Source organism: Citrus sinensis, chromosome 3, assembly GCF_022201045.2.
Source record: "Citrus sinensis cultivar Valencia sweet orange chromosome 3, DVS_A1.0, whole genome shotgun sequence".
Lineage (NCBI taxonomy): Eukaryota > Viridiplantae > Streptophyta > Magnoliopsida > Sapindales > Rutaceae > Citrus > Citrus sinensis.
In genome coordinates, this window is record NC_068558.1 from 8,973,662 (window position 1) to 9,037,414 (window position 63,753).

At 32.7% G+C, this 63,753-nt stretch overlaps 6 protein-coding genes across 10 annotated transcripts in view; 3 read left to right on the forward strand and 3 right to left on the reverse strand.

Moving 5' to 3' along the window:
* Positions 1–23,682: 23,682 nt before the first annotated feature.
* On the forward strand, positions 23,683–24,498 carry LOC102624861 (probable calcium-binding protein CML15). The gene has a single exon (XM_006494206.3). The coding sequence runs from the start codon at positions 23,876–23,878 to the stop codon at positions 24,356–24,358; it is 483 nt and encodes a 160-aa protein (XP_006494269.1). The 5' UTR covers positions 23,683–23,875; the 3' UTR covers positions 24,359–24,498.
* Positions 24,499–27,489: 2,991 nt separating this feature from the next.
* LOC102622947 (putative phospholipid-transporting ATPase 9) lies at positions 27,490–34,237 on the reverse strand. Its single transcript, XM_006494201.4, has 11 exons — positions 33,037–34,237; positions 31,251–32,581; positions 30,974–31,084; positions 30,553–30,829; positions 30,123–30,211; positions 29,929–30,037; positions 29,435–29,644; positions 29,119–29,244; positions 28,899–28,997; positions 28,617–28,808; positions 27,490–28,468 (listed from the first exon to the last, which is right to left on the reverse strand). Exons 1-11 carry the CDS (start codon positions 33,427–33,429, stop codon positions 27,836–27,838), a joined length of 3,570 nt encoding a protein of 1,189 aa, XP_006494264.2. The 5' UTR covers positions 33,430–34,237; the 3' UTR covers positions 27,490–27,835.
* A 3,511-nt stretch (positions 34,238–37,748) lies between these two features.
* Positions 37,749–48,081, reverse strand: LOC102624586 (G patch domain-containing protein TGH). The gene is made up of 16 exons (XM_025093909.2): positions 47,801–48,081; positions 47,283–47,373; positions 47,055–47,149; positions 46,386–46,489; positions 45,272–45,333; positions 45,106–45,180; positions 44,285–44,418; positions 43,205–43,280; positions 43,034–43,120; positions 42,801–42,878; positions 41,976–42,123; positions 41,263–41,752; positions 40,536–40,820; positions 40,332–40,460; positions 39,926–40,141; positions 37,749–39,033 (listed from the first exon to the last, which is right to left on the reverse strand). The coding sequence occupies exons 1-16, from the start codon at positions 47,933–47,935 to the stop codon at positions 38,260–38,262; spliced, it is 2,979 nt and encodes a 992-aa protein (XP_024949677.2). The 5' UTR covers positions 47,936–48,081; the 3' UTR covers positions 37,749–38,259.
* A 3,874-nt stretch (positions 48,082–51,955) lies between these two features.
* LOC102621947 (protein Dr1 homolog) lies at positions 51,956–57,211 on the forward strand. 2 transcript variants are annotated; one of them, XM_006494198.4, is made up of 6 exons: positions 51,956–52,332; positions 52,468–52,529; positions 53,592–53,681; positions 55,403–55,497; positions 56,484–56,552; positions 56,813–57,211. In XM_006494198.4, exons 2-6 carry the CDS (start codon positions 52,475–52,477, stop codon positions 56,972–56,974), a joined length of 471 nt encoding a protein of 156 aa, XP_006494261.1. In that variant the 5' UTR covers positions 51,956–52,332; positions 52,468–52,474; the 3' UTR covers positions 56,975–57,211. The 2 variants fall into 2 exon arrangements, with proteins under 2 accessions (XP_006494261.1, XP_006494260.1); XM_006494197.4 differs by having other exon boundaries at positions 51,968–52,332; positions 56,810–57,211.
* Positions 57,212–57,272: 61 nt separating this feature from the next.
* LOC102622448 (protein MIZU-KUSSEI 1) lies at positions 57,273–59,431 on the forward strand. 3 transcript variants are annotated; one of them, XM_025093908.2, is made up of 3 exons: positions 57,273–57,358; positions 57,472–57,550; positions 57,615–59,431. In XM_025093908.2, exon 3 carries the CDS (start codon positions 58,314–58,316, stop codon positions 59,115–59,117), a length of 804 nt encoding a protein of 267 aa, XP_024949676.2. In that variant the 5' UTR covers positions 57,273–57,358; positions 57,472–57,550; positions 57,615–58,313; the 3' UTR covers positions 59,118–59,431. The 3 variants fall into 3 exon arrangements, with proteins under 3 accessions (XP_024949676.2, XP_052293498.1, XP_006494263.2); XM_052437538.1 differs by having other exon boundaries at positions 57,349–57,550; positions 57,631–59,431; XM_006494200.4 differs by having other exon boundaries at positions 57,349–57,550; positions 57,638–59,431.
* A 3,544-nt stretch (positions 59,432–62,975) lies between these two features.
* The window catches only part of LOC102621652 (kinesin-like protein KIN-8A), a 5,205-nt gene continuing 4,427 nt past the window's right edge, over positions 62,976–63,753 (reverse strand). Inside the window, exon 7 of one of the 2 annotated variants that reach the window (XM_025093902.2) lies at positions 62,976–63,569. In XM_025093902.2, coding sequence (XP_024949670.2) covers positions 63,540–63,569 — 30 coding nt within the window. In that variant the 3' untranslated portion in view covers positions 62,976–63,539. Of the gene's footprint in view, positions 63,574–63,753 lie in introns of both variants that reach the window. The other variant, XM_006494196.4, reaches the window with a different exon arrangement.

The window sequence follows — 63,753 nt, forward strand, 5'->3', positions numbered from 1 at the left end:
AAAATTGTGGATCGGATATGGATTGATATCCAATCCGTAAAATCCTATCCGCGAACACCCCTAATAATTATGTTATTATTTTTATCACTTTTAGTAATTAAGAGTAGCTTACATCATGCTATAAACGTTCGTTTTCTATCATTCGATAAAACCCTTTTGTTTTTGTTTTTTTTTTTTTTTTTTGGGTTTCAGAAAAATTGAATCACCATTAAGAGCTTCATTTTTCTAATTTTGAAGGCTATTAGGAAAGGAATAGGATCGTTTTTTTTTTATATCTTTTCTGTCCTAACCTCTTCCTTGTTTTATAATTTAATGACGTGTGTATACAGAAGCTTAGACTTCAGGGAAAATGATTTCATAGTATATAAATACACAAATTAATGGATTGTAAAGTTTTTACCTTCAGGTAATCATAAATCACAAGAGAGATCAAGCTATCTCACCGGCTTCTAGTAATCATTTTTATTTTATTTCTTATTTCGTCCTTAATGAAACTACTAAAAAGAATAATCAGGTTTTAGAATTATAATTGATTTTTTTTAATTAATCTGCAATACTTGTAAACATTTGAATTCATGTTGAAATTGTTGGGAAGAAGATTGGGAGGTCAGGAAGCTCTCAGTTCATATAGAAGGACACACTAATCATTCCACAAGCCTTGGGTACATTCAACATATAGAGTATATCTAAGTCAAAGCTGGGTAGATGAGAAATGAGAATAAGGACCACATGGCCGACCCAGGACATACTGGCTAGCTTTCAAAGTCTGGCTTTCTCTCTCTAAACCCAGCCAAGTTGTCTTCTAGCCTTGATGTAACAGGCCTCCATCATATTTTTGCCAACTTATCTTACAAGTTAATGGGTATTCTCCAATTAAGCAATCTCTTCTTCAGGCAAACTCAAACGATTACCTAATGGTAAAAAAGACAATAGCTTGGCTAGTGATCCAAAAAGATCATTGGGCATGAACAGCCCACAAGGTTAAGGATAGCGATGAAAAAAATCCATACGGGTAAGGGGCCTACGGTGGGCCGTTATGATAAGTATGGGTATCAAGTCTAATTTTAGCTTTATTTGTAAAAAGAATTGTACTATTAGCACCCTCCAAAATTATTTTGAAACCCCTTTTTCAATTAGATTCCATTTAATATCAAAAGTACCATTTTTCTAAATAAACACTATTATCATTTATAAATCTTGCAATTTCTAATAACTTTCTCACTCTTTTAGTCTTAATAATTATATTCCTCTCTTCAAACTTTCTTTATTATTTAATTTCTACGAAAAATCTAAAAAAAAGTAAGAAAAACCTTATAAAATATTAAATATTTTATGGGTCCAATATAATTTTGTCGTACATATAAACTTTCGGTGCAGCAATTACTTTGAAAATTCTTAAAAAATTATTTATAATGAGATAAAATTTTATTTAATTTATTTTCTCACAATGTTGTATCCTAATTTTGTTGCTACATATATTACAATAATATTATTTTGGCTTAAAAATTTGCTTCTTAAATTTAAATTAATTTAATGATTAAAAACATTTTATAGATTGCTTCTTAAATTTAGATTATTCTAATGATTAAAAAAATTTATATTGTGCAAGCAAAATGAAATTGAAGAGAGAAAAAAATATATAAATGAGATTAATTCTATTTATATTTGTTCTTAAATGTAATTATAATATCACAGGGGTTTTATAAGATCAATGAAGGGGTGTCAATAGTCCAACTCTTATAAAAAAAAAAGATTAGGTAAACGTATAACTTTTTATATTCATTGATTGGGCGGGGGTATAGGTATAAAAAACTATTACAATACGCGCTCAATCATAAACCGTAAATATTAGCACTTAACAGCTTATTAACATAAACGACCAACAAATATGATATTGTCTTAAATATTTACTAAGAGATTTTAGTCATTTAGTGGACTAAACATTTACTTAACCATCTAAAACTTGTCCTCATTGGAAACAAATGATAATAGAAAAATGTTTAAATTAAGGTCAGTTAAAAAAGAGTAAAAGATGAATAAGAAAATATTAAAGTGGAGACTTTTGCTTTCAATCCAAATATTTAGCAATACATTGGTTAAAATTGAACTTGACAATCATCAAATTATAATTAATATTGGTTAAAATTGAACTTGACAATCATCAAATTATAATTAATATTAGTTAAAATTGAACTTAACAATTATCAAATTATAATTAATATTTACCTAAACTTGAAAATGATTTTCTAAAAATATTTTAAAACAAAGTACAAGGGATAGGAGAAGGGGATGAGTATCACAAATTTTTGTTAAGGAAACTCCAACTCGTCCCCATTTAAGCCTCCAACTAGTAAAGATTGTTGATGCGTAGGGCTGGGCAAAATCATATTCGGGTCGGATTCGAATCAACCCGATCAGATTTCGAGTTGATCGGGTTGGATAAAAGTTCATCCGAATTCAACCCGAATATATAAACCCATCCGAATATAATTTGGATCGGATTGGATCGGGTTAAAAATTTGGATTGAGTTCGGATCGGGTAGGGTTCTAATTAGATATAATATATAATGAAAATATGCCAACTACCAAGTATCAACGCCAAACTCAAGCTTGTAAAACTCAAATGTCAGCAGCTAAAATTCGGGCTACAGCTTGCAAGTTCGAACCGAATCGGGTAATGGTGGAGGATTCGAGGCATGGAGGTCAGCAGATCTAGTACCTAGTAGCAATGAATTGATAGATCGGGTCACGATCCTCGCGGAGCAGCTTCGATTGGAGTCAGTTTTAGTGGTTGTTGTGTTTGATGGTCGTGTGGCTGTCATTTGTTTGAGAGAGGCGCTGTGTGTGGGCTGTCAGTAATGGGTTATGAGCGAGGCTGCTTGTGCCTTGTGTTGTGTGCTGTCGTTTAAGGGGAGGCTGTTTGATGGAGGCTGTCGTTTATTTGAGGGATGTTGTTTGTGCCTTGTGCAGTCACTGCCGTGTGCTATTTTCTAGTGTTGTTAATGGTTTAATGCGTTGATTTGTGTTTGTTTATAACGCTTTGTGTGTTTAGATTGAGTGGTGTGCGTTGAGTGTTTAAGATTTCTGGGTTAGGATTTAGGAGCTTTACTGCAGTTTAGGTTTCGATTTTCCTTTTTTATGTTCTTGTTTCTGATTTTTTTTTTGTCAACCCGATCGAGTTCTCAAATCAGATCGGTCGGATCGACTTTCACAAATTCATCCGATCAGATTTGATTAATAACCCGATCCGATCCGAACCCGATAATTTTCGGATCAGATATTTTGCCCACCCTTACTGATGGTTATTTCCTCTATCAAATGGGCATGAGTATGAGCTTTGACGTCCCTGTATAATACCTGGCTCATTGCTATCTCTAGTCAAGGCGAGCGCATGACATTTATGAAGTCTATGAGCACCTACTGAGGAAGTGTCACGTGTAAAGTGATCCTAAGGCCCACTTGGCCAAAAGAAGCCACCAACTAAGGAGCCATACATGGCCAATTGTAAAAAATATCTTAATGCCTTCAAAATTTGAATGCCAGGTACGAATACCATTATGCCCTTACTTGATGAGGGGCTAAGCTGTAAGTAGCTTGTACGTGTCCACTTGGACCGTAAGGGCAATCTAAATAAAAGGTCAAGTTCAAGAGTATGGAAGATGGCTTTGTCTTCATCTTCTCCACTCTTGCTCTTCTCAACTAAATAACTCTTTCGTGGAGTTCATCGTGTCTCATCCATAGGCCTAACTTGACTGTTGAAGTGTTATTTGTCACCTTCTAATGGCCTTTTCTTTCTTTCTTTCTTTTTTTAAGACGTGTATGTTCTTATTCTCAAAACCTCCAAAACTCCTCCTCACCTTACAAAAGTTTTGAAAGGAAACTTTCCAATCGTTCTCTTATCTTCTTAAACATAATCCTTTTAATGTTTTAACCTATCAAAAAATGGACTAAAATGTTAGGGTTCTAGTTTGATTAGAGAATTCAAGATAGAAGAGATGAAGAATATAAGAATTCAAAGGGAAGAGAGAAAAATTAACAGGGGTTAGAGTTAATTTTATTATTGCTTGCTAAAAAAAATCATGAGAATAATTTATTTATAGTAGTTCAAAACTATTCTAATTCTAATTTAATTAGAACCCTAAATCATAATTGTAATAAAAAAACCTAATCCTAATAGAAAAAAATTAAAATAAATTATTACAGATGGTTCAAACATTCCCTACCCCTTAAAATAGGCTTGGTAGCAAGCTTTTTACCTAGTTTTGAATAATCGATATCTTCCAATCTAAATGTTTGTTAGGTGGCTTTGAGGGTATGTCAGTATCTAAAAGTAATAGTTGAGGGTGTTTCCAGTGATGTCCTAGCTAGAATTACTCGGCACAATTGAAACAAAACCTCTTAGAACACTTTCTGCCTGCTCAGCGAAGGATAAACATTTGACATTATAAAATAAGAAAGAGGGAATTGGTCCTAAAAAAGAAGGTACTGGTACAGTGGGAGTCAACTATAGTTGTGCGAACTGGCAAGAGTTTGTCTTACATAGTTATTGCCTTTTCCTAAAATCTAGCAAGTTCAAAAGTTTATAGAGAGACTTGTTAGTGGTTGAGTTTGTGGGGAATAGCAAATGTAGAGAAATACAACAATAATGGTGGAACTTTATTATGTAAAGTAATGTGTTTACAACTAACTCTGTATGTAGAAAGAAAAATAATAGTAATAAGTAAACTACAGAAAATTTGTGTGCTTCAAGGCACGTTACAAATGTTGCTTTCCTTAAGACGTTAGTTGCCGCCACCAATTGAGTGATGCACATGGGTTAAGCAAATACGCCTCCATGATACAATGAAGCAATTGTTTGTTTGCTTGCGTTGTGCATCGACGAAAGCAAACCAGAATACTCTTGAATGTTGCAAGCTTGCCAAGAAACAATATATTGTTCCTGTAGAAAACAATATATTGGATTTTTAATGCACAAAAGAAATTGGTGTTTTGTGTTGAAATTTGTACTAGAAAGAAATGCTAAGAAAATAGTGGTGTAAGATCATTAATTCCATGTCTAAATGGCTTAAACATGGCCCCTATTTATAAATATACTTGTGCCCCCTTATTTGGGTTGTTATCTTTTATGATACCCCTTCATTCATGGCCATTGGATCTATATTTAATTTTAATCAATGGTCTAAATTGAACCATCACCATTTCAAATGAAATGTCACAATGAAATGATACATCTCTAAGTGAAATGTTACCATGAAAAGTTATGTCATTTAGTGAAAAGATACATTTTCTATAAGACACAATTAAATGGACATGTCTTTACAACAAGACATCATTCAATTAGACATGTCTTTAGTGAAATGTATCTTTTCTATAAGGCACAAATAATTAGACATGTCTTTACCATAAGACACTATTTATTTTGAAAATTTTCTAACAAGACTAATAGGTTTAAGCAATTTTACACCAATCCTAATATTGTCACATAACCCGAAGAGGAAACAACTAATGAAGAAAGACTTAGTCAAAATGCTAGTTCAATCAGTCAATTTTTCAAATTATCATTGATAGTCAAGAATAGTCTACATTTGACGTAGTTTAGTAAGACTACCAACTGCATCATTCTCTTCTAATGTCGCTAATTGAGTATTTAGAGCCCGTTTAAATTGCACTCACCTATAGTCTGCTCTAGCCAATGGAACTAAAGTACCGCATCACCATCAAGATGGCTAATAGCTAGAGATAATAAGTCAGCATCTGCTAATCCAGTAAGATAATGATATTGCTCACATAAAAAAAAATCCATCATGTTGGATTTTCACCTTGAAAAATAGAAAATTTAAGTCGTATGTTATAAGCCTGCACGAGAGTACCTCCCAATGCATTTGGCAGGTTTAAGAGGTGGTTGGTTAGTGATTATTGTTCGAGTAGAGGTCCCTCCAGTAAACATATCAACTTGACATTGATTAGTAGATAGTCAATCACTATAGGATGCCGTGCGTGAGTTCCTAGAGATCATTGTTAATTTGTTATGCTTGGCTAAAGCTATAACCTTTTCATCGATGGTTGAAAACTTGTCATTAAACTGGTAAGACAACTCCTCAACTTTATCTTGAAGCTCTTTAACAATCATGATGCCAAAAGTTTAGATGCTGGAAAAAGTTTGGATGGTGGGTTCAGTTCAAGTCTCAAGTCAAAAAGTCAAGGGATATTAGCAAAAGTTCGAACGGAAAAAGAAAAATTGGTGGCAGTTTAGGGCTCTAGAGTTTTTATTAGAGAATTCAAGAGAGCAGAGATGAAGAATTTAAGAATTCAGAAGAAGAGAGAAGAATTATCAGGGTTTAGAATTGATTTGATTATTGCTTGCTCAAAAACATAATGAGAATTACTAATTTATATTAGCTAAACACAATCCTAATTCATAATTGTAATAAGAAAACCTAATACTAATAGAAAAGAAATTAAAATAAACTACTACGGATGGTTCTAATATAAAACATTTCCAATTCTAGATGGCTGTAGAAATTTTGGGTAATTGCAAAGTCATATCCCTAACTTTTCAATGAAATCCTACCAAGAATTGTAAGTTCATAGTCATAGCGTATATAGGATTTGGAAACCTATCAAAATCTTGTTAACTTAGATGGCTAAATAGGTTTGATTGGTACTTTGCAGACAAATACTAGGGCAAAGACTGTTTTTAGGGGGAAAAATATATAAGAGTTAGTTTTATCAAATATGAATGTTCTTCTAGATAATCTATGGGCAAAACCGTGAAAATATTGTAGGGGGTAAAAGCCCGTTTAGTCCCTATATTTTGAAGTTAGTGTCCGTTTAGTCCTTATATTTTTAAAAATACCTCAAATCATCCCTACCATTAAATTATTGACACTTTCGCCATTATCTTTTGTTCCTTTTAACTTATTTTTATAATATTGCCCTATTATAATAATTTTTTAGACATTATTAAAAAGAAAAAAATAACCCTATTATAATAATTTTTTTAGACATTATTAAAAAGAAAAAAATAAATTACCAGTTTAACACCAAAAAATAAAATAAAATAAAATATATATTAATTTTTGTGGAACACACTCTTGAGTTAAAATATTAATTTTTCTAAAAAAATTGATAAATGTAATTTTTTACGATATTAATTTTTTAGACATACGTGAGCTTCTACAAAAATTAATATATATCTTTTTTGTTTTTATTTTATTTTTGAGTTTAATTTGATAATTTAATTTTTTTATTAATATCCAAAAAAGAAATATTATTGTAAAAATGTAATATTGTAAAAATAAGTTAAAAATAATAAAAAATAATGGCATAAGTGTCAATATTTAGTAGCAGGGACGTTTTGAGGTGTTTTTAAAAATACAGGGACTAAATAGACACTAACCTCATAATATAGGGACTAAACAAGCTTTTACCCTATTGTAGGTGTTGTGATAAGTAACTTTAGGGATGCTAAGTGCTAACAATAGGTCAACTCTTCATTAAAACATGTGCCTAATTTGCATCTACTAAAGCCCTAATCGGACCTTGTTTCAGCCCTAAAACATCAAAATAAACTAAAATAATTAATATCATTTTCATCAAATAAATTCAATGTCATTAAAATTACTAGATAATCTATGAAATTAGGTAAATGTAGAACTTCAAAGCTAAACACATCCATAAAAGTCATATGTTATAAGTAATCAACAAAATTACCTTTGTTCATAGTCAGGTGTTTACATTAGTTGTCATTTGTATTATTTTTATGAATATTAAGATATTCTTTTATTTGCTTCTATGCCGTTACAATTTAGATTTTAAATATGTTTACTAAATATCCTAGTAGAAATAAATTTAAGAAAAGGAAAAAATAGAAACGGGGATACGGGAAGGGGTGGCGATTTCATCAAATTCTAGTTCCCTCCCCAAATAAGAGATTAAATATCAAACCGTCTTCGTCTCTTCTCCATATAAGAGATTAAATTATCATCGTCTCTTCACAATATAAGAGATTAGATTGTCAAATAAGAGATTAAACTGGCATTGTCTCTTCTCCCTATAAGCAATTAGTATAAAATTATTCTCGTACCCTCTTTGAACGGAGAAAAATTCCTCAGGACCCAACCTTCCCTACTGCCACTGAATCTTAAAAAGTAAGGTTAAACTATAATAAAGAGATGATCATGGTGGCCAATTGCCCAAATTATTTAAGATGGAAAATAATGGTCAGCTTTAGTTAGAGAATTTAAAATAAGTTTCCTTTTTGTGTTTGAATTATCCATTGAAAATCCTTTCTGTTATTCCATGATGTATTACAATGGTCAGTTTTAGTTGGAGATTTTACGAACTTTCCTTTTTGTGTTTTAATTCTCCATCGAAAATTCTTGCTGTTATTCCATTTTATGTTGTAATTAACAACTGTAGCTGGATTGGCAGATATTACAATTACTGCCTTTCCATGTGCGCTCTGATCAGTTACATGTAACATATTTTACGGTCCTTAGATTATTGCGGTTTGGCTTCCACCCACAATAAAAATTTATACCGTAAATATCTTTAATAATTCTACTTACTACAGTAACATTTTGGTACTTTCTTTAAATGATTCTACTTCGTTTCGAAATGTAAAGGGAAAAAGCAAAATTAAGAACCAATTTATCTTCCCTGCATTGAGAGAACCAGAGCTCGTTCTTTGTTCATTCATGGAAAACAAGAAAATTCAAAGCGGTGAAGGTATGTTTGATCACCCTTTTAAATGGTTTAGATGGTAATGAGAAATCTCTCCCACTTAAAAAAATAATTTTAATTTTTTGTTATTACTCGAACTTAGATGACTACAAGTATAAACTGCATTCATTGTCGGTCAAGCTGTGCTCTAAGGAAAAGATATATTCTATCGTAATAACAACTATCTTGGCCTCTATATATTATTACATAAACTCAAGTTATCACTAGTGCAAAATGCGTTTACGGCCACTCCGGCTTCATCTATCATCATGTCACTATAAATTTTCAAGAACAAATTCTGATGTGTTGTTATTGATGTTCTTGACAGAGGACGAGATCAATGACTCTCCAATAGAGCAAGTGAGGCTTACAATTCCAATTACAGATGACCCAACATTACCCACCTTCACATTTCGAACATGGGTTTTAGGACCTATTACATGTGGGGCTCTAGCTTTTGTGCAACAATTCTTTGATTATCGTCAAAACCCAATTGCTGTCTCGTCTAGTTGTTTCAAAATGCTACTATTTGTTCTCGGAAAATTCATGGCGGCAACACTTCCGTCCAAACCTGTGAAAGTTCCAGGGACAAAATGGACCTTCTCGATGAACCCAGGGCCATTTAACATTAAAGAACATGTGGTGGTTAGTATTTTGGCTACAACGGGGTTAGAAGTACCTTTCGGTACTACAGTTATGGGAATCAGGAGGATCTTCTACCATAAGTATTTGAATTTTTGGATTGGATTATTGATGATTATGACAAGCCAGGTAATTAATGAATTTGCACGCCTAATTTCTTTCTTTGTTTTTTTCTTTTTTGATGGATAATTCCTCACCTCTTTGATGCGTTGATAATATCTACAGATACTTGGTTATGGGTTTGCTGGAATTTTTATGAAGTTTTTGGTATACAATCCTTACATGTGGTATCCTTTCACTTTATTTGACATTTCATTTTTCAGGTTTTTCCTGTCTCTTTCTCTTTCTTTGAGTAAATATAACAAAAAAGAATAATGATAGACATTCCAAATTTTTTATCTCAAATTTCGTCTGAAATGATGCATCATTCATTAAGTGATAAATAATTTTTTACAAACTGCAAGTGAATTAATTGGATTATCTTATCAACTGATTAATGAATATTATATCATTTGCAATAATTTTTTGGAATAAAAATTTTGAGATCTGTAACACTACTCAACAAAAAAAAAGTTCATTAAACATCTTTTATTATTATTAAAAATTTGGATGGGAATTAGAAAACTCACCCAATATTTAAATACCACAATTTGAATTTAGTATGAAACTTTGTTTTAATTTTAATGATTAATATTGTGATTAATAGTTATTGGGTACGAAATATCATGTAATTAAATCTTAAATATACGTAATCAACACAGTTCAACTTAGCATTAATTGGATCAACTCTTACTCCTATTATAACTCAACTTGAGTAATAGTGGAGTGAAAAGCACATTTACGGCCAGCCAAAATGTTTCTATGATAGTAATAATTTTGTTTGAATGTCAGGTCATTGCACGAAGTTGAAGAGAGGCCTAAACGAGGGATAACAAAACTTCAGATCTTTGTTATGGCAACAGTAGCAAGTTTTGCCTATGCCAGCTTACCAGGCTACCTCTTTCCATCTTTGGGTGCTCTTTCTGTTATTTGCTGGTTCTGGAAAAATTCGGTAATTGCTCAGCAAATTGGTTCTGGTCGTCATGGTCTTGGTGTTGGTTCATTTTCCTTGGACTTGAGTGCGATATCCGGAGCCTTAGTTTTTCCCTTGTCTACAGTCGTCAGTTTGTCAATTGGAACCTTGCTGTTGCTCTACGTCATTAACCCAATTGCCTATTGGACTAATTCAAATAATGCCAGGCTATTTCCCTTTTCTTCGACTCAACTGTTTAACCAGAGTGGTCAGGTTTACAATGTCTCGAAAGTTATCAACGACAATGACCTTACTTTCAACCAAAAAGCATACGAAGAGTACTCAAAGTTATATATGAGCGTTTTGTTTTTGTTTTCAGTTGGATTCGATTTTGCCTGCCTTTCAGCCTCGCTCAGTCTTTTTTTACTTTTTCATGGAAGGTACTAATGCATTCACTCTTATAATTTTTATAAAATTTGTATAGAGAAATGTTTCCATAATTTTAACTTTTCTCATTGTGTCTTTTACTATTTTAGTCTAACGTGGAAAAATCACCATTGATCAATATAAATTATAGGCTGAAAGACACCACAAAAAGGTTAAAATTTAACAATTTTTTTTTTAATGACAATTGGCTTTTAAACTTCATGAGAGGACCAGAAATCACATATCGTTGAAACAATGAAGGTTTTTGATAATTTTCTCAACTTGGATTTTTGCTTTAAGAGCATTTGTAACAATGATTTTTCCTTTGTAGGGAGGTATGGCAACAATTTAAGCATGAATATGATAGCAGCAGAAAGAGCACTGAAGATGTTCATAATAGGCTAATGAAGTATAAACGGGTTCCTCAGTGGTGGTTCTTGACAATATTAATCTCAGCAATCGGTTTGGCAATTTTGTCGTGTGAAGGGTTCGGAAAGCAGTTGCAACTTCCTTACTGGGGGATCCTGTTAGCATGTCTCTTGGCGCTGATTTTTATTCTACCAGTTGGAGTGCTTCAAGCTACAACGGGCCAAGTAAGCAATCAAATCCAACTACACCTATAATCAGCTCCATATAGTTAGCTTAAGGGGAAATTATCAACTACACCTATAATCAACTCCATATAGTTAGTTTAAGGGAAATTATCCACTATCTAGGTAAGTTTTAAGTAAGGTTTGAAAATACACACAAGTTTTCAAATTATCACCAATTCACCTAAGTTTTGGAAGGTATATCACTCAAGTATTTTTGTGTTAACTCTGTGACAATTTCTTAAGGACTCTTTGTAAAAGACTACTATGTCCTTGAAGGTGTAATTATATGAAGGAAACCTTATTTTTGAATTACTTGAACTTTCACAAAAAGTATGGTGGTCAAGTAATGATTTTTCTAACAAGAAAAAAGTTTGGAAAGAAAATGACCATTTCTCACTTATGATATCAGTAAACACCAAATCAAAAAGTGGTTCGGTGATACATTTGATAAACTTTAGGTGGAACAATGATAATTTGTGAATTTTAAAAATCTTTTTTAACACAACTTAAAATTTAGGTGGATGCATGACAGATAATTTCTTCTAATTTAAATTTCTAATTATTTAACTAATTACATCCAAATTTTATGTAGACTTTATCGTTAAATGTTATTTCAGAATTGTTGATAGGGTATATCTACCCTGGCAGACCAATAGCCAACATGGTGTTCAAATTGTACGGTTTGAATATCCAGAGTTATGCTTTAGAGTTCATCAGCGAGTTAAAAATGGCTCACTATATGAAGATTGCCCCAAAATCAATGTTTATAGCACAGATAACTGGAACAATCATCTCATCCCTTGTTGGCTATGCAACATCCTGGTGGTTACTGTCATCTGTTGAGAACATTTGTGTCCCAGAAAGGTTACCGAAAGGCAGTCCATGGACATGTCCTGGCATGAATTATACCTATGCGGCTTCAATAGTTTGGGGAGCAATTGGTCCACAGCGCATATATTTTCCCAATGGCCAATACTCAAAGCAGTTTTACTTCTTTTTGATCGGTTTGATCAGTCCATTAATAATTTGGGGCGCGTCAAAGTTTTTGCCAGAGAAAGAATGGATCAAAAACATCAATATTTCTAATTTGTTTGGAGGTACATCGTCATTGCCCGTATATGGTGTCGCCAATTTTTGGTCTTGGACGATAGTGAGAATTCTCTACAATTTGGTTGTATATAGGAATTACAAAGATTGGTGGGCTAGCTATAATTATGTATTAGCATATGGGCTTGACATGCGGGTAGCTTTTCTGTCTCTTTTAACAAGTTTAACACTTGGGTTGAATGGTATATATGGAGTTGACTGGTGGGGTCTAGATATTGGAGATCATTGTCCCTTGGCACAGTGCCCTACAGCCCCTGGAATATCAGTGGAGGGCTGTCCGACCTTTTAGTTCATGATGGTATAGAAAACAGTTCGTATTTGTTTGGCCTGTATTTTTACTTCTTTTTAATTTTTTGCGTTTCGTGACGGGGACTTTGGCTTATTTATATTTTGTGAGCTGTGTAGTAGAATTAAGGAACTGAAATACAATCAGGATCTTTTTATAATCGGGCTTTTCTGATTTTTTAAGGATTTCTATTGCACGGGATTAATTATTATTGATAATGACTAGTTAAGATTTAACTATTACTGTATTTTTATACCAATTTTTCACATGAATTCTGCTTATTAAAAGCTTAGATAAGGAGATAAAAAAAAATTAGGACACCTTTTGTCTTTCAATTTCTTTTTAAAATTGACAATTGAGTTTAATTTTGAGAGCTTTTGGATGTTAGTGAAGTGCAGCACATTGGGAGACATCATAAACCAACTCTAGAATCATCGAAGCAAATTAAATTAAAATTATAATACCTTAGGGCACATTTGACACTCAAGTACTATACTGGTCTGCACTAGTTTATAGTATACAGACCAGTTTTTGGCACCAGTAGGTGACTGTATTATGCTGATCAATTGACTAGCATAACACAATTAACTCAGGGATTAATATATTGATCTTCTCCTAAGTAAATTTTATTCACGTGATTGGTGGTTAATAAATTAAAAAAAATGATAGAACTTAAATTCTAATCATACGTTAGTACTAAAAGACATGTAGTTCAAGATCTTGAAAAGATCAAAAGAATTCGTATGAGGAGAAGATCTTAACCCTTAACTCAGACCTACTCTATCTCCTGAGTTTGAGCAGATTTGTATTTTTTTTTTCAGTTTATATTTTATCTGAATTTAATTACTTAAATGTATTTTAATTAATATATTAGTATTTAATTACTTCTAGTAACGTTATTACTGCTGATCACCATTAACATGACCGAATGCTGACAACCGCTATTGCCACTGCCATTTTTTGGTCATATTTGAAGTCATTTTTTTTTTTTATATTTGAAATTTTTATCTTGAGCTCTACATAATGATACCAACGTTTCTTTACAACAGAACTTTCATTTTCCGTAGATTTACAGTGAAAATATTAGATTTCAAGAATTTGACTAAACAGTTACAGCGAACGGAAGCCTTGTTGTCAGTGATATTGGTATAATTGTTTAGACCCGAGACGAGGATTCAAAAAATACTAATTATGATTAAAAAGAGGGTTGTAAATTTTTTTACAGCATCAATAATGTATTAATTGTGAACCATTAGATCTAATCAATAGCATATAATATTTGTACTAAAAAAATAATTTAAAAATAATGGTAACCGTTCAAGTGGGTAGATAATTTTTGTAAAATAATTGTGACCACCCTTAGAGTTTGAAATAATTTCACTTAAATAGTATATTTTATTTAAAATTACTTTTCAGCCCTCCTTTAAATTTGTAATATGATAATTTCTTTTAAATAAATCTTCCAAAATCAATTACCATTAAGTATAAAATATAATATCAAGTAGACTATTTAACACAAAGTCTTATAATAATTTGTATTGTATGAATTTAATTACAAACCATTAATACCTAAACAATAATAATAATAGAAAGTATTGCAATAAACTATTTTATATGTGTTTTATTAATAATACTATATGAGTTACAACAAATGAGAAATATTTTATTCACCAATTATTATTGAAAAATATATATGTCTATATAACTATAGAGTGAGAAATATTTTGATTTAAATTTTTATCAAAAAATTAAACTATTTATTTCATGCTATTCAATGGTGGAGGATATAACATTATGAAATAGTGCTTTGACTTTCAATATCAACCATTAGAATATGAGATATTAGTGGCTTAAATATTGTGCCAAAATTTTAAGATAAAATATCACAAACCATATCTTTATAATGGAAATATAAAAACATACAATGATTTTTTTCCTCATTTTTTCCATTAAATATTATTTGATGTAATATTTTATTTATTGTCCCTATTAATTATCATAACAAAAGTAATGACTCTTCATAACATAAAATTTTATAATTACAATCAAAGGATATCAATAAAATAATCTTTCACGATTCATAAACTAAAGCTCATTAGGAATATATATTTGATTTAACTTTTATGAAATTAACAAAGTGATATTTGAAAATAAAATGAAAATATATAAGCTTATAAAACTTAAAACCCCTACCATGTAAGGATATTAACTGTAAGATAAATATAAAGTTAAGAAAATAAGTATGTTAAATGGGTATTAAAAATAATACATACTTCATGATCAATTATACAATGACCCTTAATATTATATAAAATAATGAGTATTTTAATATACGATATTAAATTTTATTAAAACATGTGTGATCAAGTAATTTTTATGTTACAAGCAATCTCAACAATGAGTTTATTAATGTAAGTATGACATTTACTTAAGTATATGTATTTAGTTGTGTTATTTATTAGTGTTATATCATATATAAATTTTGCAATTGCAACTTATTTATTTGATTGGTGTTAAATAACCTACCATTATATTTTATACTTAATGGTAATAGATTTTGGAAGATTTATTTAAAAAAGATTATCACATTTCAAATTTAAAGGGGGATTGAAAAATAATTTTAAATAAAATGTGTTATTTAAGTGAAATTATTTCAAACTGTAAGGGTGGTCATAGTTATTTTACAAATTTCTCCACCTTACACGTTTGTTAACCGTTTACCATTATTTTTTTTTATTTTTGCCTACAAATATTGTGTACCATTGATTAAATCCAATGGTGCACAATTAAAAATATTATTGATGCTGTAAAAAAATTACAGCATCATAGAGGAACCCATCAAGATAATATTATTTTAATATGAATAATAATATTAAATATTACATATACAATACAATCTAAACTATATTAAATATGGTACTATATTAAATATAATACATTCCAATACAATTCAATACATTACGTTTCAATACAGTTCCTATAATGTGTCGCACCAAATGTACCATTAGTTATTAAGGATTAATACCTAATGTTTGAAAGCTGAAATGTAACTGTAAATTCTGTTTGGGAGCTAAGAAAAAAACAATGCTCTAGAAACATCTGGATTCTTATTCAATTTTCACACTATTATACATATACAGTCTCAATGGTATTCATACTAAAACTAAAAGTATCTAAAACAGAATTACAACTTGCTTAACAATTAAAGGAAACAGAACGTAATGCATGCTTAACAAACTTGCTGAGCTGGCTTATTCTCTTAACTAACTGCTGACTTGTCATTGACACACACGTACTGAGTATGCAGCTCCCTTTTGTACATTATGTGCTTCCTTAACACCTAAGAAGTATAGTTATTGAAGTAATTGAAAAGAAAATCAAATATCAATAATCTTAGGGGAAAAAAGAAAGCGACATGAGACCAAAGCACATGGGCGAATCACTTTAATCCTAGGATATGATCAGGCTACTTTACGGATCAGAAAGTTCTCAATCCATGCAAATTTAAGCATGCAAAAACCATCTTTGTATAAAATAAATGGAAAAGAATTCAACACTTTAATCACTTTCCATGTTGTCCTCCACTCATACACTTAAATGGTCGGCTAAAAGCACTTGTTATAAACTCTTATGTCTGCTTCTACTTCAATATATACAAGCTCATTATCTGCTTTTGCTTCTACCCAAAGATATCGATCATCATGGCTTCTGCAGCAGCTGCATTGTTGCCTCAACAACAACAGCAAGGAGAAGTAGAAGCTAGTAATTCAGAAGCAGTATCTAGAAGTGCTTCTTCAGGGTCTGTTGGCCCGTTCTTTGCGGTTATGTCTATTCTACTAGTTCTTGCAATTATTTCGTGTGTGTTGGGCAGAATCTGTAGCCGCCGTCGGGGTCGCATTATTGTGGAGTCTCCGCTGGATAGTATTAAGTATAGAGGCTGCTTGGGGTGGCTTAAGCGGCGGTGCCGGCCCTGCATGGACGGAGAAGTTGAGGCCGGAGCAAAGGTTATGGCTTGTGTTGATGATAGAAATAATGATGATAATAATAAGGCTAAAGATGGAACTCAGGTTCAAGATCCTCCTCAGGTTTGAAGGCTGCGAAGTTGTTAATTGAAAGTTTCAATTTATAGTGTAATTTGTTAAAGTGGATAATTATGCATGATGATTCAATGGGATTGAAGTTTAAATCCTCACATTTGATCATTAGAGGAAATGAAATGTGGATTTTTGTAATTTCTTGGTTATTCTGATTGATCAAGTAATTAAAGCAATTGTTGAAGTGGAATAATAGACCACTAATTGCTTCATACAATTATAATTATGTTGCCAAATTAAGTTATCAAACGCACTATACTCATGTTCCGTTTACTTCTCGGATTGGGGAATAGAAATGATTGACAGTGTTTACTTTGTAAAAATAGAGCAAGAATCGGAATCAGAATCATAGGGCCCACCATTATATGGGAATGGGAGATTGATTCATGTGGGCGGAGGTGTGTAGGCTTAGCAATTTGACCCGACCATATTTTTGGGCCAACTGACCCGACCCTAATTTTTAGGGTTTTGACCCAAATTTTAGGATCTCGGGTTGGGTTTGGGCCAAAATTTTTAGGTCTGAACAAATATTTAAAAAAAAAAACACAAGTTTTACACACACACACATCACCACATCACACACGTACACAACACAGATCACACATGCACGCTTCACTTTTTAGACTTCAGTAAATCACTTACACCACATACACTTACAGTGACAAAACCCTAAGTCAGCCACTAGGCCACCGTCCCATCAGCCAACATCGTGACCGTCCGCCGCACGCCAGCCATTTGTCTCGCTCTCGCCTGCTGCCTGCAGCCTATAGCCTGCTCCATCTATAGTACCAATCAACTGTGCGACACCGCGACGTGAACCAGACGGCAGCCGCCCTTTGTCGTCGTCCTGCTGCGTCCACCCGCCAGCCAACGCACACGTTCAACTGCTACGCACACGTTCTGCCGCTGGCATTAGCTCTTTTAGCTTTGGTAATTTTAATTTCATAAATATTAATTAAGTTTTTTCATATAAGCTTATAATTGAATTTATAATTTTAGCTAAATATATTCATGTTAATTAATTAATTATGTAGTTACTGTAAATATTATATTGTGGCTAAATATAAGGCTATATATAGGGTTTATTTAATTATTATGTTATAATTGTAATTTATAAATTAAGTTTAATTATATCTTAAGTTCATAATTTCATAAATATTAATTAATTTTTTTATTTAAGCTTATAAATTTATTTATAATTTTAGTTAATTATATTCATGATGATTATGTAGTTACTATAAATATTATATTTTAGCTAAACATAGCCTTATATAAGGTTGTAAATATTAATTATTATTTTGTAATTGTAAATTAAGTTTAATCATATTTTGAGTTTATAAATTAACTTAAAATTTATAAGTTCAATCATATTTTAAGTCTATAAATTAATTTAAACTTGTTACACATTTAATTTAGGTCATAATGTCAAATTCAGATGCACGGAAATCAAATTCACGTGAGGATTTTCATGTTGACGAAGAGAATAGAAATGATGCCATTCCTCTCGAAGGGGTCCAAGAAGTTGAAGGAGTTTAAGAGGCATCCTGTGATGATGTGGGTACAACAAAGTAGTAATAAAAAAAAGCGAGGTGTGCGAGAACCTTATTATGTTTGGGGACACTTCAACAAGGTAACCATTGATGGTGAATTGAAGGCGAAATGTAATCATTGTCGAGCTAAGTTGGTAGCATATGGTAGTAATGGAACCTTACATTTGGATAGACATTTGAAAAGATGAAAGGCAAAGGGTGTTCCCTCAGTTTATGATAGCTTACAAAAAACTCTTAGCGTGACGAGGAAAGATGATGGAACAAGTTGTGTTGAGACGAGAGAATTTGACCCAATTGTTGCTCGACAAAAGATAGCAACCTTGGTTGTAAAGCATGAGCTACCACTTAATTTTGTGGAATATGATGCATTTAGGAATGTGTGCTCTTTTTATAGTTGAAAATTAGGGTAAACGGAAGCATATGGTGCATATCTTACAAAGGAAACTGCAAATCACAATATTCTAAGTATCTCGTGCAAAATTTTCTCTATCGTAGTCCCAGAATTGCTACAGCAACTGCATTGTTCCAGATCTGTTTCAATTCTTCTATAGCCAAGTTCTTTTCCTGCCAACTATTAATTAATATAGTAATACATTATTAACAACAATAAATTAATAATTAGGGAGCCTCTAAGTTATAATAATTGTAACATACATCCCTCATGTGAACCACACAAAATTGTAGGACCCACAATTTGTGTGGTTCACATGAAGAATGTATGTTACAATTATTGTAACTTAGCATTTGCCTAATAATTATAGTTTTTGAATAAATAATCAAATAATTAATATATTATTATTTTTAATTAAATACTATCATAATAATCATTAATATAAATATTATAATTAATTCGTATATTATTATTAATTAATATATTAATGCATTATTAACAATAATAATTAACTGCTGACTTGCCATTCCTACCAATTCCGATTTCAGCTCATTCTGATTCCAGTTTAGTAAACGCAACATCAATACTGACAACTTAAATGAGAACCACAAATTAACTGCTGGCTGGCCACCACGCACTCTTCGAAAATGGTTCAATTTTTCTGTAACCACTGGAGGAATAATAAGAATTTTTTTTTTTCAAATAGTTGCTAGATCCAACTTACATCTGGTTGGAATCATATATGAACTACACAACAATAGAATTAATTTTGACGGATTTTCGTGATATCCCTATTATTATGCATGAATGACGATAGTTAAAAAAAAAAAAATTTTGAGTACTCTACATGATGCATTATATGCACAGAAATAATATTATGTTTAAATTTATTTTTTAATTGTTAATTTGACATTAAAAATTATGTTAATCGGACTGAAATTATTCAGATTTGCATCCCAGCGATGTACCAAATTTTGCATTTGCTAAGACCAAGCCCCATGCTGTAGTTTTTTTTTAAATGATTAAAAATAGTTTTTTATGCCACTTTTGATGATAAAAATGAATGATAGCTAGAGGTGGCTAACGGCCATCAAATGAAGGTTCATGGCGTGTTGTGCTGTGCTAAATTAGGGGTGGGCATGGGGTGGTTTGGGTTAGATTTTAAGTCAACTCAAATCAAACCATAAAAATTAGGATAAAACCCAAACCAATCCAAATATTTTTAACCCAAACCAAACCAAACCATTTGGGTTTGGTTTGAATTTTATTATCAAAATAATTTTTATTTTAATAAAATTTAATTTTATCAAAATTATAATAATTATTAATTGTTATTAATTATTAAATTGATATTAAAATATAAAAAATATAGTGGATAAAAATTATAAATTTTACAATAACTTAATCCTTAAATTAAAGAATACTAGAAAATCAAAATAAAGTTTAATCACAAAAACTATTATTTCTCAATAAATAAGAACATACACTTTAATAATAAACTTTCACAAACATGACATTAACAATCTAATAATAAATTTTGCCACTTGTTATTTATTTAATTATGCAAATTTTTATTTATTTATCGTTTTGGTAGTTTTGCGTTATGTTATCGACTTATATGCTTAATTTTAGGGAGAGTGCCACTTTTCCCCCTATAGTAATCAACATATATCATTTTTGTCCATTCTGTTTTTATAATGGCCAAAAACCTCCCTAATAGTATAAGTTTACAATATTACCCTTATTTTCAACTACTCTTTTATTTATATTTATTATAAATTAAATAAATCACATGAATAGAAACTAAATAAATCATTAAAAATAAGAAATATATGTTTTGATATGAACAAAAAAATTAATAATAAAATTTTTTATACTTATTTATTTTGTGAAAATTTTCTTATAATAAATATATAAGAAAATTATTAGTAAAATGATAAAAAAAATTATTATAAGAAAACTTGAATGACAAATAAAAATTTATTATAAGATAAATAATAAAATATTTTACCTATACTTTTTACATTTAATTTAAAAATATTACAAAATATTTATTATAAGAAAATGTTCACAAAATAAACAATTACAAGAAAAAAATTTATTATTAATTTTTTTGCTCATATCAAAACATATATTTCTTGTTTTAATACTTAATTTTTTTATTTAGTTTCTATTCATGTAATTTATTTAATTTATAATAAATGTAAATAAAAGAGTAGTTAAAAATAAGGGTAATATTGTAAACTTATGTTGTAAGGGGGATTTTTGGCCATTTAAAAACAGAAAGAGGGTAAATGGTATATATTAATTACTGTAGGGGAGAAAGTGACAATCTCCCTTAATTTTATTTACATTCTGATATTATATAGTGTGTATGTTTTATGTTCTAATTTCATTATATGGTAAGCAAAGTTTTGTACAGGGCCTAATATGGGCATTACATTCAATTATTGATCAAAAATTAGCCGCCATCTAGCATATCGGACCCAGTCCAAGCCGAGTTATTATTGATCACAAGTAGAGTCTCCTGCTCTTGCTCTTTTTATGATGATCCTTCCATGTGGGAGGAATTATTTTTGTAAATAAGAAAAAAATTTATGTTATTTACAACAATATTTATTTAATTTAAATTTATTTTTACTGTTATTTTCATTTTCTAACTGTTGACAATTGATCACGCCGTAAAAAATTTAATGGTGGCCTTTCACTTATTTGTGTTCATTTATTTTGTTTTCATTTATTTCATTTGAAAATTTTGAGTGTTGGGATTTTGTCCATGACCCATGGGTAAACCATACCCAACCCATAATGAAATGTTTTTCTATATAAAACTCACATTTAACTCATTTTCATGATTTACCCAACCCAAACCATTTAATTTGGTTTGGGTTTGGGTAACCTATGGGTTGGGGGTTTATGCCCACCCCTAGTGCTAATTATATGTTCCGTGTCGTATTTAATTTTTTTTTGGTTTAGAGTCGGTCCAACACACATGCCGTACTATGCCTAAGAAAAAAGGCATAATAAGCTTTTTTTTCATTTTTTTAAGAGGGCATGTCAAATTGTTGGCGTACTTTTTTCAAGCTTATGTAATTTTTTTTTGTCCATTTGCCTTTCGTCAATTTCAATAGAATTAAAAATTTAAAACTCAAATCTATATTAAATAATAATAAACTAATAATAGTAAAAAAATTTAACACTAATTACTAACCGTACGGTATTAGAATTCTTTTTTAACACTTAAAAACAACAAGAAGAATAATAAATTTTTATTTAAGGGTTAACTTAATTGTTAACTTGCACTTACATAGAGTCATAAATCATTATCCATAATAACATTAATACATATTTATAAAATCATGATATTCATAATTTTATTTATTAAAATAATGATATCAATTATTCCTTTAATAAATAATAAACATAGATCAATTAGAGTTTTTTTTAAAACTAAGAATTAAATGAATTAAAAAAAACTTGCACTAATAAAATATATTAAAAGATTCAATTTCAAGTTATTTATAAAATCATAAAATTTAAGTTTATTTTCATTAAAAAGTGAAAAATATTTATAGCGGGTCTTTTCATGTGTCGTGTTTTAATCCATCTTTAATCGTACCGTGCTTTTAAAACCCGCATGTTCAAAATTCTAAGTTCGGTCTCCCGCGTGCGTGTAATGTCGTACTGCGTTCTCTATCGAAACGTGCTCGTGTTGTATTGTGCCATGTGTTATCTGCCCCGTTGGCCATATCTAATGATAACTAGCATAGTTTATTGAGCCAAAAACAAGCTAGTATAACTGAAAATAACCCATATTGAAGCTCGTACGTCCATTATTTTGACGTTTTAGACCGTCGAGTTGATGAATGTTTAAAATTTAATTTTAAAAAAATAGATAAAATGAAAAAAAATTTATTATTATTATTATTTAATACTCAAACTAAGTGAAAACTGTAGACGAAAAACGCACAACTAAATCCGCTAAATCTTAATAAGCTGGCCGTTTTGACAATCACACTCTGGTGATCTCACACGAGGATTGGGACAGAGAGGTTTATTACTTGAGTGAACACTCATACCCCCACACAATTTTAAATTATCAATTACAGTACTAAACACTATCAGTGCACTGCATCTCTTAGCTGTAGATATGTTTTATGTAATAAAAATGTTAATAAAAAATAATAATAGTAATAATAATCTCTTTAATCGTGCCGGATTCTTTGCAATAAGTTCTTTACTTCTTATTTTTTTCACTCTTCTATCTTAAACTTTCCCTTCACTAACTTGCTACTCTGCTTAGAAACTGGATAAAAAGATCACAAAGTTTGTTTCACAAGTCATATGTATATATAATATATGTGAAGTGACTCTTAGAGAATTATATTGTAACTACAGCATATGAAATACATGTGTGATTTACTTCCTTCAATATTTAATTTTTTAATACATATTTTTCTAAATTCTTAGATTCTTTTTCATGAACAAGTGATTGGAGATCTCAACTTTTTTGCCTGAGCAAAAATACGTGCAACTGGTAGATAATTAATAAAAACATAACACAATATACAAGTAAATGATGAGATCTTTTATGAATAAAAACATACACTTGCCAAAAAATCATGCCATGATTAACAAACTGTGTACAAGTCAAAAACACCCTATAGAAAATGCCGGCAATGACGATACGAGACTAAGTTTCCTAGAAATTCCACTAAGTCACAATGAATCTATAGGAGAATCTTATAGCGCATCACGAATATGTGACAAAAATAATTACACCGACGACGCGTTGTTTTTTCTATTTTTAACAAGTTAAATCCCATATGCCATCAAAGCAAAATTTCCCATCACAATTCCTTAACAAACCTAAATCTATCCATCTCCTTCTTCAAAACTACCGAAATTCTTTTTATCTTCTTTCTTTTGAAACCTTCTTCAACATTTGCCATTGCGGCTGCCATTGCCATTTTTATAGTGCTAAATACATTTTGGTATTCATCAAGGTGTTACGTCGTCATTATATATATGGTCATATAACATTTTCAACATGGGCGGTTTACATATTGATCAACTCAATCAATTAAGAGACATTTTTGCAAGATTCGACATGGATTCCGATGGCAGCCTGACGATTCTAGAGCTCGCGGCGTTGTTAAGATCCCTCGGGCTCAAGCCTTCAGGTGACCAAATTCATGTTCTATTAGCCAACATGGATGCTAATGGCAATGGCGCGGTGGAGTTTGATGAGCTCGTCAATGCCATATTGCCCGACATGGATGAGACCATTTTGATAAATCAAGAACAACTCTTAGAGATTTTCCGAGCGTTCGATCGCGACGGTAACGGCTACATCACGGCGGCTGAGCTAGCCGGGTCCATGGCCAAAATGGGACAACCTTTAACGTACAAAGAATTGACAGAAATGATCAAAGAGGCTGATACGAATGGTGATGGTGTCATTAGTTTCAATGAATTTGCTGCTGTTATGGCCAAATCAACATTGGATTTTTTTGGCCTTGGTTTATCGTGACCAAACATTTGATGGTATCATGATATTGTCAATATTGTCATTATCATTCTTATCATCTTTGTCTGACTAATTTTAGATTTAATTTTAGACATTGATATAGACTAGTTTTTTTTTATTATTATTATTTTTTTTGTAATGTATGTGGATGCTTGAAGAAGAGCCATTGACAACAAAAATGAACTCGATCTGAAGGAGACTTTACATTCAATCATAAATTTTTTGGATGCATTCTGTTTTTGTTAACTATTGGTTTGTATAAAGGATGATTTTGTTTGGTTTTCTGTATATTTTGGTTTTGTTCCTGCTCTTGTAATATATTGTTTCTTTTGCCTTTATTAATTTAATGCCTGTAATTCTCATTCAAAATAAAAACGGAGAACTATTCTAAAATAAAATAAAATAAAATAATAAAAAGAACAGAAAAGTAATGGACACATAGAAGTTATGAGTTTTTGGAAGGCATTTTTTTTATAAAAAAAAAAAATTGTATCCCAATGGTAACTCAATTTCTTTGGCAGCCATGTGAACGAAAGTTCGAAAAATAAAATTTCTTATATTCATTCAAGAAATTTTACCAATTGAACTAACAAACACTCACAAAATACTCTTTTTTTCCTCAAAGGTCAATGTTAATAGCTAACGTCAATAATTGTTTGCTACACTTTATGCTGCGTTTACTTTTTAGATTGGAGTGGGAATCTTGAGGAGTGAGAATCCTTGGATTAAGAGTGTAGAGTGAGAGTGGGAATATGGTGTTTACTTAGACTAAATGAAAGTATGGATTGTCAATCAGAATCCCAATTATTTGTTTACTTTGTCTTGGATTGGGAGTAAATTATTTTAAATTATAATTTTATCCTTATGTACAGAATTATAATTTGTAATTAAAAAATTAATAAAAAATATATTTGGAAAATAAAATAAATATTTTATTATATTTATAAATTAATAATAATTACTAATATTCTTAATTATATAAATCATAATTTTTTATTAATTTAAATTTAAATTATGTGAATAAAAATTATTAATAATAGCAACACAAATGAAATATTATTATTGATAATATAGTACAAAATTAATATTTTTTTAGAATAAAATATTTATTATTATTAATTAAATAAATAATTAATATTTATTAAAATTAATGTTTAATATTATTAATTTAAATATATTATTTATTTATTTTTATTTTATTAAATTTAATAAAATAAATATGATATAATTATTATTTTTAATAAATATGATATTATTTATTTTATTAAATATTATTTATTTATTTTATTAAATTTTATTTATTTATTTTTATTTTAATTATAATGATAAAATGGGAAGAGAGCAGAGTGGATTCCCACTCCCACCTCCCCCCATGGGAGTTGGAATCTCGCTCCCCACTCCAAAATTGAGTGGGACCCACGGATTCCCACTCTCACTCCCCTCTTTTTTAAGGTAAGTAAACACTGGAGTGGGAGGAATCCACACTCCACACTCCCACTCCAGCAAGTAAACACTACCTAAATATATCACAATTTTACTGTTATGTTGTCACATTAATTACTATTTTGTTATCAAAATAATGACTATTACAGTTATATTAGTGTATATTACACAACTCGTTGTCACGTTAATTACTATTTTGTTATCAAAATAATTACTATTACAGTTAGATTAGAGTATATTACACAACTCATCAGAAAATTACTTTCACATATAAGTTAGATTTTAATATCTCTAGGCTAAACAGGAACAAAAGGTATCTATAAAAAAGATACATGCTTTCACGAAATAATTGAAATATTTAATTTTTTTCCACCATTTCAAAATAATATAGGTTTTTTTTTTTCTAGTTTTTTTTTTCAAGTTACAAGTTTCCAAAAGTATATTCCGAAGAATATACTCTTTTTAAGCAAAAAGCAAGAAAACTAATTAATAAGCAAACTTTGAATACAAATATTTAGGAAAAATAATGAGCTTTTTATTAATTTGTTCAATCTTTATGCATGATTTAAATTTGTTGAAAATTTAAAATTCGTATAATGATTATGATTTGATAATACAAAATTTATTATACGTGACTAAACTAAAATTGCCATGAAAAAATTAAATTGATTATGTGGTTTTTGAGAAATAATTATTACGCTATTGGAATTGATTAATAATCATATGTTTGTGGAGCTGGTTTGTTGAAATCACTTGGTATTAGTTGTGTACCGTGCTAATTTCATTGCTGAGAAGCAATTGTCCGTTACACGTTTTTCAATTTCTTCTTGCTCTCATATTATAAAATAGCTGGTTTAATTAGTTATTTTTTGTTTCAATCTTAAATTTTTTGGATGCAGGGATAGAGCTCCCCTGGCCAAAAAAATGAAGTAAGATTTAAAATATATTTTTTCTTATGATTTGGCCCAGAAACTTCGATAGTTTTTACGAGAAATTTTAAAATACATAAGAGCTAATACAATCAATTAATGTATGTATGACATGTTTAATCGTACTTAATATAATCACTAATTATATGGTAATTTTTTAAAATAAATAAACACATGTAATAATATCATTTATTTGTTGTATGATTGATATGCTGTCTTTGATGTATTATAAAATTTCTCGTATTACTCCTAATTTTTTGCACTCTTTTGGTACTTTAGCCCTAAAATTTTACTCCCAACAACCTCTTGGTGCCCCTTACAGTGGCTTTCTTCCATGCTATGTTCTCAGTAATACATAAATAGAACCTCCTTCCCACTCATATGAGCAAGTTCAAACTCTAGACTTTATGTGCTACTCTACTAGATTTTACCATATTAAGAGAAATTGGTAAAACTCATCCTGGAAAATCAATTTGTAAGAAAATCGAGTCACGATATACTTTGCAATGTAGGATGCAATTACAGTCGTTACAAATTCGAACCCTAAGCCTCCCACCATTTCTTTTACTCTTGATTTGAAATAAGAACTGTTGTAAAACCCTGAAACCTTTTAACTGTCAGAAAACCATGACGTATAATCTACGTTCTGATCATATGAGAAATTGAATTATTTCCACTTCTACTGAACAAAGAATAACAGAACAAAAACAAAGTGTAGCAAACAACATCCTACTTCTATTATCGAGAAAGGGGAAGGCATAATTAGCTTCTTAAAGGCACATGAGTGGTATTTAAATATTGAACTTAATGAATGAAAATAAAAATTGAATTGAAATGTATTTCTCGGAATTATGAATTACGTACATGAATGATACAATTGTGAAAGAAAAATTTGGAATTGTCTCAAAGCTGCCAAAACTACTAAATACAATTTTGGAGCTCACATAAACAAGATTCTGGTAAGACAGGGATGCATCAATTAGCTGGGGGCCTCATCTTTGGGACAATCTTTCTTGTAGCGGGACTTGTTGCAGGACGACTGAGAGACCCAACTTAGCATTGGATGTGTTATATGTACATCTTTTATAGAATCTACAAAGAAGAATGTTCATAAACTATCTTCAAGCTTCGCTTTCAAGTCTCTGGAACTTGCTTCAAAACGAGCAGTGTAACCTACTGTTGTTGGCCGCAACGATCTCTGTCGTACCATTTGACAGAACTCAGGATCATCTGTTTGGCCATCAGATCTAAACCATTGTATCATTTGATGATGCAATGGGAAAAACCTCATTTGAATGGCTGAGTAAGTGAAATATGGGAGGAGGGAGGACATCAGCACTAAGAGTGTAATGAGCCAAAATGAAGGTGCTGGTGCACAGGCTTCGATGAAGACCTTATAAGCAGTTGTTGAAATGTAAGGATCCATGGCACCGTATGCCAAAAGAAATATGTACCAGAATGTAATGCCGCCCCAGATGAAGAGATGTTGTATGTATGTGAAATAGGTGACAGACAGTGCCATTTGGCAGTTCACTACCCACACAACACACGTGTACATGGTGGTGCCTAGGATTTCCAAACCTATGACTTCCCCACCTTTACGGAAGGCCTGTTGCTTCATTGCATGGATGCAGAAGAAGAAGATGATGGCAGCATTTGCTACACCATTAAGTGCCCAGCCAAGTATCCGAGTCCAGCTAAACAGGATATTCTGTACACCTTCTTGGTATAACAGAGGGAACTGTAACAAATGGAAAAGCAAACTTTCATTTCCGATAACTCTTATATATAAAGAGAGAGTGCTTGAGACTCTTATAAGAAGTCTTGATTAAAGCCACCATGAGGTTCTTATCAATTGTTAGCAAAAATGAAAGAAATTTGGTACCCACCTTGAGACAAAAACGAGCCGAGACATCCTGGTCAAAGACTCCCAGAGCAATCACAGGGAGTGACGTGAAGAAAACGTTATAGAGTGATAGAAACCAATCATTGTACACAGGTTGGCCGGAGAACGATGCATACGCCTCGAAGAAGAAGAGGGTGAATCCAAATGCAATGTTCTTGTAAAAGAAGTAGCATATCTGCCAAAAAACAAAGAAATATATTAATAATTTCAACAAAGAAGAGAGTCAACCCAGCTTATCAATTAGCATTTTCAGAGTGAAACATACCATTGATGAGATCCTCCTATAACACCAATGTCCATGCACGAGCAACAGGCGCTCCAAGAACCGGAACTGTGCGATTGCAATGTCACTTGACATGACTGCCTGAAATTTTGAGCAAGGAAAATTTATCAGGCAAACTTGAGTACCAGCTAAGAGTCAAGATATAGACTTGACTCATGACGCTAGTGAGACATCTAGAAACAAAGTGTTTAACAGCAATTACCTGCATTCCTTCTACACCACTGATACCAACTCCAATATCTGCTTCTTGAAGCATTCCAACATCATTTGCCCCATCACCTATTGCTAATGTTGTGCTACTGGTTTTCGTTTTTACCAGCCTTGTAACCTGCAATTTTTAAATGCCACATTTTTAAACTAAAAAGGAATGAAGGTTGATGGAAATATTTTCATCAGCAAGGCAACATAACCAAAGGGCACAGAATAATAAAGAATTCTTTAAGAAATGCAGCTTATTTTAGGAAAAAATTATATATGTCATGAGTCTCATGACTATAATTAAATTAACTGTGACTTACAAGTGCTTTCTGTTTAGGAGATGATCGACAGCAAATAACAGATGCACAGCCAATGGCTAGCTCTAGAAACAAGTCCTTTACATCATCTTCTAGAGCGTAAGTGAGTGACTTCCCATCAATAATCAAAGCCAACGGCCCCAAGCTTTCATTTGAAGAATCAAGCAATTCCTTTCCTCGAATTAGCTGATGAAGGACACTTGCCTTCAATGCCTAAAGAATCAAAAAGATCCCGTAAAGCTCAAAAGTCATTGCAATACAAGATTGACCAAGACAATAGTTATATTGGTATGCAAGAGCTGTCTATTTCTTAAACAAAACCATCCTATTTTTGTTTCTATATCCAGAAACAAGTTTTTGAGATCACGACTCATTCTGGAAAAAGTATTTGTTCATCCTAAGCCTTTCTAGTGTTGTAACTTATCAATATCTAAAGAGAATGCCATGACACTTCAAAACCAATAGAAAGGAGGAGAGGAAATGAGATAATGGATTACCGCAGCAGCTGCAGATTTGTCCTCTGATTTCTCCAGAGTTTTGCTTTCAGGTGTTTCAGAGCTGATAATAACTTGTCGCATTCCTTGTCTAAGCAAACTACATGCAAATCTGCCAATTCAACAGAAGACGAGAAATATTAGCATATGAGACCGACATCAATTCATAGAGCAACCTATATTTCATAAACACATACCCTATATTGATTGCTGTCTCCATCTTATCTCCAGTCAAAACCCATAGTTTAATTCCAGCTTGTGCAAGTTTGTCGATGCATTCAGGAACCTGTTCCAGACAAAATAGATACTCAGTCTCAAACTGTACTTCAACCTGTAAGAAAGTCATTCAATGCACTGGCATTTTGATATGACATAAACTAACGACTTAGTTTCCCTAAACCAAGTATTTTCCATGAGTATATTCTGTGTCAAAAATATCTTAAAGAAACTTAGTTCATTGTACAATAGTGTTATTTCTAATTCAGATGAACAAAAGGCTATTATGACAGTATTACATTTTTTTGGGATAGCAACCCCTTAAATATAGGTGCTTTAAATGCCATGCAAAAGTAATTTGATTGCTCTTGTATCAAGCACCAAGCTTTACTTTTTAAGTCAAAAACTCACCCCATTTTGAAGTTTGTCTTCAACAGCCGTAGCACCAAGAAGAATCAAATTTTTTTCTATCTTTTCTGCTATTTCCTCAGCCAGTTCCTCACGATCTGCACTCACTGAGTTCTTGGCCTCAGTAAATTCTTCATTGAACTGTTTGTATTCTTTCTCATCCAGTTCACGATAGGCAAGTATTAAGGTCCTCAAACCAGCATCAGCATACTCATTGATGTGTTCCTTTGTCTGCTCTTCAAACTCTCTTCCATTTTCCGCAAGTCTTTCAAACATTACACTGTTTGTATCCAAAAAAAAGATTAACATCAACCATTCTAAATTCAGGCACAAAATACATTCAATTGCCAGTTTCTCAATTATGAAGCCAAATTCTAAGTTCACTCAAACTCGTAAGCATTAAGGCAATATCTGTATTACAAACCTGTCAGCTCCTTTAGAAAGTAGAAGCAGGGTTCCCTCCTCGCTTCTTACAATCACAGACATCCGTTTTCTAGAGCTACTAAACTCCAAGACATTCAAAAGACTGTACGACCTGCAAAAAAAACAAATAAAACAAGTTAAACAATAAGCACATGTGCTTTTCATTGAGAAAGGATAAGAAAATACCATTTTCCTATTAACTGCTAAAGATGGCAGCAGATAATTTGTTAAGAATTCATTCAATGAAAATAACATTGAAGGACATCGAAGAAAACTACCTTTCAACTTTCGTGCCAGTGACTGGATCTAACTCATGCACTGAGATGCTTGTTTGAGTTCTTTCATAGAATTCAAACCCAAGTTCTCTTGCTGCAATTACAAAAGCTGCCTCATCTGGTGATTCGGCTTCATATGAAATTTTTCCATTTTCTTCATCTACTTCAGGTAATGCAGTATGGCAGATAGCCAACAATCGGAGGAATTTTTGGATTACATCAGCATGAGGCTCATTAACCCAGCTACCATTCATGATTCTTTCATCCTCAAAATTAAACCCTTTAATGGATGCCTTATCTTCTTGTTCCTCTGTCACCTCTTCTTCTAAAGGTGACCCCTTTCTCCTGGCCATAGCTCTCTCAACTTCAGTTACTCCACGACCATAGGAGGTCCCTGCAATTGAACACTTGATGAATTCCATAGAGTTGCAAGTTAAAGTCCCGGTTTTATCCGAAAGTATAGTGTCAACTTGACCAAGTTCTTCATTTAAATTTGAGGTACGGGCTCGTGCTGGCTTGTCAGTTTCCTCATAGTACATGTGAAGATCCTGGTTGATAAAGATACTTTGAAGAATCTTAACAATTTCTATTGACACATACAAGGAAATGGGAATCAAATATCCATACAGCATAAGGGCAGTCAAAAAGTGCAAAACTGCTGCAACTGCCGCTCTTTTTGGATCATAGTAAGCAGTGGTATCATCTGGTCTAAGATACCATCTCTTCATCTTTCCATCTTGTAAATCCTCCCTAGTTGCAATACCAAAGAAAATTGATCCGATAAAAGACATCAATACTAAGATGCCAAACAAAAAGTAGATAATTTTATCCATTCTCCTCTCAACTTTACTTCTTTTTGAAGGAGGCCCAGTTGAATTTTGAAAAACCTTTGTATCACGACCCGTAAAGATAACTGCCCCATATATACAGTCAGTATTTCGTAGCTTTGAGTCCCTAAGCAGAAGCTGCTGAGGTGTAAGAGGGTACTGCTGTTCTTCAAGCTCCAGACTGCCAACAAAGGTGTACAAATTTGCATTTGGATCTTCACATCTAATGATAGCCTTGAAATTCTGGAAGTTCGAGTCCTCGTGCATGTTCGAAGTTGCATCAAGTGCTTGCTTTAGCTTCAAATTGGTTTCTCCATCCAGATTTGTGGTTTCAACATAGCAAATTGCTTCCTCATAACTTGAGGATAGTAGGATGAGATCAGCAGGAAAAAATTCATCCTTTTCAACCTTCACTACATCCCCAACTTTCAAATCCCTCCATTTCGTATAATCAAAGGCACCCTCTCCGCAATGTACTTTCACTTTTCTGTTGTTCACTTCTATATCCTGGAAAACAGATAAAAGACAGTAATTAACAGTGAAAAAAAAAAAAGAAAAGTAAAATTGAAAAGAAGAAATTTACTGATGTCAACTCCACGTCCTAAACTGAAGACGAGAAAGCACAACACGCAAAAAAACAATTAGAAATGTACATCAATACTTATCAAAATTTTGACCTTAATGTAAACTGAAAATGTTCAAAATTGATCATGGTGCGCCAAGTTCACTGCATCATAACAGGCTTGACAAACATCATAAACAACCCAAAGGCATTTCTCCAACAATGTGTTCCTTTAAACTAAAAATTCCCTAAATTTTCCTAGTTTATCATCTTTCAAACAGAGTTCAGTTTATTCAGTCACAAACTTGGCATATAATCGACCATTAAAAACACAATTTTAAGCTTGTAAATTAGAAAGGAAGCCGCATCTAAGCTGACAACAATCTCAAAAAAAGGATACCTGCTTTTTTCGCCGCCAATCTTCAAGAACCTCCTTCCCCATTGTAGCACCAATCACAACAACAAGAGGAAGAACATTGCTGACAGCAGAGTAAGGTGATAGCGGAGTGAAAGAGAGGATCGCACAGATGAGGAAATACACATTGGCAACTCTCCTGAATTGCTCAAACAAGGCTTTTGGAAAGAATGTGGCAAGAGTATACTTAGTAGTTCTAACATAATTGCCACTGTAATTGAGGACACTGGCCTCAAAGCTTTCAGGGTCATTGCAATGGACCACTCTTGAGAATCCAGGCCCTCCAATCAATGAATGGTCACCTTTGAATGACGTTTTGCCACATGAAAATGCATGAATCCTGCTAAAATGATGCTTCTTTCTTCTATTACCTGCCATCTTTATATGCAACTGTGAAAGTTGTTCTTTCAAATTTTTGCGGAACAAAATTGCTTCAAGAGAGCTTCACAATACAGTAATGGATCTAGAGAATAAAGCAAAACTAGAACTCGGCTGACTGAACAAATAATTGATGAAGAAAAAGTAATTTTAAGGATAATAAAAGCACAAAGGCAAAAATCCTTCAAGAATTTGAGCCACTAACCAATCAAAGCTTTGAAAAAGTATCATGTTTGTTCTTCAATATATGACTCAATTTGGTAGAAGTTTGCGGGCCTGACTTGCATCCCATCTTTGACTTGTAGATAGAAGGAACGTGCTTATGGGTTTCTAAATATTACAAAGCTCAACTACTTTAACAACAGCTCATTAAAATCCAATACAAATATTAAATAAAAACAACCCCAATAGCCCCCAAAAGGAAAAAAAAAAAAAAAAAGCTTTTTGCCAACAGCTAATAATACATTTAAAAAACATAAGTGGGAATTATTTGGAGTCGTGAGCAAGTATTCTAGAAGGTCAAAATGCAGTGCTGCACAAGAATGAATGAAATTGAAAGAGAATGACACACGAACATGGGCAGTATTTAGTAAGATTAGCTCATTGAATGCATCATTTGCTTATATGGATCTTTTCTTCTTTTTTTCATTGGATGTGAAGCTTCGCAGAAGAGATGATGCAAAGAGGGCAAAATATACATTTTGTCTTTTCGAAGGAGGAAAGTTTTTGAAGTGAGTATATGTGGACAGAAACTACAGAAGTTAATTAGCAGTGAATCTATTGGGAGAAGAAGCACATGACAAATTAATTTTTTTTTTTAAGGTTGTCAGAGGAAACTACTCTGCACAAACAGGTTTTTAAAAGTCAGTTAAAGGTTGATAATGGAGTTTCAATGTTGGATAATAACATATACACCCCTAATTGTTTAACTTTTTTCTCATAAAATGGTAGTTCTCCATTCACATTAAAAGTGAACCTATAAGAAAAATAATAAAAATACCCTTTAGTATTGAGTTTTTGAATTGCTACAATCGATGGATATATTACAACATAAGATATATTTAAAATTTAGACTAGTGTTAAGTGCATAATCTCTACTGTCATAATTAAAATTTAATAACATAACAATATAAGTGAAAAAAATCGTGAATGCTCGTACTGTGTACTTTTTCATTTGTCAATTTCTTACCATGTGTATCTTTTAATTAAGAGTAAAATTTAAATTATCCCTTTTATAAAATGACCGTCTTTAAAATACTCTCAAATTATTATAAAATTCAGTTTCCTCTACCCTACTTAAGAAGATAACTGAAATTCATCAAACTCATTCTTATTTTTCTCTCTTTTTTTTTTTGGAAAAAAATTACCAATTAGTTGAAATTTACAATCCTTTAAGAAGAGTATTTTAAAAAATGTTATTTGACGAGAAATATAATTTAAAATTTACCCGTTAAGTATTTACCCAAACACTGCAAATATAACTTGATCATTCATTTCAATAGCCGAGTTAGGTAACCACGTGATAAAAAAGCATAAAATGTCTTTATTTGAGAAAATATAAAAAAAATTAGGGAGCCAGATGTTAGAAAAGTTGATTCATTTGTTATTTGGGTGAAAAAAATATATGAAACAGGCACAAGTGTGGAGGATATGGCTCCGGGTGAGAAGGGTCAACAAAACACTACCATCACCAATCACATGCCCCTTCCCCTTTTTCATTTTCTTTGTTTGTTTCCCTGAGAGCTCAGCTACAATGCTGGCCACACAACTGATCATGATATTTATAATAATATCTCTTACGTAAAAATTAAAACATGTAATAAAATTGCGTTCTCTCTTAATATTATTATTATTATTTATTTTAAAATGATATATGAATAATGCATGTATAAAGTATTGACATGGTAGTTTAAAGTTTACTGCAAGTCTAAATTCATATAACTTTTCGACTATAAAAAGAAGAAAAAAATTATTCTTGATTTTTACTTGTAATGGACTGAACTTAGTTAGGGGTCACTTCTCGCATTAAAATAATGGTATTGACCCAACCCATATTTTTTTTTTTTGAATAAATAAGGTTTGTTTTCAATTTAGAAAAAAAAAAAAACTAAAAGAAATTTTGTCTTTAAAATTTATTGGTAGTATGATATTATGATTATCATGCCTTTTCTCTATCTGGATATATTCGTAAGTGATAAATCATAAGGCCCCATGTCTTGATTGATCGACTCCTTGACGTGGTCCCACGGTCAAGTTCAAATTAAAAGAAGGGAAGGAAAAACAAAATCAATATATGCAAATTCACTGCCCTTGTAGCCATCAAATCAATCAATAATGGAATTCCATAATAACAATAATAATAATGAAATTCCAAAATATCAGTTATATGGTGTTTGTGATCAGCCAAGGGGCCCCCAATGCCATATTATCGAACTTGTCAATTTAACTTTATTTTCAAATACAAGTTTACTCTTATTTATTAATAAATTAGATAAATGAAATAAATTAATAGCGAAAACATGAAATAAAATTGAGAACATATTAAATCCCCTTATTTACTCAACACCTTGATTTAAACCCATAGATGAAATAAAGAAAAAAAAAACTTAAAATGGGTTAATTGTTAAACAACTTTATAAGGTATGATTTCAGGTCAATATGTATATTGCATAAACGACTTTAATTTTATAAAATAAGAAATCAATTTTTTTTTTTTTTTGGGGGGGGAGAAAAGAAGAAAGAGTTGGTGGCTTGGTGCAGCCCAGCCAAACTGGGCATAGAAAATTTAGATAGCTTGAAAAAATCTAACAGATGTTGGGCGAATGTTGTGTTGTTGTTGGCCAATGGCTCCTTCAAATTAAAAGTCAAAAGGTAAATATCATGTTATCGGCTCGTGAAATAATAATTTTAAAAATATTTTTATATTATTATAAACTTCAATTTATTCTTATTTTTTTATTAGATAACGAAAAAAATAAAGACCCATTAATGAGAAATATTTATCATCTTTACAAAAATGAAGATAAATTAAAGTTTATAATAATTTAAAAATATTATAAATAATAATAATAATAATAATAATAATACATAATTAGTGCTACTTGTTCACTTCTCTCTCTTTTCGCATTCTCCTTTTCGGATGCCTTTGGTTGTTGGGCAATTTCCACAGATAAGATTATTAGGTTAAGAACCATTCCTTATTCAATTGATTTAAGCTAGACATAATGACTAGATCGAATTTTGAGTTGTGAGGGGCGCATGGCATGAGGCTTGTTTGACATCATTCTAATTTAATTATAATGTGTCAAAAGTGGAGTACGCCATGCAACAATGCTTGATTTTCGGCGGCTCTCCCAGTTTGACCAAATGCTGTAGTTGAAATAATTAAATAATTAAATCTTTGCTTTGCGTGTAATCATTTCAATGCAAAATCCAAGAAAATATTTGCAACCACGAGGAGGTCGTACTTTACCTAATTATTTTGATTGCAAGGAATTCAGAAATACAACTACTAAACCCAACAAAAGTCTTAAACAAATCAAAATTTATCAAGTGCTTCCATCTCCATAATCATATTTACAAAATGGGAGCTACAATTAAGTTTTTCAAAGAAGCTTCTGACTTCTAGAGAGAGCAATCGGTGTGAGATTTAGCCTCAAAAATTCATTAAATCATGCTGCGAAGTCTTCTGATATTCCTCGGCCAAGAACTGAAATCTGATGCTTAGTCGCTTAATATAAAATAATTTTCTTTGATATGGGACGCATAGGATATAAAAATGAATTGAAAACATGTGCCCTGTTGGAGGAAAAATACATCCCGCTAAGTATTGAGGTTGTACTGGACGGTTGTAACTTATAAATAACCACAATAAAACGTTTGATAAAATTAGTTGTTGTTGTTTTAAAATTAGTTGTTGTTGTTTTAAAATTAAGTTAATTTCATTTGTATAATAAAAAATCTTATAATAACTTTATTATTTTTATCAAATTATTATTTAAAAATTATATTTACTATACACTATTAATTTTCATTTCATAATCAAACTCTTTTATTTTTTCCACAGCAATTATAATACTTCAATATCAAACAAGACCTCAGTCATTCAGGACATATGCACCATTTTCTCTATTATATATATATATATTTTTTCTCCTTTTACAATTTTAAAATTACAGGCAGCCTAAAATTTTCCAGAAGGCAATTTCAGTGGATATAAATTAAAGATCTTCAGAATTTGAATTCAGCACCCTGTTTCATGTCTAACAAGAAATGGCTGGATATGTTTTCAAAGTGCCTATAATCGAGGTGCCTGAGAATAGCTTTAATCATAGTTGCCATATAGAAATAAACTTTGCCTCAAAGACAATACAACGCGAACTATTGAGCTATTTTCCTGCTGCCTTGCCTCATCAATTATTCAAAATTGCATCAACATTTCATCTTCCTAAGCAAATCTATGTGAATGGAGTTTGGGGGTAAAAATGCTAGCAAACAAACAAAATGAGCAATTGTCATTTCCAGTAACAGCACCTTCAATTTTATCTCTCAGTAGCATCACTACAGGATAGTTGAAGATCAGCAACTCACCTCTATGAACATTGTGATTGCAATCATTAGCCCAAGCTTAGGTACAGAGCTGAGACAATGAAGAATACCAATCACCTGTACAACAGCTGCGGCTAGTGTCCCATAATCATAAACAGAAAGGAACCAAGAAATAGGCATTAGAACCTTCCAATTTCAGCGTGATTCATCCATGAAAACACCCATCCAGAGATCTTTCTTGGGGAAGCTACAATTGGTATTAAAGGAAATAGGAGCTCCACTTCAATCCCTCCGCCTCTTTTTATCTTTCTTCCTTGCAGTACATTCTTTCTCAGTATCATTATGTGATCTGCGGGGAGAGTCCCTATCTCTATGCTTACGATGTTTTCTTCTGCTGCTACTCTTTTCTCGAGAGGACCCCTTGCTTCTCCCTTTTGACCTAGAGTGGTGTTGATCCCGATATTCGCTGGATGAATCGCTATACGAATCACTGCTATACTGGTGTCGTCTAGATCGTTTTCTGCTCCTTTCATCTTCTGAAGATGAGTTGCTGCTTCTATTTTTATGGTGGCTAGACATTAATTTAGATTTTTCATCCTCCTTAGATCTTTCACAGCCAATTTCACCTTTATATTTATCAGTCTCCTTATATTTGTCACTAACATTCAGAGGGTTACCAGGAGTGAATTCATTTTTCTGGGATTTGCCCTCTTGAGCAGTTTCCCTCTGATCTGGCATCCATCGCTCTATTGATGTTCTGCTAACAGCATTTCTTGTGGAAGAAGATTTGTTATCAACAGGCAGGATATTAGCATTTCCTCCAGCATTGGCATTAGAAGTTTCTTTCTGAGCAGGATTCTTGGCTTTACTCGTTGGGTAGGGTGGTGACTCATGGGGAACCTCCAGACCTAGCTCTTTTCCCAAGGATTCTAAGAAGTCACCCGCAATCAAATGGCTTAATGCTGTATTAGCCACTTCAATCTTCTTTTCTGGATCCTCCACTTTCTTAGGATTAAATGTTTCCACTTCATCATCGGAATCATCAGAGAAAATAGCCTGCACATGAATGAAGATTGTTAACACATGACAAAGGCAGCATATCCTACATATAGCATGCTCCTCCAATAAAGAAACAACTAAATGGACCATAAGCATGGAAGTAATACACAGAAGGGAATCCAAATTTTGGACACAAAGATATTGATTGTTCTTTGCAACTTACAAACTGCATACATTTGGGTCAGCGGAACTTTATACAAGGTAAGTTAAAATTAGCAAAGAAGGTTTGAATTCATTGCAAAAGGAAGTCATGTACTAAAGAAACAAAGACAAGTAGAAAAACTGAAAGGGTACCATATAATTGGGTAATAAATAAATTCACAAGAGTGAAAGCAAGATGGAGACAATGGAAAATTCTAATGAATTAGAATGGTTTTTTTTAAAGTAATAAATAAATTCACAAGAGTGAAAACAAGATGGAGACAATGGAAAATTCTAATGAATTAGAATGGTTTTTTTTAAAAAGAAAAAAAGAAAAAAGAAAAGCGTAGCCGTTACTCTCACAAGAGAAGATTTTATAACCCATGATATGCTTATCTATATCAGAAACTCATCAATTAACAAACATATATTGAATAATAGAAAGGATACATCCATTTCCATTTTCATTTTTTCTTCACTGTCCAAGTGAATCAAAATCAAAATTTAAAACCACAGGCTACAACAGACCATCATATGTGAAGCATGCAAAATCTTCAACAGTTTTGATTAACAAACACGACTGCAAATTAGAACGAGTAGCTTTCATTTCTATTTTTTCCTAGCCGTTCAAGAGCCTCAAAATGAAAATTTTTAAACATACGCTACAATATAGCAAAGCATGTGAAACATGGAATTTCATTTTTCACTTGACAATAAAATGAACATGATAAAATATCTAACATAGTACCTTGTAAAGGTCAACCGGCCTCTCAACATTTTCAACTTGTATATCGGCTTCAATTTCCTTCGTTACATCTCTGCTTATTTCTGGAGCATCAGATTGAGGTGCAGAATATCGATCATTATTTGCAGCAACAGATTCTTCCAATCTGGGGGCTTTAACAGAATCTGAAATGAAGATAAGAGAATCCATCTTGCTTTTTATCCTCGGAGCTGGAGGTGGCTGCAAGAGGCAGTATAGTAATTCTGAATTAATATATTACTTATATGACCAAGGATATAAGTGTAACAGCTGTCAGTTAGTTCTGGGTAAGTACAAGCTGAATTAATCCAAAAAACAATGTTGTGTGAAATCATTTGGATTGTTAGACATCAGCTTTTTGAAGAAGAAAAAAAAAAGTACATGATATCACCTTTCCTATATAAGGATCAATCAGATCAAAGCGCTTGCAAAGAATAGGTGAAGGACGCCATTGGAACTCTTCCCTTCTTGGGTAAACTTTCTTATTCGTCAAATCTTCAGCTTGAGTATCTTTAACTTGCTGTTTTCAGAAATTCTTATAAGAAGCTTAATCTCTAGAACTTTATAAACTAAACTTCCACCAAATGAAATATACCTCTAGTCCTCCGGAAGTGAACAGCATCCTTCCAGCCCCTGAAGACCCCAATAACTGCTCTGTAGATATTGAGCCTTCCTTTCTCTGTTTTGCTTTCTCTATTGCTTCAGCTGCAGCTTCAAAGTCCAATCTCTCACGAGCACGAGCTGCTTCTGACATAGCACTGGCTCCACCAGAGTCTGTAGAGCGAAGTCCTCCCTGATACTTCTCCTTGAGAAACCTCTCAAATCTTTCTTGCTTTACCGGATCATCTTGGAAAGGTGTTGCAACTTCTGGCAACTCATTCTATGGTAAAGAGTCAATAAAAGGAAAACAGTAGCTCAAATTCAACTTTTAGAAACAAGCAGGAGAAGTATTAAAAAGCAGTGATTTACAATATAAGCTCTAGAGAACTAAAATCCGGATTTCCAAAACCCAGCAACAAAAGTGTATCATCTAAACTTGGTGGGGGTTTTTAGATAGGGTGTCAAAATTGGCATGGCATATTTTGGAAGGATGGTTGGGCATACTTTTGTATAGAACAAAAAGCTTTTCTTTTTCGCTTACTTAGTGGACAACTAGTCCACCCTCTATTTTGATTTTCTCCATTAATACATTTTTGAGTTTCATATCAAAAGTATATAATTTTTTTTCTAAAATAACAAATAACAACAACAACAATAATACTAATACTAATGCTAATAATAACAATAATCTTTATAACCACTAAAAGAAGCAGGCTACTTACAAATGATGCAGACTTGGTAAATGTATCAGAAAGATTAAATTGGATCTGAATGCCATTTTCAGAACCAACTGAAAAGCTTGAATCTCTTGCACTTTGTTCCAGTGGCCTCTCTCCTAGCAACTTGCCACGGGTCTCTGCTGTCAACCTCTGAGCAGTTTCAGATGATTTCCCATCACTTACCAGCTTGGTCTGATCATTACGTTTCTGACGAGCCTCCCACAACTTCCTCGCATAATAATCATGGCCATTTCCTCCAGTGAGAAAACTAAACAATGGATTTGACTGATTCTTCTCTCTGGAAATATCCTCAAACAATTTTCCACATCGAGCTACTAAAGTCGCAACCCCCTCTATTAACAATTTCAGATTATTATCCTCAGGAGGAGGAATCTCTGGTGGCAGGGGAACAGCAAGCTTGCTGTCAGTCTCCAAAGGCCCAGGAAACTTATGGTGAGGGACAAAATCCTTTGGAACAACCGGAGGATCAAATCTGGACAACAATTTGGAACAAAAATAGGCTGACTAAATCTTAAAATAAATAAAACATGAAGTAGAAGGTGACTAGAATGAACTCAATCTTACAAATCTGAACCCTCAAAAAAACTAAATGTAACAATGTGACCACACCAAGAACAAGAATAAAATCATGTCGGACATCTGAAATGCTGAGGCAGATTGGCAGATTATGCTTCATATACGTCCTGTCCAATTACCTTTCCAACTGGTAGTCAGACTTTGATGCAAGTATGAAACCAGGCAACACATCCTGCCGCTCCCTGCCCACCAACTTTTTCCTAACGTCTTTGCTCAATCTGGAGGGCTCTTCGTCTTCTTCAGCATAAGTATCCACAAATTCATAATCTAAAGAAAAACCACAATTAGTACAAGAAACTAACCTTTTAAGGTCAGCAAAACATAAATGTTATTATCCACCTGTTCAACAGTTCAACCATTTAAAATATTAGACAAAGACATCCAGTGAAATTGCAGTGGAGCCAATTTCACTTCCCAAGAATCTGTCTCAAATGCATCTCCATCTCTTTCGCTGAAGTCAATGTTGTCTTATTGTTATGAGCTTAATCCTTGCCGTTGGGCCCTTGAAATCCTAAACTTTAGGTTTTGATCCTAACTCAACATGGGGTATATGTATTGGATTAAGTGGTGTTTCTAGGTTGTGGCTGTGGTTGATCTATATGCCTTGCACATTAGAGGACACATTAAAACTTAAATGTTAGTGTTTGGATATTTACAAATAGCTTAAAGTTTAGGGCTTAGCTGAAACTCAGCATGCAAACAAAAAATACTGTCTGCCAATTACATGTAAACAGAAAATATTGTCTACCAATGTATATCGATCGCCTCAAACCTCTCCTTCCAACTCATTATCACTGCTATCGATCACCTCAAACCTCTCCTTCCGACACATTATCACTGCTACCATTAGATTTTTCTATATGGAGACTTGCAATTCTCAGAAGGCGACTAAAACAAGACTAATACTTTGTAAAGATGATACTATGAAATTATAAAGTACTAACCAGCGCCATAAAGATCCTCATCTTCGGCATCATATTCTTCAAGTGCACCAATACCAAACCCAGGAGCAACCTTTCCTGCTGATGAATATCATCCAATTAGTTGAATCACCATCATCTCAAAGTTAAGTAACACACATAATTGAACAGAACCAATCAGATAGAGTCGGTGCATGAAATCATAAATAAAACAACTACATAAAAAGTATATTTATCACGTTATTTATAGATCTTACACTTTAAGCCAAAAAGACTATCTTTTATCGACAAAGCCTTCGTACGGCCATTTTTGCTATGACCAGATGTGCGTGATCTTTTCTTCTCTGAATCAACAAGAGATCATTAAACTAAAATTGCTCTGACAAAAGTAGGCAACTGCAACGGGATTTATGTCAAGAAATACATACCCCTGAATTCGGGAGCATTCTTATAAGGATCATATCCTAAACCATGCAAGTCCTGCTTTGGATTGAGTACATAAACCTGTATCAAAGGAATAATGTGATACTCAATTTCCATATACATTAAACTAAACTTTACTCTGTGAAGCATGGATCTGGATATAGGACGTGGCTGAAATATTACAATTATGCTATATAACATAACTGAAAACCAAAATAAGCTATGGCAGGGATGAGTTAATAAATAATATAAACATCATTTATATTGCAAATGGTTTTTCAATTATTTCATATGGTGCATAATTTTCCACCTAACAGGAAAAATCCTATAAGAATTGCCAATCAAAAATTAAATAAAATAATTTCATTCACAATTTCTCTACTTTTATTGTTAGAATCATATATCAGAATATAAAGGCTGAAAGCATGATCTGTGTTAATGCAACAAGTCTTGAATATAGTTTGGTTTTTCCAAGAAGTATCATGCAAGTTAATAGATCCAAAAATGTAGTTTCTAAATTGTGGATATGTCTGGAGAGTATCCAAGGGGTACATGCACTGAATCCTAATAACGGCTACATAAGTCTATATTCCCTCTTCCCAAATTTAAGATCTTTATGACCCAAAATATTGGCCCAACTTGAAAATTCAAACAATAAAATATTCTATAAAGTATTCAAAAACTTCTTTTTCTTTCATTTCTTTCTTTTGCAAGAAAACCAACACACTTTCAACACCCATGTGAATACGTCAAATGATTTAAGGAAAAAAAATAATTCGAGCTCCTTCAATTGGCAAACAACTTAGAGCCAAGGGACTGATTTGTAAAAAGAACAGGTATATGATCTATTCCAGTGGATATGGGCAAGCATTTGAACAATCGGAAGCTTAGCAGAGACTTCAGCCACACTGGTACAAACAACCATACCAGTAAGTTTAAGGCCACATTGCATATTGACCAAAGAAAAGAATAATTCAATTGACATCATTGTTCATCACATCAAGCAATTTTAAAGGACTCAAAGGTATATAAGGAGGCAAGGTAACAGCCGATAGAAGGTATAAGTTAGACAGGAAAATTCATACAGGTGTGCAGCGAGAAAGCTGTCCATCATCATTAACTGACTGCTCAAGATCAACAGGTTCTGCATCATTAAATGCTGTTTTTGCATCATCAGAAGAAAATGCTAAGAGCGCTTTTCTACCTTCCCTTCGAGCATCTGTAAATAAATTGTGGAGATAAGAAATATATAAGCTTGCCTTCAAGTGTAGTCAAATTTGTAAGAAAGCATTATCATCAGAAACTAAACAGGTATAGAAACTAAAAGAAATAAAAAAATTAAAAGTGATTTTATATTCCAATCTCGCAAATGATGTACTTTATCAAATGATAGTGCCATATTTGAATAAGGTATTGTCGACGAAAATGTCCAAGACATTGCATATACTTTACTTTCTTTTCTACTTTACAGAAAACATAGCAAAGCTTACCCATAGTTACTGCAAATGCCAGTCCAAATAGAATCTATGGTTCAAAGTTTAGATGAGATGTTGTAGAAAGCAAGTTCCATTGAGATACAAGAAAATGTAACAACAGTTTTAGTCAGCCACCAGGCAAGTGTTTTAGTGACATCCCCAAATTTTTTTACAGTAATAGTCATTGATTATAGCAACAAAAGATACCACAAGAGCATTTATCGAGCATGACAAATCAACTAAAATGTCTTAAACTATATATGAAAATGCCCTCAATACGATGTAATTAATCAATAATCCTCGAGCACCTAATCACTCTTCTGCTCTAAATCAAAATATAATTTTTTTAAATTTTTTTTTTAACAGAAAAAACGAGTGCTACAGTTTGAAATGCAAGAAACTAAGTTTGCAATGGCACTGGGAAAACATACCATATAATGAATCTGCATGTGAATCCTTAATTGAACGACCACGTCGCCAACCCATCTTCAGCAGCAATTTTACACCTAGTCAAGCAAAATGGGACAGATTAAGAATATGGGATTGCATAATATACAGTTGTTGCAAAAACACTATAATAAATTAATTGACACTAACCAATAGACTCTGTGGCTGGAACAACTAATTCATCGGGAGCAGGTCCAGGGATGGCTGATGGCCTGTAATACACAAAAAAAATACATAAACAAACAAGAAAAATTTGTTATTACTAATGGAAAGAGATTTATAATAAGTATACATTTGGGCATATAAAATAGGATTACAACAACGTTAAAAGGACTACTATGTATGAAAACACGAAAGAGAAAAAAAGAAAGACAGAAGCACATCCCCATTTTGGATGGGGCCACGTACCACTATCAGTATGGTTATTAGTTGGTTCAAAGAGCATAAATAATTAATTATTTACTTTCAGTGCATAAGAGTTGCATCAAGTGAAAGATACGACTTCTGTTCTTACAGTACACTACGTTTGCTCCCAATAAATAATTCAGTTAGACTAGATGAAACAGTCATATGAATTATTTAATATTGAAAATCTATGTTGCATGAAAAGACACAAAATGGACATGGCAACAGCTGCATGGAAAATCCAGAGAAACAATGATCATGCACGGACATCTCTAGTTTACCTTAGCCTATACATCCACAAGGATGGAGATGCATGGTGTGCTTGTTTTGTGTGTCTCTGTGTGTGTAATTGAACTTAAAAGCCTCAAACACAGATTTTTAACCAATCCAACCGGCCGCAAAAATAACAAAAGAGAAATAATTTTTTCATTTGAGTAGAATGTTATGGTTTCTTCAGAATGATTAGTAAATATCTTAAGGGAAAAAAAAAAGAAGAAGAAGAAAAGACAGGTAATGAAATATGGATAGCACTTCCAACAAATGCAGAAAACAAAATATAAAATTTTAAAAAAGATTAAAATTAACAGATAAAGGGCATCAGCTCTTCTCATAAAAGAGAATCAATACAGCAAGCATGTACTGGCAAACACGCAGAACTGAAAGGGGGGAAAAATGGAGGGGATGATTATGATTATGATAATCAGTAACAGCGTTGAGGCTGAGAAAAGAAGGCATATAGGCATCATACTCTCGAGAAATAAAACTTTCAGCTACCAACTAGGCCTCAATCATAAATTTAAATATTCTACAGCTGTAATAATCTCCAGTGAAAAACAGACATCATAGAAGCATATAAAACCTTTGCTGCTGCTCTTTTTCGGCTTGTTTACGAGCAAACTCAGCAGCTGTAGATCCAAATGTGTCAAACTGCAAAGATGTCCCGAAGGATTTACCTTCAAATTCCTAAAAGGCAAAAGCAACATGAATTTTAGATCTTAAATCATATTTATACGGTTAAGACAAGTTAGCTAAGAACATTACAAAATTTCATGAATTTTCATGAAGAAACGTTACACACAACTATAATTATCTTCCAAAAGCAACTGCCTAAGAATAAGACTTTTTAATGTATTTTCAAGTAAACATTCTCTGAACATCATACTTTTTCATTACTGCAACAATAAGAACCAGATAACTAAAAATACACCATACTTTTGCATTACTGCAACAATAAGTATCAGATAAAAAAGAATAAATCGACAATACGGAAATGAATTATTCATAAAGATTAGTAAAACAAAAGCAACAGTTGGAATAATAGCTTAGGAATTGGAATCAATTAGAAATAGTTGTGTCAGACGCTAATTTTTCAGAAGAAGGATACCAATAATTCCAATGTTAGGGCTGAGCTCCATAACCCCAAAGACAGCATAAGAAAATTCAAGAACATCAAGCAAATCTCCAGTAAGTCAAATGTCTAAAAGTACACATATACTATAGAAGGGTCAGAGTATATGGTTAAACATACAGCTTTCTCATCTTCATCCAAAAAGTTAAGAATGCTCTGCTGTTTGACTTCAGCTCTATTCTTCCTTGATGATGTGAAAGTTTGTGGAGTCCAACCTGCATAAGCATTAACATTGTTTTAAATGGTTAAGTTAAATGCTTACTCGATGGGCAGCTGGTTTACAAGTTTTTTTTTTTTAAAAGAAAAAAGTGATATCAGTCTCTAATATAAATGTAAGTAAGAATATACCCTCTTTTGATCCCACAGTATTGTAATAACCAGCAGAAAATCCTCCCGTAAATGCCCCATGAAATCTTCTCCTTCCTTCTTCATCTGTAACCTGAAGAATCAAAATTTCTAAAATAAATAACAAAAATATTCAGGATAAAGTCATAGGTAGCTAATAGTTCAGTAGGTTGATTAGATTCGATGTAATTTTACAAATTTCGACAAGTGTGATAACACCACATAGAAACTTGCAAGAACACTCAAAATTGGCGTAATAATGAATTCATATTATATTTCAATACGCAAAAATGGTTCAAAATTCACCAAAAATATAATTAAACGTACTCTCCGTGTTATTCAATTCAATGCATAAAAAGCATTATTTATTTTCTAAGCTAAAAACCTCCAGAGAGCTAAGCCTGAAAAAATTTGTAAGGCTCTTTCAAGTGTTTCTTTAAATTGGCACATATTGGTTATTAGAAGCTAACAAAATTATCGTTTCAGCTTTTCTAGAGGTTTCTGAGGAAACAAAACAGTACCTCTTGTTTCCAGGGAGCGAGGGTTCGGAGGTGACCGGAGGCCTCGGCGATGGATTTCTTTCGACGGCTGGTGATCTCTTCCTCACGCTCTATCGGTGTGCCGAAGAACACGTAATCCTCTACGTCCGAATCCATTTTCTTCTAATTATTTTTTTTTATTTTCTTATTTTTTATTTTTTGTTCTTTCCAGGGAGTATGATTAATGGAAAAGAGACTCCGTACCGCAGGGGGAGCTGTTTTTGGGTTTCAGTTTCACGCAGTAGAGTCGAGAAAGAGAGAGAGAGGAGAATGATAAAATTACCCAGTGCTACAAATGAGTAGCTGAATGCTTCAATTTGATTGGATGACTAACGCCGCCAGATTACCCTTTTTTATATACTCTATTTAATTTTGTTTTCATTTAAAAAATTATTTTTTCATTTTTTAAATATTCGGAGTTGCTTCAAAATTACACGAGTATGATAGTTGATAGACTTCGAATATGACGATGCAAAATTTGTATAACTTTATATCAACACTAATGCTATATAATGATCACAGTTAGCTGTAACATGAAGAAATAGAAACCAAAACTGACTTCATTCATGAGCAGTATAACAAATTTAAAAATGATATCTCATAGGAATTGAAGAAGTTGACTGTAAAACATATAAATTTCAGTAAACATAATCAATCAAAGTCTTGGCATAATTTACAACAATCGTCTTCATGATTCTATTGGTATCGATTTAACTTATTTTTCATGATTCTATTGGTATCGATTTAACTTATTTCTTCATCCTGTAATATTTCTATAAATACCTAAAAAGTAAACTTTTTCGAGAGATCTTTAATATTGAAAGGTAATTATCACAAGATTTATTTACAATTTGCCTAAATTTGATGTTTCAATACCTTTTCTACTTGGATTCAAAGGATAAAAACACTTATCATGTCCAAGTTTACAACATGAATTACACTCCCTATTCTTCTTCTTGTCAAGGGCCAACTCGATACCACTTTTGAGTTTGCCAGTGTTGTTAATGTCTTTCTTTTGACCATTGGTTTAGAAATATTTGGATCTAAAAGTAATGGCAGAGACGAACTGATGCTAAAACAAAGATCATTTTTTTTGTTGGCAACCAATGGCTGGTTGGACTGAAATATCTCAAAGATTTTTGGGTAGCTTGTTTTTACCGTCCATGTAAGTAAAGTATGCATCATTTGAAGATGCATCAACACATGTTAATTTTGTAGCTTAATGCCACATATGGCTAAGTCTCAAAGCATCTAATTCTTATTCATCATCATCTTTTAAAAAATCTCTCAAATCAATCTTTCTAAATTTATGTCTTTTGTCTCCATCTTGGTAGAATAAAATAATTCGGCAATTTATCAATGTCTAAACAAACAAACATTTTCAGGATATGTCTGCAAAGTATTCTAACAAACTCAAATTTTTTTACAATCACAAGTGCTCTCATAAGTTTGTAGATTTAACTTCACCACGAACTCTTCAAATTCTCCAAACTTTGTTATTACTAGGTACCTAAGAAATTCACCATCACATCCATTTTCTGCAACTTTGCATCAATTAACTTGACTCCATTCATTCTTGAATCTATTAAAAACATTTCTGGCATGCAACTATGATGCATTTTTCAAAAAAAAAATCCTTGATCCTTGATAATTAGATATTTGTGTTATGATTCAAAATATTCACCACTTACTTTTTCATTAATCCTTCTCAACACTTCCTCATATTTCACAACAAACTCTCTAAGATTGTCAATGATGTTACAAAGCCATCAAAAAATGAGTTAATGCCCTCACATCATCTTGTAGTATTCATTCCATCAAAAAAAAAATTACGATTATAAATAGGTACTCAAGAAGCACGTATTTTATAAAGATGATTTAGCTACCATTGTTTTCCAATTTATTTACTATAATCAAACTCTTCCAAGTTTCTTCAAGTTCCTTTATTTTGTAAGTAAACATGATACATTTTTTCAATCATATCTTGAATCTTGATTTTTTGGAGTACACATGTGACAGCTTCTCGACAAACTCCTTCTTAATATGCCAAAGGTAATAACCAATGCAATGGTGAGTATTCAAGAAAAACATTTGCAATGGCCCCTTACATTGCCAAGTCTTGGTCAGTAATAATATAAACTGGAAGACATACTCCCATATCTTTAAGCCATGTCTCAAAAAGCCACTGAAATAATACCTTGATTTCACATTGTAGTAGTGCACAACCAACTTGTATTGATTGTAAATGGTAGTTCACTCTTATGAATGATGCAAATGGCATATCATACTTGTTTGTTCTATAAGTTATGTGAAATGAAATTACATCCACAAAATAGTGATATGCCAACCATGATCGAGCATCAACCAAAAAAAAAAAAAGCTAGTTACTCGCCCTTTTTCACCACATTGAATTGTATGAAAAAAAAATCCATTAAATTTGAGTTGAATCAAAAGATGAGATTTACTAAAATTAAATATTCAAGATTATTTAATATTTTTTCTTTCCATGTAGACCTCACCTCAAATTTTTCTTCCTCTTATATTTTCTCTCTTCCTTCATGTGCTCTCTCTCTCTCCTCCTCAATCTTCTCTTCTCTTGTTTGTTTTTTAATCTTTGACTTTTCGTTTGCTTTTTTTCTCGGCCACAATTTTTTTAGGAAATTATTCAATAGTTAAACAAGTTGTTTGACCTCTTGTCATACATAACCCTCGTACTAGCTTCACACCCACATTTGATTGTTGAACAATTTCCATTTTTTTTTTGTATTGACCTGACTGCATATTTTTCATTGTGTTCTTCCACAAAACTAGCTTAGCTTATTACTCTCTGGTACATAATTCCCTTGATGGGCACAAGTAAATTGTCCAATAATCACCTCATTATAGCCTATTCTATTCTTGGAAGAAGATCGAGTTTGAATCCAAAACCCCTATTGTCTACCGTAATCTTCATAGTAGTTTCTAGCCTACCGTAACATTTCAAAAAAGCATCCCCACATATGGTGCCTCTAATTGTTCACGGTTTTCAATTTCTTTACAATTGTTCCCTATAACGTGTCAAACAATTGAAACAACATAACGATTTAATAGAATGAAAAATAGATTAGGTATAAAAGATAAAAATATTGAAAAAATAAATAATTTATGAATTAGAAAAGTTAGCTAAAATAAATATAAATACAATCATAAAAGTATGACAACATATCAAATCTTCTATGTTTTCAGGCATCTTCACAAAGAGTTGTGAGGTGAATTTGGAGAGAGAGAAAAAAAATTGTGGCCAAGAAAAAAAGGCAAACAAAAAGTCAAATATTAAAAAACAAACAAGAGAAGAGAAGATTGAGGAGTAGAGAGAGAGCACATGAAGGAAGAGAGAAAATATAAGAGAGAGAAAGATTTGAGGTGAGGTCTACGTGGAAAGAAAAAATTATTAAATAATCTTGAATATTTAATTTTAGTAAATCTCATCTTTTGATTCAACTAAAATTTAATGGATATTAATGAGTATAAAATTGAGAATATTTTTAGAGGTTATTGATCCACCCCTTATATATATGTGTACGTGATCTCACATATAATAGGTGTGGGAGGTGGAGTAGACCAAATTATTATATCGTAGTGCAAAAAGTATTTTTCTTTTTTGATTACGTGAAATTTATAGTTAACAAAATCGAATTTTATGTTGTTAAGTCCTAATTCAAACTGGAGTCCTAGACTCTCATAGAGAACGTAAGTACTATACATGAGTTTGATGTGTCATATGATATATTATTTGCCAATTTAACTCTTTTTAATGCAATTTATTGTCTTAAAACAATCTGAAGTGGTGACTTAAAAAGTTCGTAGATTTTGTTCTAACAAATATACATACATTTCCAATGGGCCTAAACACAAGTGGTTAATAACTTGGGCCAACGTTCATCAAACATAGCCCAAGCCCAATAACTTTTAAAAAGCCCACTCCGGTCAATCCCGCAATTTGTACTAGCCCTGTCTTTTATTTCTGGACAACACACGTACGAAACTTCATTGGTGCGTGAACGATTAAAGAGTGAAAATTAAAAACTAAATACTGCCCTTGGAAATATATTCCTTCTCTTTCGCTTTTCCCTATCCAATTAAAAAAGAAAAAAATATTTGAGAGAAAAAATTACATAGAAATTGGAATCCTCACGCGCCCTTAACTCTCACGTCCCAGCACTCTCCAACCATCTTATCCACTACACGCGGGTCCCGCACAACGACCACCACACGACGTTCCTGAGTGAGCGCGTGAGGGAGCAGCTTTGTTTTGTTTGTTTGCGTTTGCCCTAATCGCATGCGAGTGAGAGCTCTCTCTCTTATCGTGAAGAACAACCATCAAAAGCCATGACTTTGTTTGATAAATCCAGTATATATCAACGATGTCCCTTCCACTGAATCGTCCCTCGACTCGGATCTTAACTCGACTGACTCGTTTTCTGCATCCTTAGTTGATTCTCTCGTTTCTCTGTTCGACTCGGTTCGGTGACTCGGTAAGTCCCCTTCAGATCTGTTATCGGTTTTTCGATGACTACGTCGTTGTTTTCTTTTCCGATTTTTCATGTATACGATATATGCGATCGATAATTCTTATTATTTGATTTATTAATCTCTTGTATATATTGAAGATTAAAGATGGAGCCGATGGATATTGTTGGAAAGTCAAAGGAGGACGCATCGCTCCCAAAAGGTCAGTTTTTTTTTTAAATATTTTTTTTGTTAATTTTTCATTTTTTTTCTATTTTTTCTCTGCGTATTTTCTAAGAGTGATTTTTTAATATAGCTAACTGTTTTTTCTCAATGAGAAAAACAAGGAGAAATTCATTTAAATTCGGTCAGAGGATTGTTAATTGATTGATTATGAAGGTGATAAGGCATCGAGAGGAAATTATAAAGTTGTCAACTTAAGCATAATAAACTATCTTAGGTGGTTGCTGTTCATGTGAAGATATGAAACTAGTGCTATTTGGGGGTTGCTTCAAGTTGCATAGGGATTAAGTTTCGTGGACAGTAATCATTCTGTATTGACGGGGCAGTTTTCTTCTTGACTTTGCTACTAAAACATGAATTTCATCGAAAACTGTATGATTGACCATATGTTTTTATCTTATCTTAAATTTTTTTTTTTTGAATTGTTGCTTAAGTCATATATATATCCAGTATCATCGGTTTGTCTTTTCCTCTTTCTTTTCTCTGGCCTTGCTCACACTTATTGTTTACTCGTCCGACTCATGTTCCTTTTTGATTAATGGAAATTTGAGAAGTTGGCTATCAATTTCTTATAAATTAAGATTTTTATGTTTGAGGACACATAAGCTCCTGATGTTCTTGGAAACTTTTTGAAGTAGAAGATAGAATTATTTTGAAGTCATTTAATTTTAAATGTTATTACTTTACCTTTACATATTGATACAATACTTGCCTTAAATTATTACCCCGGCTGTTCGATAGGCATACCACTTGACATCCTCTTTGGTTGACAACACCTAAAATATAATTTAAGTGGCTTATTATTCAAAATTCATGTTTCTATATGTAGCCATTGAATCTAAGGTGTTGCTTGGGTGCTTAAACTGTAAGCTCCCTAAACCAATCACTTTTCAGGAACAAGACACACATTGAAAAAACTTAGGAAGTTATGTTTCACATCTTTTATATTTTGTTGGAAGTTTGTAATGGCTGTTTATTAGCATATGAGGTTGATCCTTAAGCATGATAGTTAGTAGTTACCTGACTGTGACTTTTCTTTCAGCTACAATGACTAAAATTATAAAAGAGATGTTGCCAGCAGATGTACGTGTTGCAAGAGATGCTCAAGATCTTTTGATTGAGTGTTGTGTAGGTAAGTTAATAATGAAATTTCATGACTTCCATCTGATTCCATCTTCATTTTTTATGAGTAGCATCAATCAAATGCAACTTTTCTTTTTGGATAAACCTTTAAATTCTTCAATGCAATTTTTGAATTGTTATTTGCCCATTACCCCCTTTGGCATGTAGCTGAATAGTTTTCTTTTCGGGTGAGTGATTCCTAAAGACTTTTTATTGCAATCTGTGAAAGTATTTTCATACCATGAGAATAGGTAAGTAAATAATGGAATTTCATGACGTCTATGTGATTCCACCTTCATTTTTATGAGCTGCATCAATCAAATGCAACTTTTCTTTTTGGATAAAGATTTAATTCTTCAATGTGATTTTTTATTGTTATTTTTCCCATTACCCCCTTCTATATGTAGCTGAATAATTTTCTTTTCGGGTGAGTGATTCCTAAAGACTTTTTATTGCAATCTATGAAAGTATTTCCATACTATGAGAAAGGTGCTTCCATGCGGTTTTGTTCCAGAATCATCTCCTCTTATTTGGGTTTTAATGTTTGAACTATTCATTTAGAAGAGTCTATAGTCTTGATTAAATTTTATCATAAATATTGGACTTTTCATTTAGAAGAGCTTAAGTCTTGACTAAATTCTATTATAAATCATCTTTCAATATTAGAGCTTCAGTTAGATGGAAGGAATTTCACAATTTGTTATATCTTCTTTATCTATAGGCTTCCAGGCCAGCAACTGGTTTATATGGATTCTCAGTCGAGAAATCTAGTTTTCAGACAATCCAGGGCAGGAGTAATTGTAACTAGCTGCTTTTATATATGAAGCATGAGTTTGACATTTCATGACTGTCACTTTACATGTGTATGCTTATAACTATAAATGTTCCCAATGTCTCTGGTGGAGAACAAGGTGGACTGTTAGCCTTTTTCAGATAGGTCACAAGAGGAGTGCATAAATATTATTGCTTCAGGGAGTATTCTCCTTCACCAGGATTTGTCATGATACCATAAAAGAAGAATGATTTTTTAGTTCCTACTGGATGGACAACCCTGTCCACGGGATTTAATCTGTGTGCAAAAGAGTATTCTAAATTAGTACAGTCTTTCCTTTTTTTGAAGACAAGCTATATAAACATTACTTCAACTACCATTCTTTGACTTACTGATGTTGATAATATTGCAATTCTGAGGCTGGAGAGTGTGAAATAGCTTGGCCGTTATGAACTTATTCTTTACTTAATCAGAAGAGATAACATGAAAGTTTAATGAAGGCGTTTTTAACCCATCTGAGAGAACATGATGATCATTGTCCTACTGATTTATTAGATGATTATGTTTTTTTTTCCTTGATCAGAAATTTCTTGAGATAACATGAAAGTTTAACGAAGGCATGTTAACCCATTTGAGAGAACATGATGATCATTGTCCTACTGATTTATTAGATGATTATGTTTCTTTTATTACTTTTTTTTTTCAATTATTGTCATGGACTACAGTTTTTACCGCACAACTTCAAAGATATAACAAGTCAAATCTGGCAGTCCTTGTGGGTGCCTTAAATGCATTAGGTGGAAAATATTCTTGGATGCTTTTATATACATATATCATGATTTTTTTAGGAGAAAAAAATGCATTCCATTTGTAGTTCTCTATTACTAATTGTTCTACACTTTAATTGTCAAATGGATATTATGATAATGGTTAAAATTTTTTGTTTTAATGCTTTGCAGAGTTTATAAATCTTGTTTCCTCTGAGTCCAATGAAGTTTGCAGCAGGGAGGATAAAAGAACAATTGCTCCCGAGCATGTACTCAAGGCTTTGGAGGTTTTTGTTTCTTACATCACTCATCTTAAAGTCTAAATTTGGTTATTGTTACGTATGCTTTGCATGTTCACTTTTTCTACTTTATTCAATCTTCCTTCCTTAAGTATCTTTGCAATCGCAACTGATTTGTCTGACTTTTGTTTGTTAATTCATGATACTGTGGCTGAATAGGCAATAACTTGAAATAGTCCATATTATAGTTCCATCGTTTTGGTTTTGTTGGATAAAGTATATGTTAATAATGCTTACAGTATGAAGAGTTCTAACAAAAGGGTCCTGCGGGGTTTCGATTATTGGACTGCTAGTCAGTCATATTCTTGTTGTTGGAGGAATAAGCAGTTATCCTTGAATTTTTTTAGTAGCTTTGATCGTAACAACATTCAGGAAAGACTTTTTTTAACTTATATGGTCCTAAATCTGGGGAGAGAGCTCAGCTAGAGCTCAAAGAGCAGTGAGATTTCTTTTTCTACTCATTATTTGTTTCAAATTGCAAGAGAGCCTGGTCTCAGGCTCCAGCAGATACAATTGAAGCAGCCCTTAAAAGATGATCTAAACTAATATGGGCAGAAAAGAATTTATAGGTTTCTTTCCAAATCAGCATTAGTCAATCTTAGTCTACTACCTGTCTTAATAAACTGTGTCTGAGTGGTGGCATGATCCTTGGGTTTTTTCCCCTTCCATGTGTTGTGTTTTCATTTCTATGAAGGTTGCATCTTCGATATTTAATTCATGTAATCGGCCACTGCATATGGCCTAGTATTTAGTGTCTTTTTTGGCAGAAAATTGACATTATTTTCCCTTAATAATGCTGGGGATTTTTATCCAAACAAGCCTGCCACGCAAGATCTGGAGTTTGTTAGCAATATGTATATTACTGTGTTGTGTTTACTTGTATTTAGCTTGTTTGCTCTCTGAATTTAAGTTACACGTGATTGTGGTGGTTTGCATCATTTACATCAGAGTAATAATGTGATTTATGATATTAGGTTCTTGGGTTTGGTGAGTACATCGAGGAGGTCTATGCTGCATACGAGCAACACAAGCTTGAGACTATGGTAATTTTCTATTTTTTTCATGCCCTTTATTCATGTTTGATTTTCTAGAAGCTTGTTTAGAAACTGGATTGTAGCCACCAAATGCTTGAAAAACTTGTTGGGCAATTGGCTGGCTGGTTTCCTCTTGTTGTGCTACTGCTGAGTCAGTTGAACTGGGCTATCGAATCTGTGGATGATGAATTTCCACAGTTACTATAGTTCATCTTTTTAAGCACGGCGCAAGAGTAGATGCTAATATTTATAGAAATGCCTACCAGCAGGACTCGTTGAAAGGTGGCAAATGGAGCAATGGGGCCGAGATGACGGAGGAAGAAGCAGCGGCTGAGCAGCAGAGAATGTTTGCTGAGGCACGTGCACGAATGAACGGTGGAGCCGCTGGCCCTCCCAAGCAACCGGACATTAACCCAAGTTTAGAGAGCTAACTAACTATAGGACTTTTAATTTTCTCCAGCCATAGGCAAGCATCCTTGACTCTTTCTGTTCTGCCTTTAGTCTCTTATATTATGTACAAAAAGCCTTTGTGAGTGCAGTAGCCTATGTGGATATGCACTTCCATTTGTACTTTATCTTATGGATCATTGTCTATAACTTAATGTAATTAGTGAGCTTTGTTCAAAATCCTTCCCTTGATTACATATATGGTTCCATTATTTGCTCTATTCTATTTTCAGAGTGCCAATAGTGAAGAATTTTGTTCAAAAAAGGCAGAAGGGGGAATGGGCAAAGACAGACTTAACCCAGTCTTTCAACTTGCTTTTATAATTCTTGCTTTTTTGGTGGCATATTCAATATCTATACTGAAAGAGGTTTTAAGCTAATTAGGGCATGATGTCTTCTTTTATATATATGTATACCTAATGATTTTTATTAAAATAAGCAACTGACTGATGTGGCAAGCCCCACTATGAACGGTTTGTAGCTATTCAATGTGGCAATTTGGGCAGCTGCAGATTTGAAGTCACTTAGGATGCACAACTTGTAGAAGTGGTCCTACAAAGGTAAGTGATGTGTCAAATACTGGTAAAATCCATTCAAATAAAGTGAATATTAATGGTCCTACAGACAATTGAGGCGTCAGTTCGCAGGTTGGTGTGAAATGTGGACATGTCACCAAAGGGCTTAGAGAAATGGGATTTCATGAGAGGATTCAAGAACTCCCCTTTGAACCCAAGATTTAGCCAAAGCCACCAACAGTAGCACACGTTTTAACACTACAAGACAGATGGCTAGCACATTAGCAGACCAGAACAAATGTTGGCATGCCATGTCTGAAGTCTGAACATGAATATCAGTGATGTGTTTTTGTGTTGGGTTTGGGATTTTGTATTTTGTGTGGTATTTTGTAATTGTGTTGCAGCAACAACACTTTACTCTTTTATGGGGATTCAGGTCAAAAGAGTCAGTCAAGCCAAATCCCTTCTCTTTCTCTATTTTTATACCCCACAAAGAAAGTGAACTAACACACACATTGTCCCCTTAGATTCCTTTCTTTTCCATTTGAATGAAACACACTCTCTTACCCTTTCTCTCTCCTTCTCTCTTTTTCTCTTGCTTCCTAAATCAGTTGGTGGGTCAGCCTTATGTTGCTTTTGTCAGGATTCTCTTGCACCATATCAAAGAACCAGAAACAATGAATTAATTTAATTGAAAAATACAGCAAAAGCCTCCACAAAAACATTTCAATAAAAGAGTAGAAACTAGAGTCACTCTCACTCACTCACTTCCTTCAACAATCAAAGTACAGTACACCATCTCTAGCAAATGAAGCCAAACATGGCTAAAACCTCTCAAGATTTCTCCTCCAAGAGACACTTCCACTGGACCAAAAAGGTTGGTACTGATGATGATGATCATCATCATCATGCTCATGATCAAGCTCCAACCTTTAAAGCCCCTGCAAACACAACTGAAGAAGAGAAAAATGTGAACACAAACACAAAACCATTCCACCAAGCCTCTATGCAAACACCAAAGAAGAAACTCCCAGCTGTTGCTGTTGCCAGGCTCAGAACGGTCCTCTCAACATTCGGTAAGCACAGATCAAACCTCCCATTGGGCCTAGGTCCCCGAGTAACGGGGACCCTTTTCGGCTCCAAGCGAGGCCACGTCCATTTTGCATTCCAAAAGGATCCCAATTCCCCGCCAGCTTTCCTGGTGGAGCTTGCCACGCCAATTAGCGGATTAGTGAGAGAAATGGCATCTGGGTTGGTGAGGATTGCCCTGGAATGTGACAAGGAAAAAGAAGATGAGAAGAAAGCTGTGCGCTTGCTGGAAGAGCCCATGTGGAGGACTTATTGCAATGGCAAGAAATGTGGATTTGCGACCAGGAGAGAATGTGGGGCCAAAGAGTGGAAGGTTCTGAAAGCTGTGGAGCCAATCTCAATGGGTGCTGGTGTTTTGCCAGGAACTGGGGATGAGGCTGAGGCTAATGCTGATGGTGAAATTATGTACATGAGAGCAAAGTTTGAAAGAATTGTTGGGTCTAGAGATTCAGAGGCTTTCTATATGATGAATCCTGACAGCAATGGAACTCCAGAGCTTAGTGTCTACCTGCTTAGAGTCTAAGTCAAAATTTCCCTTTTTTTTTTTGTGTCTTTGCTAGTGAGATACTTGTTAGTTGTTAAAGCTATTCAGCCATGAAAATGGAGGTCTAGCTTCTCCCAATTTTCTTTTTTCTTTTTTTTTTCCTCTTTTCTGGAAAATGGGTGGTGGGTTTATTGCACTTTTGTAGTTTTAGGCGGAGGGGGAAAAATGGAAATACAGTATAACATGATGGGTAGGTGGGGGATTAAATGAAGGTGTGTATATGTATAGCTTCTTCTTTGTCATTAATTTTAATTAAGTTAATCAAGATCCACTGAGCCTTGTGCAATCATTCATCATTATTCTAGCATTTTTGGTTTTAATTATGCCTCAACTGCCTCAGTTAAGAAGAAAGATGAAATATCCCTCTTCAGAATTTGGCCTTTCATTTCGTCTTCATTGCTCTTCCTGTTCCACAGCATTTAATTAAAGGTAGTAATGTGCTGCAGTGAATACTCAGTGTTGGTACGCTATTGCCAGCATCAGATTCTGATCCACATGTTACTATTCAAAATCAATGTCTTAGCATTTTGGCGATTATTTTTTCCCTTTTACTTTGGACAGTTGGTGGTGTTTGCCAAATCCAAATGGTCAAACTGAGAATTTCAATATTTCTTATGTATATTCTGTAAGGAATTATTATAGATCACACGATAATCTCTAACAACAATAATAGTCTACTTTTGTAAACCTGGAAGTAAAAGTTTGCAGATAGACTACTGTCTTTTGTTCAGATTTGGATTCATTTCTTGGAGATGAAATTAAGTAATTTGGATGTGGAGAAAATGATTAGAGCAAATGATCCATGTTGTTGTGGGTTCTGCAAATGATTATTCATGATTTATCTTATGAGTGTTCCTTGCTTTTGCTTCTTACACTTCTTTCCCTGTTTAGCTTGGATCCTTGGCCTCTTTGCTCATACATTCAGCCATAAAGTATATCAACATTCGGTCTAAAAGAGCAAGGTGTTCCCAATCATTGCTTTTTTGGTGCTTAATTCTGTGTGGGTTGATCCCAAGAAATTTATTAAAGCCTAATCATAGAAGTCATCAAAAGCAAAATACACATACAATTGGGAAAATAAAATATAAAAAATCTCAATCCTGACAGCAGAATTGGGCTTTTCCCATTTGTTGACTGCTTTTTCACATTAGCATTTGATTTTCTGCTGGATTTCAAAACTCCTTTGTTTCCTTCTCCAAGTCTGCTAATTTTTTGTAGTTGCCACCAAAGTACCTTGCAAGAAGTGTAATTTCATTACATCCCAAATGACATATATAACCCCCTAAAAAGAAATACAAAATTATTCTTTACATGAGCATTTTGGTCACTCAAATGGGCTGTTAGAGCACTGTGCTAGGGTCCTACTTTTCTTATCCGAGTAGAAAAAGTCTTTGAGTGAGATTGTCTCTATCATGTCGCTACACGGCTATTTAGTCATATCATTTCTCATATTTTCTACTATTACGCCATATTTCTTTCTATTTCTTCATTTTCTTATAATTCAAGATTATTTCTCTTCCTATAATTACTAAATGTTTATGTAACTTTGTTTTATCTATTTATATATATGTAACTGGTTTCTGATACTAAATCTTCAATATGTAAAAACGTTAGTACTTAAGAAATTAAATACAAGTGACTTAAATGGACTAAAATGGACATGACTTAAATTAGAACCGAATAATGCGTTAGAAGTACTAAAAATCAATTACAAATATATAAATAGACAAAATCAAGTTAAATACATACACACACATACATAGAATAATATTCTAACGAGGGATCCTTTACTCTATATGTGTGTGTGTACATATACATACATATATATATTTATATAGTTGACAAACATCTTTACTTTATATAGTTTTTTTTAATAAGGACATTTTTATTTTAATAAAATGAGAATGTTATTAAAATATAAAAATTTACAGATTTTAATAAATTAAAAAATTATGTTTTATTATTTATTAATTTATTAAAAAATATATTTTTTTATTTATTAAAATAAAGGTACCCTCATTAATATATATTTAAATGATTTAATATCGTATGATAAGACAGAGGGAACAGCCTTTGCTAAAACTTTACCGAAAATTCAGATGATTTGGATTACAGCTAGAATTATTTTAAACAAATCCGTTTATACTTAAGATTACTAAGCACAGAAACCGAGGTATGTTTTGATGATCTACTCATCATTCTTCAAAAGATTCAAAAGTTGGCTGCTCAGCATAAAGCTAAGGCCACAACGCTATCTAGCATTATTGCTCTACTTTGAATGCTACCCTTAGCTTATTAAAAGTGACCATCTGTATCCCCATAATTCAAATCCATAGAGTACTCATGGCCTACTTGTCTCAAAATTAAAGCTCTGTATAAATTTCTTATAGACTCTGTGCTGTGGCTGCTTGCGTTATACAGAAATGTTAGTTGGATTTAATTACTTCAAAAGGAATCAAGCACGAGCCAATGAACTTTTGGTCCACTACTAAATCTCTACTCTCACAATTAAAAAAGATGATGAGAGTAGGGATTCGAGTCCTCATGAACTAAAAATTTTCTCAATTAAACATTATATATAATTGTATGAAGTTTATTTATAAGTCTTTTTCTCTTACGAAATACGAGTTAAGAAGAGACATTCCTCCTCTGTGAGGGTTATTTGTCTGGACATATACATAGATTTAATATAACAATGTAAATTTCAGTTAAGTCCCAATTATATATATCTGATTGTAAATATGTGTAATCAATATTAAAAAAAAAAATGAAACAAGCACGCTCGTGTCCTCTGCTTGTTTCCAGGAAAATGGAGCCATGAATGTGAAAATGGAGCTAGAAATGTGTGTATATTAAGGGATGGGGCATCACAACATTAAATGATAAATTCACCATCCTAAGGAGTAAGGATTAGCCCACCCTAAAGAAAAGTGAAGCCTAAAATCACACATATTCAACTCAAGTAAAGTTGTGTATAATTTTCTTGAAGATTATGTAAAACTACCTCCATTAATTTAGATGGAAACTGATGATGTGGTTTCTGTTTGTTTACTGGGGAAAAGAATATATCCAGAGTTTTGTACTTAAGATGACTTCCAATGAGGTACTTAGAAATGCCATACTTGAGGTCTTATTTGGTATTGAGGTGTTATACCTTTTAAGTTATTACTGTTCTAAAAACTATAATTATGAAATAAAAATTAATAGTATGTAGTAAATATAATTTTTAAATAATTATTTTGACAAAATTAGTAAAAGATATAATAGAGTTTTCATTATACAAGTGCAAAATCAAATCAACTTAACTTTTAAGTTATGGTAGTTAGTGTTTATCAAATATTTTATTATTATAGTTATATCCAACCTCAATCCCAAATAAGGTCTTCCTGAAGTTCTCTAGTTGCTTCAAATCATTGAATCATTTTATCATATTAAGTGATGATACCACAATCAATATGACCTACAAGCTGGTAATTAACTTGCCTCAGAATCTTCAACTGTAATGATCTATTTTCATTGGAATGAAATTTTAAAGATTATATGCTCACTTTTTTCTCTCTACATCCTTATTTAATCAAGCTAGTGCTCATGAGTACATTGATACCTTATTTATTAAAAAGAAAAACAGAAAAAGAAAAGAAAAGAAATTTGGGATGCCTTTAGCAGCCCTCTAAAACAAAAGTACACAAACTCTAAGCCCAAAGAAAAGTGAGTTGCCGAAACACATGGACCCAATGTGTGCTAGGCGAATGCTTTACGGTTAACAAATTGACCCCATTTTTGCAGATGGTAACTACTAACTATAGCTTTTTAGAAATGAAAGTCACAGGCCGCTTCCAACATTGTTTATACACTTTTTCTATTTCAAGGGATCATATGATTCACATTCTTTTGTTTCTGCGCCTTCCTATCCTTGCTTTATTTGTTATTTTGAGTGGCTCAACATCAAGAAAACATATGATTATTAAAACTATTCTTTCAAAGAATGAATTGAATCTAATAAAGAGTTTATCCAGCAGTGGAATGAAACAACATGAGAATCACTCCATGAAATTCTGAGAATGAACTAATATAAATATACATCGTTTCTCCAATTTTTTTTTTTTTTTTTTGAGTCAACAAAAGAACCAGGAGCTTGGTAAATTAAAGAATACAGTACTCAGATGCAAAGAGAAATTATTTTTCTTTTTCCTGGTCTTGGTTGATCACATAACATACAACTTGAGATATACAGGACCAGTGCCGCCTACCAAGCAATATTCGATCTCCTTTCTTCCCGTGTTGAACTGCCAGCTTGAGCAGAGAGTATGGAAGAAAAAGATATAAATGGCCAACCATTGTCATCTCTTGCCTTTGGTTCCTTCTTTGTGCTTTCAGTTGTGTCCTTCTTGCTCTCCTTGACTAAATGTTAGGGCCTTTGACGAGCAAAACCTGGCTGAATGATGTGTGGTCCAAAGATGAACATAAACCAGAAACATGGAGAGGCAAGCTGTATCAGTTACAGGAAGAAAAATCTCACGTGCATAAAATGCGAGAGACATAAAGAGGGACACCAAATTTCTAACTGGAATAGGCGCCTGGCCATCTCCCTTCGAAATTGATTAAATTCAAACAT

Bases quoted from the DNA above. Each gene is read 5' to 3' on its own strand.
- LOC102624861 (XM_006494206.3), top strand. From the start codon at position 23,876: ATGGGCGGTTTACATATTGATCAACTCAATCAATTAAGAGACATTTTT.
- LOC102621947 (XM_006494197.4), top strand. From the start codon at position 52,475: ATGGAGCCGATGGATATTGTTGGAAAGTCAAAGGAGGACGCATCGCTC. The intron at 52,530-53,591 runs GTCAGTTTTTTT...CTTTTCTTTCAG, and splicing joins GGACGCATCGCTCCCAAAAG to CTACAATGACTAAAATTATA. The intron at 55,498-56,483 runs GTTTTTGTTTCT...TTATGATATTAG, and splicing joins ATGTACTCAAGGCTTTGGAG to GTTCTTGGGTTTGGTGAGTA.
- LOC102624586 (XM_025093909.2), bottom strand. From the start codon at position 47,935: ATGGATTCGGACGTAGAGGATTACGTGTTCTTCGGCACACCGATAGAG. The intron at 46,490-47,054 runs GTATGTTTAACC...TTTGCCTTTTAG, and splicing joins TGGATGAAGATGAGAAAGCT to GAATTTGAAGGTAAATCCTT. The intron at 40,142-40,331 runs GTGATATCATGT...TGCCTCTTGCAG, and splicing joins TTGATCCTTATATAGGAAAG to CCACCTCCAGCTCCGAGGAT.
- LOC102622448 (XM_025093908.2), top strand. From the start codon at position 58,314: ATGAAGCCAAACATGGCTAAAACCTCTCAAGATTTCTCCTCCAAGAGA.
- LOC102622947 (XM_006494201.4), bottom strand. From the start codon at position 33,429: ATGGCAGGTAATAGAAGAAAGAAGCATCATTTTAGCAGGATTCATGCA. The intron at 30,212-30,552 runs GTGAGTTTTTGA...TGTCTGGAACAG, and splicing joins AAGACAAACTTCAAAATGGG to GTTCCTGAATGCATCGACAA. The intron at 29,245-29,434 runs GTAAGTCACAGT...TAAAAATTGCAG, and splicing joins CTCCTAAACAGAAAGCACTT to GTTACAAGGCTGGTAAAAAC.